Source organism: Triticum urartu, chromosome 6A (assembly GCF_056163025.1).
Source record: "Triticum urartu cultivar PI428250 chromosome 6A, HENAU_Tu73, whole genome shotgun sequence".
NCBI classification, from domain to species: Eukaryota; Viridiplantae; Streptophyta; class Magnoliopsida; order Poales; family Poaceae; genus Triticum; species Triticum urartu.
Window position 1 is genome coordinate 584,350,197 of NC_141878.1, and position 63,754 is coordinate 584,413,950.

General features: G+C 45.4%; 2 protein-coding genes, 1 long non-coding RNA gene and 1 pseudogene across 3 annotated transcripts; all 4 read right to left on the reverse strand.

Annotated features, from left to right (window-relative positions):
• Window positions 1–15,294: 15,294 nt before the first annotated feature.
• LOC125513019 (uncharacterized) lies at window positions 15,295–17,052 on the reverse strand. The gene is made up of 4 exons (XR_015609024.1): window positions 16,739–17,052; window positions 16,169–16,618; window positions 15,548–15,606; window positions 15,295–15,459 (listed from the first exon to the last, which is right to left on the reverse strand). It is a non-coding gene; the product is annotated as an uncharacterized LOC125513019 (long non-coding RNA).
• An 874-nt stretch (window positions 17,053–17,926) lies between these two features.
• LOC147966659 (uncharacterized) lies at window positions 17,927–34,085 on the reverse strand. The gene is made up of 3 exons (XM_087530909.1): window positions 33,910–34,085; window positions 33,653–33,773; window positions 17,927–18,466 (listed from the first exon to the last, which is right to left on the reverse strand). Exons 1-3 carry the CDS (start codon window positions 34,083–34,085, stop codon window positions 17,927–17,929), a joined length of 837 nt encoding a protein of 278 aa, XP_087387035.1.
• A 1,956-nt stretch (window positions 34,086–36,041) lies between these two features.
• LOC125529023 (disease resistance protein PIK6-NP-like) lies at window positions 36,042–38,023 on the reverse strand (annotated as a pseudogene).
• Window positions 38,024–49,492: 11,469 nt separating this feature from the next.
• Window positions 49,493–50,671, reverse strand: LOC147966660 (uncharacterized). The gene has a single exon (XM_087530910.1). It carries the CDS (start codon window positions 50,669–50,671, stop codon window positions 49,493–49,495), a length of 1,179 nt encoding a protein of 392 aa, XP_087387036.1.
• Between the last annotated feature and the right edge of the window lie 13,083 nt (window positions 50,672–63,754).

A 63,754-nucleotide genomic window follows, 5' to 3' on the forward strand; every position in this document is an offset into this window, starting at 1 on the left:
TAATAGCGGAGAACAAACGAAGAGATTATGGTAGGGTACGAAACCACCTCAAAGTTATTCTTTCCAATCAATCCGTTGGGCTATTCCTATAAGTGTCACAAAGAGCCCTAGAGTTCATACTAGAATAACACCTTAAGATACAAATCAACCAAAACTCTAATGTCACCTAGATACTCCAATGTCACCTCAAGTATCCGTGGGTATGATTATACGATATGCATCACACAATCTCAGATTCATCTATTCAACCAACACATAGAACCTCAAAGAGTGCCCCAATGTTTCTACCGGAGAATCACGACGAAAACGTGTGCCAACCCCTATGCATAGGTTCATGGGCGGAACCCGCAAGTTGATCACCAAAACATACATCAAGTGAATCACATGATATCCCATTGTCACCACATATACGCACGGCAAGACATACATCAAGTGTTCTCAAATCTTTAAAGACTCAATCTGATAAGATTACTTCAAAGGGAAAACTCAATCCATTACAAGAGAGAAGAGGGGGAGAAGAAACATAAGATCCAACTATAATAGCAAAGCTCGCGATACATCAAGATCGTGCCAAATCAAGAACATGAGAGAGAGAGATCAAACACATAGCTACTGGTACATACCCTCAGCCCCGAGGGTGAACTACTCCCTCCTCGTCATGGAGAGCGCCGGGATGATGAAGATGGCCACCGGTGAGGGATCCCCCCTCCGGCAGGATACCGGAACAGGGTCCCGATTGGGTTTTGGTGGCTACAGAGGCTTGCAGCGGCAGAACTCCCGATCTATTCTCTGTTCTGGAAGTTTTAGGGTACGTAGGTATGTATGGGTGCAGGAAGTACGTCGGTGGAGCTTCGGGGGCCCCACGAGGCAGGGGGGCGCGCCCTAGTGGGGTGGGCGCGCCCCCCACCCTCGTGGGCACCTCCCTTTGCTCCTGACATGGGGTCCCAAGTCCATCTGGTAGCTTTCCTTCCAAAAATAACTTCCCCAGTTGATTTTGTTCCGTTTCGACTCCGTTTGATATTCCTTTTCTTCGAAACACTGAAATAGGCAAAAAAACAGCAAAGCTGGGCTGGTCCTTCGGTTAATAGGTTAGTCCCAAAAATAATATAAAAGTGGATAATAAAGCCCAAGATTGTCCAAAACAGTAGATAATATAGCATGGAGCAATCAAAAATCATAGATACGTTGGAGACGTATTAGGGCGTCACATGAAGTTCGATCACATGTTAGAGGATCACAAAAAAGGGTTGTATCCAAATTGCGATGATGACAACACAAAGCTCGGTATCACACTGGAATTGCTGCAATGGAAGGCATACAATGGTGTATCTGACAACAGATTTGGGAAGCTACTGAAAATAATGAAGAAGAAGCTTCCAAAGGATAACGAATTGCCCGACAGTACGTACGAAGCAAAGAAGGTTCTATGCCCTCTAGGGTTGGAGGTGCAGAAGATACATGCATGCCCTAATGACTGCATCCTCTACCGCGGTGAGTACGAGGATTTGAACGCATGCCCGGTATGCTGTGCATTGCGTTATATGATCAGACGAGATGACCCTGGTGATGTTGAGGCGAGCACCCTAGGAAGAGGGTTCCTGCCAAGGTGATGTGGTATGCTCCTATAATACCACAGTTGAAACGTCTATTCAGAAACAAAGAGCATGCCAAGTTGATGCGATGGCACAAAGAAGACCGTAAGAAAGAGGGGAAGTTGAGAGCACCTACTGATGGGTCGCAGTGGAGAAAAATCGAGAGAAGGTGGGGGGACTTTGCAGGTGACGCAAGGAACGTATGGTTTTGTTTAAGTGTAGATGGCATTAATCCTTTTGGGGAGCAGAGCAGCAATCATAGCACCTGGCCTGTGACTCTATGTATGTATACCTTCATCCTTGGTTGTGCATGAAGCGGAAGTTCATTATGATGCCAGTGCTCATCCAAGGCCCTAAGCAACCCGGCAATGACATTGATGTGTACCTAAGGCCATTATTTGAAGAACTTTTACAGCTGTGAAATGGAAAAGGTGTACGTGTGTGGGATGAGCACAAACATGAGGAAATTGACCTACATGCATTGCTGTTTGTAACCATCAATGATTGGCCTGCTCTTAATAACCTTTCAGGACAGACAAACAAGGGATACCACGCATGCACGCACTGTTTAGATGATACCGAAAGTATATATTTGGACAAATGCAGGAAGAATGTGTACCTGGGACATAGTCGATTCCTTCCGACCAACCATAAATGTCGAAAGAAAGGAAAGCATTTCAAAGGTGAGGCAAATCACCGGAAGAAGCCCGCCCTCCGTACTGGTGATCACATACTTGAAATGGTTAAGGATTTAAAAGTAATCGTTGGAAAGGGTATTGGCGGACAATCTGTTATGAATGATGCTGAGGGCTGTGCACCCATGTGGAAGAAGAAATCTATATTTTGGGACCTGCCCTATTGGAAATACCCAGAGGTCCGCTCTGCAATCAACGTGATGCATGTGACAAAGAATCTTTGTGTGAACATGCTAGCCTTCTTGGGCGTGTATGGGAAGACAAAAGATACACCGGAGGCACGGGAGGACAAGCAACGTGTGCACAAAAAAGACGGCATGCATCCAAAGCAGTATCAAGGTCCTGCTAGCTACGATCTTACCAAAGAAGAGAAGGAAATCTTCTTTGAATGCCTGCTCAGTATTAAGGTCCCGTCTGGCTTCTTCTCCAATATAAAGGGAATAATAAATATCCCAGAGAAAAAGTTATAAAACCTAAAGTCTCATGACTGCCACGTGATTATGACGCAACTGCTTCCGGTTGCATTGAGGGGGCTTCTACCGGAAAATGTTCGATTAGCCATTGTGAAGCAATGTGCATTCCTCAATGCAATCTCTCAGAAGGTAATCGATCCAGAAATCCTACCAAGGTTAAAAATGATTTGGTGCAATGTCTTGTGAGTTTCGAGTTGGTGTTCCCACCATCCTTCTTCAATATCATGACGCACGTCCTAGTTCATCTAGTCGACGAGATTGCCATTATGGGTCCTGTATTTCTACACAATATGTTCCCCTTTGAGAGATTCATGGGAGTCTTAAAGAAATATGTCCGTAACCGTGCTAGGCCAGAAGGAAGCATCTCCATGGGACGGCAAACAGAGGAGGTCATTGGGTTTTGTGTTCACTTCATTCCTGACCTTAAGCCGATTGGTGTCCCTCAATCGCGGTATGAGGGGAGACTGACTGGAAAAGGCACGCGAGGAGTGGACTCAATAATATGTAGGGACGGGCATTCTTGGGCTCAAGCACACTACATAGTTCTATAGAATTCTACCTTGGTGACCCCGTATGTCAAGGAACACAAGAATATTCTGCGCTCCAAACACCCGGAGCAGTGTGACGACTGGATTACATGTGAACACATCAGGACTTTTGGCAGTTGGTTGCAAAAACATCTCATGGGTGACAACATTGTTGGAGATGAGCTGTACTCGTTGGCCAGGACACCATCTTCGACTATATTGACTTACAAAGGGTACGAGATAAATGGGAATACATTTTACACGATCGCCCAAGATCAAAAGAGCACCAACCAAAACAGTGGTGTCCGCTTTGATGTAGCAATGCTACCTCTTGAGCACTGCGTTGGTTTTCCCTTGAAGAGGAAAGGGTGATGCAGCAAAGTAGCGTAAGTATTTCCCTCAGTTTTTGAGAACCAAGGTATCAATCCAGTAGGAGGCTACGCTCGAGTCCCACGCACCTACACAAACAAATAAGAACCTCGCGACCAACGCGATAAAGGGGTTGTCAATCCCTTCACGGTCAGTTACGAGAGTGAGATCTGATAGATATGATAGGATAATATTTTTGGTATTTTTATGATAAAGAGAAATAAAGATGCAAAGTAAAATAAAAGGCAATAGAAATAGCTAAGTGTTGGAAGATTAATATGATGGAAAATAGACCCGGGGGCCATAGGTTTCACTAGTGGCTTCTCTCAAGAGCATAAGTATTATGGTGGGTGAACAAATTACTGTCGAGCAATTGATAGAATTGAGCATAGTTATGAGAATATCTAGGTATGATCATGTATATTGGCATCATGTCCGTGACAAGTAGACCGACTCCTGCCTGCATCTACTAGTATTACTCCACACATCGACCGCTATCCATCATGCATCTAGAGTATTAAGTTCATAAGAACATAGTAACGCTTTAAGCAAGATGACATGATGTAGAGGGATAAACTCATGCAATGTGATATAAACCCCATCTTGTTATCCTCGATGGCAACAATACAATACGTGCCTTGCTGCCCCTGCTGTCACTAGGAAAGGACACCGCAAGATTGAACCCAAAGCTAAGCACTTCTCCCATTGCAAGAAAGATCGATCTAGTAGGCCAAACCACACTGATAATTCGAAGAGACTTGCAAAGATAACCAATCATACATAAAAGAATTCAGAGAAGATTCAAATATTGTTCATAGATAATCTTGATCATAAACCCAAAATTCATCGGTCCCGACAAAAACACCGCAAAAGAAGATTACATCTAATAGATCTCCAAGAGAATCGAGGAGAACTTTGTATTGAGACCCAAAGAGAGAAAAGAAGCCATCTAGCTAACAACTATGGACCCGAAGGTCTGAGGTAAACTACTCACACATCATCGGAGAGGCTATGGTGTTTGTTGGGGAACGTTGCAGAAAACAAAAAAAATTCCTACGGTTTCACCAAGATCCATCTATGAGTTCATCTAGCAACGAGTGATTAGATGCATCTACGTACCTTATAGATCGCGAGCGGAAGCGTTCAAATAACGGGGATGAGGGAGTCGTACTCGACGTGATTCGAATCACCGAAGATCCTAGCACCGAACGGACGGCACCTCCGTGTTCAACACACGTACGGAACAGCCACGTCTCCTCCTTCTTGATCCAGCAAGGGGGAAGGAGAGGTTGAGGGAGATGGCTCCAGCAGCAGCACGACGGCGTGGTGATGATGGAGCTGCAGTACTCCGGCAGGGCTTCGCCAAGCACTATGGAGGAGGAGGAGGTGTTGGAGAGGGAGAAGGAGGCAACCAAAGGCATGGGTAAGAAGTCCTCCATCACCCCACTATATATAGGAGGGCCAAGGGGGGGGCGCCGGCCCTAGGAGATCTAATCTCCTAGGGGGTGCGGCCAAGGGGGAGGAATCCCTCCTCCCCAAGGCACCTAGGAGGTGCCTTCCCCTCCTAGGACTCTTCCTCCCTTGAAACCCTAGGCGCATGGGCCTCTTGGGGCTGGTGCCCTTGGCCCATGTAGGCCAAGGCGCACCCCCTACAGCCCATGTGGCCCCCCGGGACAGGTGGCCCCACCCGGTGGACCCCCGGGACCCTTCCGGTGGTCCCGGTACAATACCGATGACCCCGAAACTTGTCCCGATGGCCGAAATAGGACTTCCCTTATATAAATCTTTACCTCCGGACCATTCCGGAACTCCTCGTGACGTCTGGGATCTCATCCGAGACTCCGAACAACATTCGGGTTACTGCATATACATATCCCTACAACCCTAGTGTCATCGAACCTTAAGTGTGTAGACCCTACGGGTTCGGGAGACATGCAGACATGACCGAGATCGCTCTCCGGTCAATAACCAACAGCGGGATCTGGATACCCATGTTGGCTCCCACATGCTCCTTGATGATCTCATCGGATGAACCACGATGTCGAGGATTCAAACAACCCCGTATACAATTCCCTTTGTCAATCGGTATGTTACTTGCCCGAGATCCGATCGTCGGTATCCCAATACCTCGTTCAATCTCGTTACCGGCAAGTCACTTTACTCGTACCGTAATGCATGATCCTGTGATCAAACACTTGGTCACTTTGAGCTCATTATGATGATGCATTACCGAGTGGGCCCAATGATACCTCTCCGTCATACGGAGTGACAAATCCCAGTCTTGATCCGTGTCAACCCAACAGATACTTTCGGAGATACCCGTAGTATACCTTTATAGTCACCCAATTACGTTGTGACGTTTGGTATACCCAAAGCACTCCTACGGTATCCGGGAGTTACACGATCTCATGGTCTAAGGAAAAGATACTTGACATTGGAAAACTCTAGCAAACGAACTATACGATCTTGTGCTATGTTTAGGATTGGGTCTTGTCCATCACATCATTCTCCTAATGATGTGATCTCATTATCAATGACATCCAATGTCCATAGTCAGGAAACCATGACTATCTGTTGATCAACGAGCTAGTCAACTAGAGGCTTACTAGGGACATGTTGGCGTCTATTATTCACACATGTATTATGATTTCCGGATAACACAATTATAGCATGAATAAAGACAATTATCATGAACAAGGAAATATAATAATAATGCTTTTATTATTGCCTCTAGGGCATATTTCCAACAGTCTCCCACTTGCACTAGAGTCAATAATCTAGTTGCATTGTGATGAATCGAACACCCATGGAATTTTGGTGTTGATCATGTTTTGCTATAGGGAGAGGTTTAGTCAACGGATCTGCTACATTTAGGTCCGTATGTACTTTACAAATCTCTATGTCTCCATCTTGAACATTTTCACGAATGGAGTTGAAGCGACGCTTGATGTGCCTTGTCTTCTTGTGAAACCTGGGCTCCTTGGCAAGTGCAATAGCTCCAGTGTTGTCACAGAAGAGCTTGATCGGCCCCGACGCATTGGGCATGACTCCTAGGTCGGTGATGAACTCCTTCACCCAAATTGCTTCATGTGCTGCCTCCGAGGCTGCCATGTACTCCGCTTCACATGTAGATCCCGCCACGACGCTCTGCTTGCAACTGCACCAGCTTACTGCCCCACCATTCAAAACATACACGTATCCGGTTTGTGACTTAGAGTCATCCAGATCTGTGTCGAAGCTAGCGTCGACGTAACCCTTTACGACGAGCTCTTCGTCACCTCCATAAACGAGAAACATTTCCTTAGTCCTTTTCAGGTACTTCAGGATATTCTTGACCGCTGTCCAGTGTTCCTTGCCGGGATTACTTTGGTACCTTCCTACCAAACTTACGGCAAGGTTTACATCAGGTCTGGTACACAGCATGGCATACATAATAGAACCTATGGCTGAGGCATAGGGGATGACACTCATCTCTTCTATATCTTCTGCCGTGGTCGGACATTGAGCTGAGCTCAATTTCACACCTTGCAACACAGGCAAGAACCCCTTCTTAGACTGATCCATATTGAACTTCTTCAATATCTTATCAAGGTATGTGCTTTGTGAAAGACCTATGAGGCGTCTTGATCTATCTCTGTAGATCTTGATGCCTAATATATAAGCAGCTTCTCCAAGGTCCTTCATTGAAAAACTTTTATTCAAGTAGGCCTTAATGCTGTCCAAGAGTTCTATATCATTTCCCATCAAAAGTATGTCATCTACATATAATATGAGAAATGCTACAGAGCTCCCACTCACTTTCTTGTAAACGCAGGCTTCTCCATAAGTCTGCGTAAACCCAAACGCTTTGATCATCTCATCAAAGCGAATGTTCCAACTCCAAGATGCTTGCACCAGCCCATAAATCGAGCGTTGGAGCTTGCACACCTTGTCAGCATTCTTAGGATCGACAAAACCTTCCGGCTGCATCATATACAATTCTTCCTTAAAGAAACCATTAAGGAATGCCGTTTTGATGTCCATTTGCCATATTTCATAATCATAAAATGCGGCAATTGCTAACATGATTCGGACGGACTTCAGCTTCGCTACCGGTGAGAAAGTCTCATCGTAGTCAACCCCTTGAACTTGTCAATAACCCTTAGCGACAAGCTGAGCTTTATAGATGGTCACATTACCATCCGCGTATGTCTTCTTCTTAAAGATCCATTTGTTTTCTATGGCTCGCCGCTCAACGGGCAAGTCAGTCAAAGTCCATACTTCGTTTTCATACATGGATCCTATCTCGGATTTCATGGCTTCTAGCCATTTGTCGGAATCTGGGCCCGCCATCGCTTCTTCATAGTTCGAAGGTTCACCGTTGTCTAACAACATGATTTCCAAGACAGGGTTGCCGTACCACTCTCGTGCGGAACGTGTCCTTGTGGACCTTCGAATTTCAGTAGGAGCTTGATCTGAAGCATCTTGATCATTATCATTAACTTCCTCTCTAGTCGGTGCAGGCACCTCAGGAACATTTTCTTGAGTTGCGCCTTTTTCCGGTTCAAGAGGTAATACTTCATCAAGTTCTACTTTCCTCCCACTTACTTCTTTCGAGAGAAACTCTTTCTCTAGAAAGGATCCATTCTTGGCAACAAAGACCTTGCCTTCGGATCTGAGGTAGAAGGTATACCCAATAGTTTCTTTAGGGTATCCTATGAAAACGCATTTTTGCGACTTGGGTTCGAGCTTTTCAGGTTGAAGTTTCTTGACATAAGCATCGCATCCCCAAACTTTTAGAAACGACAGCTTAGGTTTCTTTCCAAACCATAATTCATACGGTGTCGTCTCAACGGATTTCGACGGAGCCCTATTTAAAGTGAATGCGGCAGTCTCTAAAGCATAGCCCCAAAAAGATAGCAGTAAATCGGTAAGAGACATCATAGATCGCACCATATCTAATAGAGTGCGATTACGACGTTCGGACACACCATTACGCTGAGGTGTTCCAGGCGGCGTGAGTTGTGAAACTATTCCACATTTTCTTAAGTGTGTACCAAACTTGTGACTCAAGTATTCTCCTCCATGATCTGATTGTAGGAACTTGATTTTCCTGTCACGTTGATTTTCAACCTCACTCTGAAATTCCTTGAACTTTTCAAAGGTTTCAGACTTGTGTTTCATTAAGTAGATATACCCATATCTACTCAAGTCATCAGTGAGGGTGAGAACATAACGATAGCCACCGCGAGCCTCAACACTCATTGGACCGCACACATCAGTATGTATGATTTCCAATAAGTTGGTTGCTCGCTCCATTGTTCCTGAGAACGGAGTCTTGGTCATTTTACCCATGAGGCATGGTTCGCACGTGTCAAATGATTCATAATCAAGAGACTCTAAAAGTCCATCTGCATGGAGCTTCTTCATGTGTTTGACACCTATGTGACCAAGGCGGCAGTGCCACAAGTATGTGGGACTATCGTTATCAACCTTACATCTTTTGGTTTTCACACTATGAACATGTGTAGTATTACGTTCGAGGAAGAATAAACCATTCACCATCGGAGCATGACCATAAAACATATCTCTCATATAAATAGAACAACCATTATTCTCGAATTTAAATGAGTAGCCATCTCGAATTAAACGAGATCCCGATACAATGTGCATGCTCAAAGCTGGCACTAAATAACAATTATTGAGGTTTAAAACTAATCCCGTAGGTAAATGTAGAGGTAGCGTGCCGACGGCGATCACATTGACCTTGGAACCATTCCCGATGCGCATCATCACCTCGTCCTTTGCTAGTCTCCGTTTATTCCGCAGCTCCTGCTGTGAGTTACAAATATGAGCAACGGCACCGGTATCAAATACCCAGGAGTTACTACGAGTACTGGTAAGGTACACATCAATTACATGTATATCAAATATACCTTTGGTGTTGCCGGCCTTCTTGTCTGCTAAGTATTTGGGGCAGTTCCGTTTCCAGTGACCCTTCCCTTTGCAATAAAAGCACTCCGTCTCAGGCTTGGCTCCATTCTTTGACTTCTTCCCGGCAGCTTGCTTGCCGGGCGCGGCAACTTCCTTGCCGTCCTTCTTGAAGTTCTTTTTACCCTTGCCCTTCTTGAACTTAGTGGTTTTATTCACCATCAACACTTGATGTTCCTTCTTGACTTCTACCTCTGCTGATTTCAGCATAGCAAATACTTCAGGAATGGTCTTTTCCATCCCCTGCATATTGAAGTTCATCACAAAGCTCTTGTAGCTTGGTGGAAGCGACTGGAGGATTCTGTCAATGACCGCATCATCCGGGAGATTAACTCCCAGCTGAGTCAAGCGGTTATGTAACCCAGACATAGTGAGTATGTGCTCACTGACAGAACTATTTTCCTCCATCTTACAGCTGAAGAATTTGTCGGAGACTTCATATCTCTCGATCCGGGCATGAGCTTGAAAAACCATTTCAGCTCTTCGAACATCTCATATGCTCCATGTCTCTCAAAACGCTTTTGGAGCCCCGGCTCTAAGCTGTAAAGCATGCCGCACTGAACGAGGGAGTAGTCATCGGTACGTGCCTGCCAAGCGTTCATAACGTCTTGTTCTGCAGGGAGAACAGGTGCGTCACCCAGCGGTGCTTGTAGGACATAATATTTCTTGGCAGCTATGAGGATGATCCTCAGGTTCCGGACCCAGTCCGTGTAGTTGCTGCCATCGTCTTTCAGCTTGGTTTTCTCTAGGAACGTGTTGAAGTTGAGGACTACGTTGGCCATTTGATCTACAAGACACATTTTAAATATTTAAGACTAAGTTCATGATAATTAAGTTCATCTAATCAAATTATTCAATGAACTCCCACTTAGATAGACATCCCTCTTCTAGTCATCTAAGTATAACATGATCCGAGTCAACTAGGCCGTGTCCGATCATCACGTGAGACGGACTAGTCAACATCGGTGAACATCTTCATGTTTATCGTATCTTCTATACGACTCATGCTCGACCTTTCAGTCTTCTGTGTTCCGAGGCCATGTCTGTACATGCTAGGCTCGTCAAGTCAACCTAAGTGTTTGCATGTGTAAATCTGTCTTACACCCGTTGTATGTGGACGTTGGAATCTATCACACCCGATCATCACGTGATGCTTAGAAATGAACAAACTGTCGCAACGGTGCACAGTTAGGGGAAACACTTCTTGAAATTATTATGAGGGATCATCTTATTTACTACCGTCGTTCTAAGTGAACAAGATGCAAAACATGATAAACATCACATGCAATCAAATAATAATAGTGACATGATATGGCCAATAGCACATAGCTCCTTTGATCTCCATCTTGGGGCTCCATGATCATCTTGTCACCGGCATGACACCGTCATACTCATCGACATGCAAGTTGTGATTCCTTTTACAATAGCATGAACATCTCATACATCACATATAGATCATTCATCATTCATCACAACTTTGGCCATATCATATCACAAAGCACTTGCTGCAAAAAACAAGTTAGACGTCCTCTAATTGTTGTTGCAAGTTTTACGTGGATGAAGTAGGGTTCTAGAAAGAACGTTTTCTTACCTACGTGAAAGCCACAACGTGATTTGTCAACTTCTATTTACCCTTCATAAGGACCCTTTTCATCGAATCCGCTCCAACTAAAGTAGGAGAGACAGACACCCGCCAGCCACCTTATGCAACTAGTGCATGTTAGTCGGTGGAACCGGTCTCACGTAAGCATACGTGTAAGGTTGGTCCGGGCCGCTTCATCCCACAATACCGTTGAAGCAAGATAAGACTAGTAGCGGCAAGAAAGTTCACAACATCTACGCCCACAACAAATTGTGTTCTACTTGCGCAAGAAGAACTACGCATAGACCTAGCTCATGATGCCACTGTTGGGGAACGTTGCAGAAAACAAAAAAATTTCCTAGGGTTTCACCAAGATCCATCTATGAGTTCATCTAGCAACAAGTGATTAGATGCATCTACGTACCTTGTAGATCGCGAGCGGAAGCGTTCAAAGAACGGGGATGAGGGAGTCGTACTCGACGTGATTCGAATCACCGAAGATCCTAGCACCGAACGGACGGCACCTCCGCGTTCAACACACGTACGGAACAGCCACGTCTCCTCCTTCTTGATCCAGCAAGGGGGAAGGAGAGGTTGAGAGAGATGGCTCCAGCAGCAGCACGACGGCGTGGTGATGATGGAGCTGCAGTACTCCGGCAGGGCTTCGCCAAGCACTATGGAGGAGGAGGAGGTGTTGGAGAGGGAGAAGGAGGCAACCAAAGGCATGGGTAAGAAGTCCTCCATCTCCCCACTATATATAGGAGGGCCAAGGGGGGGGGCGCCGGCCCTAGGAGATCTAATCTCCTAGGGGGGGTGCGGCCAAGGGGGAGGAATCCCTCCTCCCCAAGGCACCTAGGAGGTGCCTTCCCCTCCTAGGACTCTTCCTCCCTTGAAACCCTAGGCGCATGGGCCTCTTGGGGATGGTTCCCTTGGCCCATGTAGGCCAAGGCGCACCCCCTACAGCCCATGTGGCCCCCCGGGACAGGTGGCCCCACCCGGTGGACCCCCGGGACCCTTCCGGTGGTCCCGGTACAATACCGATGACCCCGAAACTTGTCCCAATGGCCGAAATAGGACTTCCCATATATAAATCTTTACCTCCGGACCATTCCGGAACTCCTCGTGACGTCCGGGATCTCATCCGAGACTCCGAACAACATTCGGGTTACTGCATATACATATCCCTACAACCCTAGTGTCATCGAACCTTAAGTGTGTAGACCCTACGGGTTCGGGAGACATGCAGACATGACCGAGATCGCTCTCCGGTCAATATCCAACAGCGGGATCTGGATACCCATGTTGGCTCCCACATGCTCCTCGATGATCTCATCGGATGAACCACGATGTCGAGGATTCAAACAACCCCGTATACAATTCCCTTTGTCAATCGGTATGTTACTTGCCCGAGATCCGATCGTCGGTATCCCAATACCTCGTTCAATCTCGTTACCGGCAAGTCACTTTACTCGTACCGTAATGCATGATCCCGTGATCAAACACTTGGTCACTTTGAGCTCATTATGATGATGCATTACCGAGTGGGCCCAGTGATACCTCTCCGTCATACGGAGTGACAAATCCCAGTCTTGATCCGTGTCAACCCAACAGATACTTTCGGAGATACCCGTAGTATACCTTTATAGTCACCCAGTTACGTTGTGACGTTTGGTATACCCAAAGCACTCCTACGGTATCCGGGAGTTACACGATCTCATGGTCTAAGGAAAAGATACTTGACATTGGAAAACTCTAGCAAACGAACTATACGATCTTGTGCTATGTTTAGGATTGGGTCTTGTCCATGACATCATTCTCCTAATGATGTGATCTCGTTATCAATGACATCCAATGTCCATAATCAGGAAACCATGACTATCTGTTGATCAACGAGGTAGTCAACTAGAGGCTTACTAGGGACATGTTGGCGTCTATTATTCACACATGTATTACGATTTCCGGATAACACAATTATAGCATGAATAAAGACAATTATCATGAACAAGGAAATATAATAATAATGCTTTTATTATTGCCTCTAGGGCATATTTCCAACAGTGTTGATGTAGAAGCCCTCCGTGATCAATGCCCCCTCCGGCAGGACGCCGGAAAAGGCCCCAAGATGGGATCTCACGGGTACAGAAGGTTGCGGCGGTGGAATTAGGTTTTCATGGATGCCTCTGATGGTTTGGGGTACGTAGGTATATATAGGAGGAAGAAGTACGTCGGTGGAGCAACGAGGGCCCCACGAGGGTGGAGGGCGCGCCTGGGGGCGCGCCCCCCTACCTCGTGCTCTCCTCGTGCTCTCTGGACCACGTTTGTTCCAAAACTCACGTTCCCGAAGGTTTCATTCTGTTTGGACTCCGTTTGATATTCTTTTTCTACGAAACTCTGAAATGGGCAAAAAACAGCAATTTGGGTTGGGCCTCCGGTTAATAGGTTAGTCCCAAAAATAATATAAAAGTGTATAAATAAGCCCATTAAACATCCAAAACAGAATATATAATAGCATGGAACAATCAAAAATTATAGATACGTTGGAGACGTATCAAGCAACCAACAGGGGAAAGGACACATATTATGGTTACATAGTGGACATATGGAAACTTGACTATGGACATGATTTTAAGGTCCCTTTGTTTCGGTGCAAATGGGTCAATCTGTCAGGAGGCGGGGTACAGGTAGTAGACCCACAGTACGGAATGACAACAGTGGACCGGAACAATCTTGGGTACACAGACGAACCATTCGTCCTAGCCAATGATGTGGCGTAGGTTTTCTATGTGAAGGACATGTCTACCAAACTGAGAAAAAGAAAAGATAAGGAAGCAAATACATCATACGATGAGCCAAATCGCCACATAGTTCTTTCAAGTAAAAGATACATCATGGGAGTGGAGGGCAAGACAGACATGTCTAAATATTATGAAAAGTTTCATGAAATTCCTCCCTTCAAAGTGAAGGCTGGCCCAAGCACCCTGTTAAACGACAAAGATTATCAGTGGTTACGACGCAATAAGCAAGGGACACGCGTGAATAAAAACTGAAGACTTTCTATCCACAATTATTCTAATGATGGCTTTGAGCACGCGAAGAAAAAATGAAATTCCTTTGTAGTAGATGAGTTTTCGTCCGAAACCCTCATACTTTGAAAGAGATTGTCCATTTTGTACACGAAGTGCATCCAGTTTTTGCCATAACCCTCTTAACTTTTTAGCACATGCTATGTGGGTGAAATAATGATACCATGCCAACTTTCAACCTTTTGAGAGTTCATTTGTAGTGCTATTCAATTTTAGGGTCATTTAGCTAAAAATAGTAAATGCATGAAAAATACCAAATGAAGTCAGAAAGGGTTGAAAATTGATGATGTCGCTTTGAATGATGCATGTTGAACGCACAAAAAGTCTGGAGTTAAAATAAGTTAAAAAATGAAATGCATTTGTAACAGATGAGTCTTCGTCCGAAACCGTGATACTTCGAAAGAGATTTTCCATTTTGTACACAAAGTGCATCCAGTTTTTGCCGTAACCTCTCAACTTTTTAACACATGCTATGTGAGTGAAATAATGATACCATGCCAACTTTCAACCTTTTCAGAGTTCATTTGTAGTGCTTTTCAATTTCAGGATCATTTAGCTCAAAGAATGCACTAATAGCAAAAAGAATGAACTAAAAAGCTTTTATAAAACTCTAATAGCAAAAAGAATGAACTAAAAAGCTTTTATAAAACTCTAATAGCAAAAAGAATGAACTAAAAAGAATCAATTAAATATAATATTCTTCAATAGCAAAAAGAATCAACTAAAAAGAATCAAAATAATATTAACTAAAATTATCAAAGTATTTTTTGTTACAAACTTTAATAGAAAACTAAAAAGCTTTTATAAAACTCTAATAGCAAAAGGAATCAACTAAAAAGAATCGATAAAAATAAAAATTATACAACTAAAATTATATAAAATTTATGAAACTAAAATTATATAACTAAAAACAACATATGCAAAAAATAACATTAAAAATTTAAAAACATAACATATATGCAAGAAAAGCCCACCTACTAGCCACCACGGCCTGCATACGACTAGAAACCCTAGAAATGGGCCAGGATGCAGGCCCGTAGTGCAGGCCCAATAGGGCGTTAGATAGGCATGTACTGCCCGGCGTTGGTTTTGAACATTCTTTCACGAACTTCCATGACAAAATGCTAGTTGCCTTGTAGCACATATAATTCCAATTTCCAAATGAGACCTACAAAATTATGAATGCATTAGCACAAGTGTGATGAGAGTTGTATATTTTGATATGGTCATCTGATGGTAACTGGGTGGTAGTATACCTTTAAGACATAATTGCATAATGAACACGAGGTTGTGGAGGTAGATGACCTCGACGGCTCTTCAAGACATGAAAATGAAGCATAATCTCTTTATCACTAATTTTGGCAAATATCTTGCGCTCAACAAAGCAAACCATCAAATCATTAAGCCAATCATCACCCATCTTGTTTCGAAGATCTATCTTTATAATATTCATGGCTAAGAAAACCCTCTCAACTGATGCAGTTGCCACCGATAATGTCAATGCAAGTCTGATGAGCCGATAAACCAATGGAAATACTAGATGTTGTCTACTTTGAACCAACTTGAGAGCAAGAGAACTCAAACAATCACAAGCCAAGAATTCAGTACTTCTTTTCATATATATATATATATATATATATATATATATATATATATATATATATGTTGAGTTGATCAGTCAATAGATAGCGCTCTTGTGAAGAGAAATCAATAGAGTAAATATTTGCAAGCTCAACTAGCTTATCATGATCAAAGTTGCTAAATGAGTCTCTAGGATCAAGGCAAGCAATGCACTTCAGCAAGCGTGTAGAAGTTTCACTAAATCGATTATTCATCTCAACTATGTTTCTATCCAACACCTCATTGAATATAGTTACCTTGTAATGATGGAGACAAGTAACCATTTTGCGTGATCTTCTTGGGTAACCCCTTGCTGAAATGTTATCATCCATATTGAGCGCTATTATATTTCTTGCAGCACAAAAGTTCCGCCAATGCTTGGAGGCTTTCTTAGTGAAGACATCATAGCCAAACTTGTCACCAATGCTTGGAGGCTTGAAAAGAAAACAATGGAAACAATAGGCAGATTTTGTCTCTTTACTATACTCTAGCCAATCATACTCTTTATACCATGCTTTTTTGAAGTTCCGCCAATCTTACCCAAAACGAGTACGAGAAAAATCATGACCATACAAATGCCCCACACCTTTCGACAAATATGCCCTTCTCATTTCATCTCTAATTTCTGGAGTTGCATACTCTTCAATTTGCTTGCGTGTGCCAGGATCAGGATCCACATCAGGTAAATTAAATGCCAAAGGAATGCCCTACAACATCAAATGACACCAAAACTGAGTGTAGACCACCCATGGCTATTTGCTATTCAACATTCCAAGTTTCCGACTAACATATCAAAGGAAGGATACAAGAAGACTAGAAGAGGATACCGGCCAGTCGTCGGAGTCATGTGGTCGCTTCCGGTTGGTTGATCTGGGCGCCGAAGCCACTGCCCTTGCCACACTCGTAGCTTCTTTGGCAGTAGCAGCCTCAGCTCCAGCTTCTTCGAGTTCGACAGCAGCAGCTATCCCTATCCAATCCACCTCTTCACCGGAATCCATCACCGGCACTCGGCATCAAGCAGATGCAGACGCCGCCCCCCGCGCCCGGGAACCCCTTGCCTCTGGCGGCGGCGCAGCACCGCAGCAGCCAGCAGTCTAGGTCATGAGCGGAGGGAGGGGAACGGATCGATGAGATTTCTGGATCGAGCGATTGGTTTTTTTCTGTTTGACGAGGAAAGGAGAGACGTCTGTTTGGGCCTGTAGAAACATAGCCCAGTCCACCGGCCCAAATCTCTCTCTCCCTCACGGTCACTTACCCCTTCGATCGTTGGCTGCCGCACGAATAGAAACGTCGCCGCCGCCGCTGTTCTTCTGATGAATCTGACGCGGTGACGCCTGCCGGAGGAAAGATAGGTAGGTGGGGGTCGATCCTCCGCCGCCGGCGACCCGGGGCGGCCGCCCCAGTTCACCCCAATGGTGGGTCCGCCACTGCGTGAAGTGGACGCTGGAACTATTCCAGCGGAACACCTGGACCTTTTTCTTTAGAATCAGTGAGCTTTATTAATCACCCGAGAGGATTACTACTCCTAGAATGACGTGCATGCTCTGTAAACCGAGACGGAGGGAGTATAATGTTGCCAAGAGTCTCGGCAAAGAAGGGGATATAGTTAAGCCATAAGCACCTACGCCTAATATCGATAGGCGCAAAGGTGCGCTGCTTCATTGGCATCCCTCCCGACAAAACTCGGTCGAAAACTGGAAAAAAAATTGCCCTCATCTCTTTATTTCCATGTACTAGCTAGTATTGCTCTGTCTCAGTCCTGATGTGGAACACCTAGACCTAGGAAGGACAAAAGCCATGCCGCGGAGGATGAAATTGCCGAATAATAATAGTCCAAAATTAAGTGGGTTCGACAACAAAAGAGGCTCCCCTTCTTCCATCGACCGACAACTATGGGCCGTGCGCCGCTGTAAAGAAGTGGTTCCAGCCGAAGTCGGCTTTAACTTCATTGATAACATTCCAAAAGTCACGTGCCCTTAAGGATTTTTTTTTTGAAAGGAACACAGTGCATTCTATTATATGGTACCACTGGGCAAATCGCCAGCAACAACACTTAGTACAGAGTCTGGTAGCTGTCCCGGCCAAGTTCCAGCTCCCAAATTAGCGCCATATTTAGCTAAACAGTGAGCTACAGAGTTACAGGCCCGAGGGCAATAAACAACACATACATCCGTGAAACCTACACACAACTGAAATTTTATATCTCTGAATATAGCTCCTAGAACCGCCAAATCATAATCTTCAGTTGTCACAGCAGTCTTCAGTTGTGCAGAGTCATTTTCCAACAATACGTTGTGGCATCCCATTTGACTTGTTGTGTTGATGGCATGCAACATTGCCAAACCTTCAGCTTGTAATGCATCCATTACCCTCTCCAGCTTGCCTGCACCAGCAGCCTTGACCTCTCCATGCTCATCTCTGATTACAAAGCCCCACCCCCCAGCACTGGAATCCTTTTCGAACGAACCGTCGGTGTTGATTTTCAAGATTCCGGGTGGAGGTGGAGACCATTTCTCTGCAGTTTGTGGCTTCACTTTTCCCTCTCCTTTCTTCCCCTTCAAAACATGCATAACATGGTAATTAATTGAGGAGCATATCTCATCAGAAGTTTTAATAGTATCACCCACATTTGCCCTGTTTCTCTGATGCCACCAACGCCAAAGAAGAATACATGTTTTAATTTTATCCTCTTCATTTAAGCTAAAAATTGTATCCATGAAGTTCATGGCATCATCACAATTTATTAGTTGCAGTCTAACATGTTCCAACAACGCTTTCCTCCACACCTCCTTTACCTTCTTGCATTTAATAAAACAGTGCCCACCATCCTCATCCAGTCTAAAACAGAGAGGGCATCGAGTATCTACTTTCATACCTCTGTTATCGAGTTTTGTTCGCATCGGTAGGCTGTGAGTAGACAAGCGCCACAAGAAATGGAGCACTTTGTTCGGGAGGGGCAGCGTCCACAACTTTCGCCAATTGAAGCCACCCACATCTTCATCTGCACTTGAGGAGGACGGTTCAGTAGTTGTTGTCATTGAACTCCTGAACCGATATGAAGCGTATGGCACCAAAGCTTGCCATAGCATATGAAACCTTAACCATGTCACCAAAGAAAATGACAAAAAACTATGCCCAAGCTTTGCCGACTACGTCCCAGCGGACGAAATCAAGGATGGTACAAACCAAAGAGGTCAGCTCCAAGATGAAGCACCACCATCTGTCGAGCGCCGCTCGTGCTATGGCAACAACCCTAACCTAAACTACTAGCAAGAGTTGCGGCACAATTATCCCCTCCTTCCCATCGGTCGCCTAAGCAACAAGCAAAGGGGTGGCGGATTCAGGGACTCACCTATTTACCTTGACGGGCATGTACCGACAAAGAGCTCATGTAATGATCTATGTAAAAAATCAAAATTTTAATTTCAATGAGTTTTGCTTCAATTTTAGCTTCTTTCAAAAAGGGTGCGTCCATATATATGGCTTTATGTGACTATCAGCCCAATTCCCTACAAATAGATGGCCCGGTCCAACACCGTCCACGGCTTACCACATGCAGCAAGGACATCAAATGTCTAGTATGGCAAGCGATGGACCTTTTTATCTACAATGTATATGCAATCGCTTGTTTTGCTAAAACAAATGTCATTTCCCTGCCTTTTCAAATACATGTTAAACTTTTTAAATACATTTTTGAAGTGTTCATATGTTTCAAAAAGATTTATTGTGTGATTGAAAAATGCTTATCATGTATTGTAAAAACTGTGCACATATTGATTAGAAAAATGTCAATCATCTATATAAAAACTTCACCGTGTATTAAAAATTGTTCATCGTGTATTTGGACAATGTTAACCTTGTATTTTTTTTAGAAATGTCATGTGTTTACAAAATGATGGTCGTTTATTTAAAAAACTATTCAATGCATATTTATAAATTTATCAACATATTATCTTAAAAATCACTGTGTATTAATTACAACGTTTTAATTAAATTTGAATTTTTTTCAAATTAATTTCCTAACTGTTCATCATTCATTTAAAAAATAGTATGCATTAAAAAGTATTCATCATGTATTTGAAAAATGTTCAACATGTATCTAAAAAACGTTTAATGTGTATTAAAAAAGTTAAAAGTGCATTTGTAAACACAAAAAAGGAAGATAGAAGAAAATAAAATTAGTAAAGAAAAACACTGAAAAACAAAAAGGAATACGATGCGAAATCTTGCTAAAACTTCCCGGACGGTTCTCGAAACAGCCCAAATCAAAATTGGGCCCGCCCACTTCATACGAGACTATAGGTAAGCGCCCCGTAGGTGTAAGCGAGATATAGCTCCCGCGTTTCAAAACCTAGAGAAAACGTATCCTTCTACAAGAAAAAACTATCCAAATCCAAACAAATGCACAGTAAATATCTGTAAATATCTGTAACTGAAGCCCAGATCCATTTCCTTCAAAAATGTTCATTGTGTATTTGAAAAATGTTTGACATATTTCGAAATCACCGTGCATTTGTAAAAATGTTTGACGTGTATGTGAAAAATGTTCAACCGTGTTTTAAAATTGTTCACCATGCATTTTGAAAATATTTATCATGCATTAAAAATATTCAGCATGTATTTGGAAAATGATCAAGATGTATCTGAAAAATGTTTAACCTGCATTTTTAAAATGTAAAAAAAATCAAGGGAAAGGCGGAAATGAAAAAAAAAAACATCAAATCGGTGGAGAAAATGATGAAAAAGAAGAAGAAAATATCGCATGGAATCTTCCTGAAACTGCCATAAGGTTCCCAAAACCGCTCAAAGAATGGTTGTTGAGAGGTTCGAGGCCGGAAATTGGCAATGGCTCCTAGGTGCATATGCGTGTGATGGATAGTACCTGGTGCCTAATTTCATGGTATTTTTCTTGGCGCCTACCACAGGAAAACCCCTCCTTTTGGGAGGAAATCAAATGAGTAAAAGTTTCTGCCGACTCCCCTCAAGGAACCACTCACTACTCAACTTGAAACCACGGACCTACCTCCTGCTTTTGACTTTCTTCTTTGTCCCAATTCATATCCCATTGTCTGAATACACATTTTGAAAAGTTGAAAATTCCGAACAAAAATCCCGCGTGTATATCCGGACATTCTTTGTGCGTGCACAAAGTTTTTGGTGAAAAACAAGGTTTTTTGTGGCTTATGTAAAAAAGACAATTTCTGATGCTTCATTACAACTATTCATTTTGCATTTCTTTATCTTTTTTACACAAGCCACAAAAAATGTCGTTTTTCACCGAAACTTTGTGCATGCACATAGAATGTCCGGATATACCCGCGGGATTTTTGTTCCGAATTTTTCAACTTTTCAAAATGTGTATTCAAACAATGGGTGTATATGTAGATAATGTACACTTTATTGAGCCAGACTAAAGGTTCCTAACTCCCCTCTCCCTGACCCTGTTTCTTCCCAGCCAGCAGCACCGCGGCCGCCAGGGCTCCGCGCGAATTCGCACTGGTGACAGGTTTTTTCACGCGTGCCCGTCCCTCCCGTCCCTCGCGTCGCCCCTAGGGCGACTCGGGGGATTCTAGGGTTTCCCCCTGCCGCCTCCCCCACCTTCCCCACCCCCCTCACCGCCACCGGAGACGACCGCCGGGAAAGCCCGCGCGGGCGCCGGGGAAGGTGGCGGTGGGGTCTTCGGCGCTTCTTCGCGGAGGCCATCGGATCCAGGGCGGCGGCCCCTGCTGGCGTGGGGTGCGGCGTGCCTGAGGGTTCGGCCGTGAGGACAGCGAGCCGCAGGCGTGCCAGATCTGGAGGTATTGCCCCCTCCCTCCATGCATCCCTTCCCAGTCCCCGGTTCGGTTTGGATCTTGCCGGATCCACCTTCGGTGTGTTCTGGTGGAGCAGATCGGTGTCCGGGGGAAACCTTGGCCGCCTTGGCTGGCCGGCAGCGGCGACGCTGCTTTTTGGCGCCGCTTTCCTCCTTGGGGGCGCTGCTGAGAGCACCATCTCTCCACTCCGACCCATGTCCGGGTGAAAGCCCAAGATCCGATGCGGATTGGGCGTCGGCGGCGCCCTGTGCACCGTAACCTTCCTGGAGGCGACGCCAAGGACATTGGGATCGGATGGAAGGGTCTGCAGGTGACGGGTGGGGGTGTGCTGCCTCCTTTTCGGTGGAGCGGTGTTTCTTTCTACATATTCTTGGTGGCGGCTCTTGGCGGCATGGAGCAGCGGAGGCTTGGCGTCAGATGTGTGTTGACGGACACGCGCAGGAGGTCGACGCTGTCTGGCGTCGTGGTGGCGTCGGCGGCAGCGAGACCGGGCAAGGCCGGTGCAACAGTACAACTTTAAAGATGGATATGTGGCAGGTGGCTGTGGCGGCCTCATACCCGGCAGGCGTCCTGGTTGAGGAGCACGCCGGACTGGTGGGTGCCCATACCCGGCAGGCGTCCTGTTTGAGACCTCAGGTCTTAGATGTTAGGTTTGGCTGCGAGATCTGTTTGGTATTAGGCCCAGACCATCAGCGCCCCTTCATCAGTTAGATAGGAGTAGCGACAGAGGTTGTGAAGATGGTGGTTTTGGTCTTACTGTTGTACGACTTTGTATATCTTGTGTTAATAATTAATAAATTGGCCGTATGCATCTTTTAGATGCAGAGGCCGGGGTATTCCTCCTTTTCTAAAAAAAATGGAAGCAGCAGCGCTCTGTCTGTAACCCAAACTGTGTGGAAGCACAAGTTAACAACAGTCACTGGTATGAGTCACACAATTGACTTCCCTTTTACGTACGTACTTGTTTGAAGACGACCTGCTGACTCATCCTTGTATGTTCACAAGGTTCACTCACTCTCAATTAATTTTGTAGGCTGTGTTTAATAAATCAATCATCTTACATTTTCATTCTTGGGAAGTGCCACTTTTTTCTTTCCTCTTCCCTGTATTCCTGAATCCTAAAAGCAAGAGCTCGTCTCATGTAACCATACAAGCTTAATATTTGGTCCTGCAACCGTCCAGGACTGTGCAAGCATGAACCATGTATATAACATCAAATCATCGTGCTAGAATTCTAAAGCGGACCGAAACTCTAAATTTGGTCTGAAAAATCGTCTGTTCACGGCAAGTCCAATAGTTGAGCTATGTTGGCCATGAAAATTGCATAGCAACATCTTTGAAAGGCCGTAAAATTCACGGCAAGTCCCTCCTGAATTCTAGAGCAGCCTGCAACTGCAACTCAGAAATTAGTCTGAAACCCTTTTCAAGAACAATTGGTCTGAAACCTCATCTGCTCACAGTTCAGTAGTGGGCGAGGCCACTACTGTATGTGTTGGCTAAGATCTGCATGGGAACAATTTTTGCAAGGCCAATACAAATCGCATGGGAAATGCCTGGGATTGATGTTGAGCATCTCCGAGTAGCACAACTCGACATGTCCAAGAATTGGTTCAGTAGCATTTTGTCGATACCTAAGCCCTGTACGTCCACTCTCTGCGTCTCGCCTGGGACCGTCGAACACGTACGTACAGCTTCTGTACACTATTGTACTGCACCCCATGCGTGCACCCTGAACTCCTGACCTGACCCTGCATCTTCCTCTGTACCTATGCACCCTCAATTTTGCACTAGCTATACCCTAGAAAGAAAAAAACTTTGTACTAGCTATAATCAAACTGCAACAAACTTGATTACAAACATTCAGTTTTCTCGTTGATTGTGTCAAACCTTGATCCATGGAGGTACTCGATCGATTCCGTTAGGCACTCAGGCAGGCAGCAGAGGAAGAAAACAGAGCGACCGGCAGCAGCAGAGCACGAGAATGACTGGCTGTTGCCAAGTGCCGAGTTGATGCAGATGGCCAGAAGTTCAATGCTGGATAGGATACTTCCTGCTGAATCATTTCCCTATGTACACTACATCCCAAATCTCACGCCCCGCTTACATCTCTCAGACTGAAACCTGGTAGGTGAAGCAGTTTAGAGTACAGCAGTTCAAGCTACAGTGGAAGAGTTCAGAGTATTGGAGTGACAAAACGTTTCAACTCTGAAACCTGAGAACAAAAACTTGTGTCCAGCTGTTTCACCTTAAATAAATGGATGGTCCATTAAACCAAGTTACACACGAGTACACAAACAATAGGGAAACTTCACCTGGAGGTGAACTTAATAATTCTTAACAATAAATCAATGCAACAAATTCTGATACAAGATTTCCTGAAAACAAAATAGTACCAACGCCACTTCTCCTGTGACGTCTTCAGGTTCAGGCATCACCACGACATTCCAATCAAGGCAACAGCACACCTTCGTGTTCTTGCGTTTAACAGAAAGATCCCCTGAATAGATGAAGGGAGAACATGTCACATCTAAGCGTCTGAAAGGTTGCCTACAGAAAGTGTTGTCCGAAATTAAATTGTTGATTATGATTAATACCTCTTGTGTTGGTAGTGAAATGTCAGGATATAACAATTCTCTGACAGCTGCTAGCTCTCTTCATTGCCGGTGGAGCTCTCTTCCTTGGTGCAACTCTCTTCCATTTCACCCCAGATAGATAGCCTGGGATGATTGGGATGGCTATTTGCCTCATTACTTATGGCGGCAACCATATAGCCTCACAATCCCTGATGGTAGCTTCGACATCTGAGTTCCCCTAAAGCTCAAGTACTTCAGTTGACTAGTAAGATGCCCGTGCGTTGCACGCAACACCGAAATGCATTGATCCGGGTAATCTCATGTTTAACAAATATCGATAGGTTTCTTCGGATATTCATTCTTCTCTAGAGCTCACAAGCATATAGGTGAATAGTAAATGTAGGAAAATAGATTTAAAAAAATATCTTTTGCAAACAAAAGCGTTCAAGTGTTCAACCTGCATCCAAAACTTTATGAAGAAATAACACTTATTGTGCTTTGCAAAAAATGATCTTCAAAAATTATTTTTTGAGTATCGATTTTGTTTATTTTTTCTAGACAGCTATGAATGTAACTCAGGATGACTTGGAAGGAGGCAGAGGAGATGGCGAGGAGGAGGGGGTCGTGGTGGTGGTTGGCAATGCGGCCCAAGCGAAGGCATGAGAGGCGTTGGGGGCAGACGACACCAAGAGCAGCGACCTCTCCAGGTTCTTATTTTGTCATGAGATGGCTAGATGAGGTGAGAGGCAGGGGGTTATGTTATGTACAAACGAGTAGTGGAGTGCGGGGGGCTTTTTGTAAAACTGACATAGTTTGTCTCAGATGCGTTGGATGTAAATCGAACGGTTGTAAATAAAGGATGGCAGGCACACCATCATCATCAACTCAGCTTTTTGTAAAAGTAGAGAAATAGTTTAGCTATACCATTCATATCATACTCATGCAGACTCTCACAATCTTTATATTCTAGTACACGCAAAGCTTGACACCGAACAAGTCTAGGCAAGTGTTTGATACAAGTTGATGCTATCACTGTTAGAGATCGTATCATGGTTCAGCTCTTCACTCGCCAATATAGATGCAAGCTCTTGGTCAATATACTGGATTCATAGTCGCCGAATAAGACCACCACGCTTCGCCAAATCAGTTTGACTGTGGACTGCCAAAGAGAGGAAATTGTCTTCAGCCGATTTTGAAATAATGAGCTCAAGCATCATATCATGGACTTGACAAGCACGAGCCTTTCTATCATAGCCAATTTCCACCGGTTGGACCATGCTTTTATTAATTAGCTCATAGAAGTGGTTCTCGGCAACCTCCTGTTTGCTCTGTCCACGCTCTTTAGAGATAAAGCCTTCTGCTATCCATCGCCTCACTAGAATATCACTCTCGCAGACGGTGTTTAGGTCATACAGATGATTTATATGTTGAGTCGGACGTCGCTGATAGTTAGTCAGAGGATACAGTGTCAGGTGGAGCTTCTAATGCTCAAAATTCTCTTATAGCACAACGTGTACAGAGACCGAGAAAAGAACCAGATCGTTATGGACATTGGGTCACGCCAGTGGTGCTTGGGAACGATTTTTAAAGGATCCCCTTCGCTGGCGAACGATCGCCAGGAGGGGTAGCATTTGGGAACGATTTTGCTGGCATATTTAGTTGTGAGGAATGGCACTTTATTCAGAGCAATATGGCAGCTACTTTTCTTTAAGTAATATGGCAGTTACTGTCAGAGAAGGCAATTTTTCATTTAGAACTGCCACCGTTTGAACTCATCATAGAAGTAAAACTGCCATCAAAAGGGGTATGTTTGCCACCCCTCTCCCAGTGAACGTCCGCCAGATAAGATTTCTGATTTTAAATATGTCCGCATTTTCTTAATTGTGGTTGTGCCATTTAAAAATTGTTCACAGTTTTTAAATAAATGTTTGGACATTTTGAAAAAGAATCACAAGAGTAAAAAAATAGTGTTATTTGAAAAATTGTTCTGGCTTTTTTTAAATAAATGTTCATATGTTTTAATATTCCTACTTAAGTGGATTGATTTTCTTCCTCCTTGAGGGGAGTTGCTTCTTTGTTTCTTTGTAATTATTAGGTATAGTGCACCCCTTCTCTGTATAGCCTTCTTTAGAGTCTTCCCTCTTTTCTTTATTTCTTTTTTCTTTCTTTCTTTCCTCACCTTGAGGAAGCCCTGTATGCCTTTTTGCCTTTATTAATAAAATGCTGTGGGGTGCAAGCCCTGCAGTCTTCATGGTCAAAAAAATATATTAATATAACTAAAAAGTGTTTGGTGTATTGAAAATATTGTTGTGTAATTTTAAATAGAGTTACCCTGTACTTTATAAAAATGTTGATCTGCAAATTTTAAAAATGTTAATGCAGTTTTGAAAACCATGTTTTTTAAAAGTGAAAGAGAAACGGCAAAATATAAAAAGTATATGAAGTTTGAATCACGCGCGGATTGAAGCTATGCAATGGGCCAAGCACCACTACACTGGCAGACTTTTCATTGAAACATTTACCACTGCAGCCTGGAATATTTGGAAAGAGAGAAACAACTTAATATTTAAGCAATTCACACCTATAATCAGGGCTTGGGCTGAAAGGACAAGGCTGATTTGACTTGGCTAAAATATATGATTTCACAGAGCTTAGTGATTATATAACTGTTTTTTTTTCAAAATTGTAACTAACTATTGCTTCTGATTTTGTGCCGAATGGAGGCACACCCCGAGCACGAGGAGACTCGTGTGCTGGTGGTTCCGAACCAAAAAACTATTGCTTCTGATTTAGCTCTCTATATGATTTTGCTTTTATAAGGGGATTCCTTTCCTCTTCCTTATGTAAATTTAACTTTCTGTGTTTTCTTAATGTAGCAACAATAGAAGCCTCTCCTACAGTTTAAAGCTAAAAAAGGTATATGAAAAACAGGAAGAAAAGGAAATAGTAAAAAAAATAGAAAGGAAAAAAACGCAAAAAAGACCAAACCCACATCTCTTACCCGCAAACGACGGGCAAACAAACCAGATCTACCGCAAAAAAACCTGGATAAGGTGATGTCCTTTACTAGCCATGACCCATGTTCGGGCGAAGTCGGCGACTCTGTGCTCTATGCCGCCATAGGCGGTATTTCCCATCCCATGCTCACCACATCAATTTGGCGATCAAACCCACACTGAATGTGCACAGCATCGACCCATTTGCAGCTGACTCTTTTTCCTTTTTACCATTTCCTGTTCTTCGGCTTGGTTTCTACAGTTTTTTCTTCTTTCATATTTATTATTTTCCCCTTTTTCCAATTTTCCTGTTTTTACATATTATAATTTATTACAATTTTTTTAAATCATAAATATTTTTCAAACTCCGTGTAAATTTCTGAAATGCACTCATATCTTTAAATTAACATTTTCTTTCATGATTATATTTTTAATTATTGAAAAAAATATGTATTGCTAAAACAATATTCAAGCATTTTTTTATCTCGGCATTTAAAAAATTAATGTATTTTTTATCTTTAAGCATTTAAAAAATGTTAATGTAATGAGGAAAAACTATATTTTTGTTAAAAATACTGTTTTATGAAGAAAAAAACTCATATGAAAATGTGGCAAACCAGATAAATATATTGGAAAACCAAAAACAGAAAGGAAAAAACGATGAAAAAACGAAAATAAAATGGGAGAGCTAGGAGGAGGAGTGACGCAGCAGCGGCAAATAGGCGCTCTTGTTGTTGCGGCAAATACGAGTCAGTTAAGTCGCCTTCTATTGTACAGCCTAGACTGTGTAGAAGCCATACAATGGGCACTGGTGTCAGTTTTACTTATGGTTATTTTCCTAGTTCGATTCTGCTGCTTGTGATTCGATCGACTGTCACACGACGACCTCATGGCTCATCCACAAGGTTTCATTCATCTCCAGTCACTTTTTGTAGATTCTGGTTAGTTCATCTTCTTGCAACGCCGTTGTTTTTTTTCTTTTATCTCCCTAGAGGTCTGAATCCTGAAAGCAGAAGTTCATGGACCCAGAGTCCAAGTTGGTTTTCAATCGTACAAATTTCCTAGTTGTTTTTTCTTTTATCTCCCTAGGGCCGACGCTGCTGCTGTTGCTGCCGCATATGGAGCGGCTGGGCGGCGCGCAGCTGCAGCTCGTGGTGGCCACGTCCGCGAGCAGACTGTGCCGTGCCGGTCCCGGTCCGGGGACGGACACTGGACGTCCAACCGATGCAAGTGCATGCATGCTCATGGCTGAGGCAAAGGCAGCCATTTATTCGCATGTGTGCATGGACAGGGCTTTATTGTCCTGCGTGTACGTACGTGGGAGTAGTATTTATGGCCTGTGTGCACGGGCAGGGCAAACCTAAAGTGGATTAAATCTATGAGGGGAGGAGAGATCGATCGTAGGACGCACTGCAGTGATCACCGTTAGTGCAGTGCACTGGATCCAGATCCAGGGTACGTAGCGTACGTGCACCTTGTAGCTACATTAACTCTCGTTTCTGAGAACAAAATAGTTACATTAATAACTTGGTGAAGAAAGTTGGTATATGGGCTGTGAGTGAAGTTTCCAAATCCCAACTTGTTCAGTGCCTGCTCTGGCCGTGCATGACACGAGAGGGCAGAGTACCATCGTGTGCACTGCCCTCGGCCAACATGCATCTTTGCACGTGCTCCTGCTTGTGCTGGTTTTCTCAAGTCAGTATGCGTTTTTTTTTCTTTTGAGACACTCAAGCCGGTATACGTGCGCTGACTAGTGCTCTCCTCCAAAAGAAAGCAGTCAAGAAAGAAAATTGTCCCACTGACCGCTGAGCCGCTCGCAGCTCGAAACCTTTGCTGTGCTGTGAGAACTCGGGGAAAACAACAGCACTGGCTTCTTCTGTTTGTTTCTTTTGAAAAGTCTAATCATTTCCTTTACGTGGAAAAAGTGAGAAGATGGGTAGATTATTATTTATTTTTTTGCGGGGGAGAAGATGGCTTGGGCATCAGGTTGGCACGAGATGTGTACCGGTAACAATAACATTTAGCTATATGTAGGTTGCCTGATTTTTAAATTTAGGCAAGTTATTTTTCTGACTGTCGATTCATTTGTCAAGATTTGTGCTGTTTTTTTTTGTCTTGTGTTGTTTCATGGCTTCTTAGCATGATTTTTGACTTGCCCTTGTTTGAGGCAACTCAATTTTTTCATAGGTTGATTTTTGACATGCCCCTATATGGGGCAAGTCAATTTTTCTTTAGGTTGGTTTTTTTACTTGCCCTTGTTTGGGGTAATTCGATTTTTTCTTAGGCTGATCTTTTTGACTCGCCATTGTTTGGGGTAAGTCGATTTCTCTATTGGGTTTCAAGCCCGTTACAAGTTGCATATTTTGTTTGTTTGTATGCGTTTTGCTTTTACTTATCTTTATATTTTCGGTCAGTTTTTCTTTTTTACATGGGTATTTTTTGCATGAGTATTTTTAACACCATTTTAGCTATATGTAACTCGCCCAAAAATTGATTTCCGATCAGCAATTTTTTGGGCGTTGATTTCTGCTTTGAGATTCATGGTCCTTTTTTCTATTCTATTATGTGAGTTGTTCTGGGGTGGGTTTTTTTCGACTAACCACCAAATATTTCGGCCGGTTAATCCTAAATGGGCTAAAGCCATTACCAGTGCGACCAAGTCCTCGCCTTTCTCGGTTTGTTATTTTTTTTATTTTTTTTCTTTATTAGTCAATTTTTCATTTAGTTTCTAGGCATTTTTGGGATGTTGGGTGTGTGTAAATGTACGAAAACTTACATTATTATATTAATATTCTTTGCACACTATAAAAAACTGTAATTTCAATGCAAAGTTGTGTGCAAGTTTTTATTAAAAAATATTTTTTCTTCTTCTTCTTAAAGTGTAATACCAATGCCGGAGTTCATTGTTCCTTATAAAAAATATTTAATTTCTTTCTTCTTTGAGGGTAATATCAATGTCACATATTCATTCCTTCTTAGAAAACTTTTTTTTGCAAAAATTTCACCATTATATGTTTATTCTTGCATATTTGAAAATAGTGCAATTTTTTTGTTTATTTTGTGAAATGTGTCATTGTTTGATTTCGATTTTGTTTTTTCTTACTTCTTAAAGGGTAATACCAATGTCCATAATTCATTCTTCTTAAAAACATAATTATTTTTACTTCTTTTAGTTTTTTTCTTTTTCTTTTTCTTAAAGGGTAATACCAACACTAGTTCATTGTTTCTTACAAAACATCATTATTTTCATTTGCTTACGTGTTCGTTTGATTTTCTTTATTGTTTAAGGGTAATAAAAATGCCACTAATCAGTTCTTCTTAGAAAACTTCATTTTTGGCAAATTTCACTATTTTATGCTTATTCTCGCATATTATAAAAAGCTCAATTTCTGAGTGAATTGCGTGCAAATTGTTTCATTAATTGTTTTGGTTTTTAAATTTTCTTTCTTTTTAAAGGGTAGTATCAATGCCACTAATTCATTGTTTCTTAGAAAATTTTGTTATTTTAATTTTGTTTTAGCTTTTATTTCATTTTCTTCCTCCTTAATTAAAGGGTAATACCAAAGCAGATAACTCATTTTTTCTTAGAAAATTTTATTATTTTGAATTTGGTTTTATTTTGTCTTCTATAATGGTAATACCAATGCTACTAATTCATTCTTCCTTCGAAAATCTCATAATTTTGATATTTTTAAAGTTTTTTTCATTATCTTTCTTCTCAAAGGGTAATACCAAAGCCACTAATGTATTGTTTCTGAGAAAACTTTAGTATTTGTTTTTTTCTTTTTTTTTCATTTTCTTCTTCTTTAATGGTAATACAATTGCCAGAGTTTCATTCCTTTTCAGGAAATTTTGTTTTTTCTGAAAATTGCACTATTATATGCTTACTAGCTAATTGGTCATGCGTTGCAACGGGGCATATGTATTCCTTTTTATTTTATTTTAGTTACTTTTTTATTTTCTTTCTTCTTTAAGGGTAATACTAATTCCACTAATTCACTGTTCCTTATAATATTTTTTATTTTGATTGAATTTTATTTCATTTTCGTTCTTCTTTAAGGATAATATCAGTGCCACTAATTCATCGTTCCTAATGAAACTTTATTATTTTGATTTTATTTTAGCTTTTATTTTATTTTCTTTCTTCTTTAAGGGTAATAACAATGCCACTAATTCATCCCTCCTTAGAAAACTTATTTTTCTATGAAACTTTCATTATTATATGTTTACTCTTACATATTATAAAAAGCAATATTTTGATTTAAATTATGTGTAAACTTTGTCATTATTTGATTTAATTTTTATTTATAAAACTTTCAGTATTAAAAAGCGTAGTTAAAACCATGTTAGTTAAAAAATTATGGCATTCACTTAGGAAATATTGTGTGGTTGATCATTATTTGATTCATTTATATGCATTGTAGCCCGTAGCAATGCACATGCGTTCTACTAATAACATCTTAACTATGTGATTTTTTATTAATTGCCCAACAGTAATTTGTCTACCCACCGTATGCTATTGTTTCGACAGAGAAGACTCTAGTGAAAACTATGGCCAATGGGTCTACCTTAATCATATTGATTAAACAAAAAATACTTTGTTGTAACTTATTTAATTTTATTTTCTTTTACAATTTATCTATCTATAACTATCAGATTTAAACCTTGCAAGTAAAGAGTTCAAGGGGATTGACAACCCCCTTGCCCGTGTTGAGTGCAAGCATTTGCTCTTGTGGGTGCAAGTGCTGCTTGACTCGGTTTTGCTTGGTGCTCCTATTGGTTCGGTAACCTTAGCTCTCACTGAAGGAAATACTTATCTCTACTGTACTGCTTCACCCCTCCTCTTCGGGGAAAATCCCAACACAGTTTACAAGTAGCAGGAAGAATTTCTAGCACCGTTGCCGGGGAGCTTTCATCAAAACTATATAAGTACCTTTACTCAAATTATCAATTACTTTCTCTACTTTTTATTTTCCTTTTTATTTGCCTCTCTTTTTCATCTCCCTCCACTTCTCTAAAAAACCGAAAAACACAACAAAATAGTTTACTTTGTGCTGGCTTGCTTTACCAATATGGCTAGTACTTCGCTTGTTGCTTGTACACTCGAGAATGAAGTACTTAATTTTAAACAAAGGGAGGAGAGAGTTTAAAAGTTGCTTGGTATATGATTTGCCATGCTCAAAATAAATCAACTCGTAAGCAATCCACTATAGTTCTTCTTCGTAATTTTTATGTGGGTGTTACTACTTGGTATAGATTTGTGTTTGACACTATTACCGTAGGGAAATTCTTGAGTAGTAACCCTTATGATGCTTTCAATGCTTGGGAAATTTAGTAGGATAACCACCTATTACTATAGATGGAACGACATTGACTTTGGAAATGTTATGCGAAGATTAGAAGTTATTGAAAATAAAATGGCCACTATTGAACATATTGAGAGTCTAGATAAGAGGGTCCATAGTCAAGTTATTCGATTTAGCTCAAAGGTAGGAACCATATTAAAGATCTTAAAAGCGAAAGATCCAATAATTATTGAAAGAGTAGAACAAAGTCACATTAGAATTGACAACTTGGATGAAATCATTAATAATTTGGGTTCTAGTTTTGCTTCTATTAAAACTATTGAGAAAAATCTTCTTAATAAGAATCCTAAGTTTATGTATGTTCCTAAGAATAAAGGTGCCACATCTATTACATACCACCATAGTAGACGACCAAATCCATTTATAGAGTATGAACGCAACATCACTTCCAACACAAACATGCAGGAATCAACAAACCAAGTAGCTAAAACCAGACAAAGGGAAGTACATGTTGTTTATTTGGCGGCAAGTGTAACTGTTTCGACTCCATCTCCTTCAGTAGCGTGCCCAACTGACAGTTGGCAAACAAATCAGAAACATAGCAACAATCTTGAGGGCTAATAGTTGCAGTTGCATCCAAATGGAAAACTTTTTATTTAGAATGTGCTCAATCTTTTGCCAATTCGGATCATCAATTGTTAAACAATAGCACATGAGAAATGTGCATATGTGAAGGAAAATATTAACAAATATATCAAAGATAAAGTTGCCATTCAGTTTAAATTTCTACTAAGCAGAAGTAAGATGGAAATGAAATTGACATGCATGAGAGAGCAAAGTCACAATACTAATACCACCTTGTCCAACAGGTATTAAATTAAAAAAAATCCATGCATGTCACATTACGTGGGTTCATCTCATAGTACACACACACACACAGGATTTCACTAATAGTCTTACTACTCTTTCACATCACATTTCCTTCTCTCACTTCTTCTCATCCTCCTCCTCCTCCTCCCTCTTCTTCTTCTCCTCCTCCTCCCTTTTGTCCACATCGCTTATTGCTCTAGCATGAATCTCAGCTAGACTCTGGTCCTTGCGCCTCTCTATGTCCTCCTCCCTCTTCTTCTTTTTCTCCTCCTCCTCCTCCTCCTCCTCCTTCCTCTCTTGATTCCTTATGGCACGAGCAAGAATCACAGCAAGCCTCTGGGACTTACAAAATTCTTCCCACTCAGACCCATATTCTTCATCATGCATACAAAAAATAAATCCATACAATACACGTAACTATTGGGTGCTCGTCTGCGGACCTGGTTCGATTAAAGCGATCTTCCTTCTCTCTCTTGCGCCTATTCCAGTCGATTTTCTTCTGCTCCCATTCCGTAGCAAGCTCTTCCATGGCCCGCTTCCGATCATCATTGTTCTTCTCTTTGATTGTCTGCTGCTCTTTGATGTATCCTAGCAGCTCATAACTCACATGGTTCATTCCACCAGAATAATTTGACCAAATTCAGCCAAAAGAAATGTACGTGGAAGAAGTGTAAGTCATCCTAATGCATGTAATTAGAGGAAACAAAGGAGGTGTGTGCTACTTTTGCTTATGTGCCACACCGTTACCAATATAGTTTATATTGAACTTTAATATTTTATATAATCTTTTGATCATAGCTACATTTTAGTGAGTATATATATTTCCAATTCTTAGTTAGCATAGCTAACACATAAAAATGATGCAAACAATCATTTGTATTGGCATTTGTATTTTAATACATATCATTGACAAGTAGACTTAAATTGTCCAACAATTAAGATTTATTTTGTTTCTTCACTTCTCTGAATATCTTGAAATTGGAATCCCTTAAATGGAGAATAAAAATGAATAAAATTGCATGCCTTTTGAATTTATATTTGACAATTGCATGAATAACATAGTGAATACGTGTATTTGTATGTATGTGTGCATGTGTATTTTAAGTAACATCCTTTGATATTATTTTAGATATTTGTAAAAAGTCTGGACTAACAAATATCTTAATAGTGGTTCTAGTGTATTATTAGGTAAGAAAAATTGTAAAAAGTTCTAGAGTATAAGTTAAACTACTGGCATGATGTTTTACCAAAAATGTATATATGAATTTAGAGTGCAAATTGGATTTACATTTTTTCTGAATAATAGTGGTTCTAGTGTATTATTAGAGTATAAATTAAACTAATGGCATCATGTGAATTCAGCTCGTCCTTCTCGTCGCGAGTGTTTGCGCGTGACTTTGTGAAAATGGGTGTTGTGATTTAAAGTTGTCATTTCATCATGTGTTTGTTGGATCGTTTCAGTGTTTAGTCAGCATATCATTACAGACAAATGCTCCTAGGGAACAACGAAATACTTGTAGTCCCTTTTGGGAGTTCCATGTCGCCCCTTTCTCATAGTCTCTGTTTGAGATCACGTGGCGGCGGTGGCACAGCCTCGAACCTTCAGTTCCGGCAGCTGGTGCTTGTGGCGACGCTGCTGGGGCCAGTGGGTGGAGTGGGGCGGTCGCCGACGGAGAAGCGGCGACATCTGTTGCGGCTGGCACAAAGTCTTCGAGGTGATACCGACATTGCTGGTCCCAACTTTTATTCTATGCAATTGATTAGTACGAAATATGTTCAGTAGATTACCGGAGTTCAGTATCCTCTACTGCCAGCAAAATTTCCAGTGAGTTCCTTCAGATTTCCATGAAATTTCATTTGAACTTGGGACATGTTTTCGGTGTGAAGCTAACGAAATATTTTGCGAAATGCCAGAAATTTCGAGGGTCTCAAATTTTTTACTAGCTTCAGAGTAGAGTATAACATCTCACACTTCAGTAGAAGAGTTCAGAGTATAGGAGTGACAAAACAACGTTACAACTCTGAAAACCTGACATCATATCTCTCTGAACCCAACTGTTTCAACTTAACCGAAGGCATGATCCATCAAATTAAGTTGTACTTCTCGAGTACATACACAACAGAGAAGCTTCACCTAGAGGTGAACTTAATTTTTACTAATAGTAATTGATGCAACAAATTCTGATAATACAAGATCCCCAGAAAACAAAAACCTGATAATACGACATACCATGAAAACCATGCATCTTTCACAGCAACTAAAACATCACTTCTTTTGGGGACACCTTTGCTTGAGCTTGGACACACACATTCCCATCTGGAAGACAAAAGGAAAGGCAGCTTTAGAGTTTTTGCATCACCATAACACTCCAATCAAGCCAGCAGTATACCATTAGGCACTTGCTTCAACAGAAGGTCCCCTGAATAGATGAAGGGACAGCATGTCATAATAATAATAATATCTGGGAGTGAGGAAAGTTGCGCACAGAAAGTGTTGTATGGAAATTGTTGATTATGATTAAAACCTCTTTCATTGGTAGTGAAATGTCATGATATAGCACTCCCCTGATAGCTAGCTCTCATGCTTTATACATAATATTTCTCGGGTAGATAACCTGTGATGATTGGGATGGCTATTTGCCTCGTTCATTATAGAGGCAGTTGCAGCAGATTTGCTTTCAGAAGATGTGCCAGCATCAATGCAAAGATCAACTTTGGCATCTCTCAGACATGGGAGGTGGCCAAGACCCAAGTAGAATCCATAGGCTTCTGCCACTAAAACAAACAACGGCAGCACCAGCTTCTCCAGCTTTGGCATTGCCCCTTCTTCAAATGTCAAGTAAATTGCACCTCCAGAACTGGGAAGGTAGAGTTCCTTCAAACACGGGAATGTAAGGCCTTGTACTGTAAGCCTTTCTTTTTGGACTGCGTCCAATGGTAGACTTAGACAAAGTAAGGAAGGCATCTCTCCAAGTATCCGCAGATCCTCCTCTGTTGCTTCAATCAAATTAATGTCCAGGTGTGCAAGACTAGTGAGTGCTGGTACAATCCACTTTGGCATCTTTGGTAAATAGTAGTTAGTGGACATCCCAAATATTTGGAGGTTATATGGCAGAGGGGACCAGGAATCTAAGAACTGGAGGGGTGTTGAATTATGAGAGAGTATCCGTAAAGACTGAAGTTTGTAGGTGGCAAGCTTGCTTAGTGAGGAAAGTAACATCTCTTCATGCCTTCTATATTCCTGAGATCCTTTACTGTCCAACTGTACAAGAATTTCTTTCAAACCGTTTAGATTCCCTAGTTCCTCGATAGCACAATGAACTCTTGATAATATTGAAGCCCGAGAACACCTGTAAATTCCACATATTTCCAATCCCATTTGGTATCTTCGTTTCACCACGAGGAAAACCAGAACATCTTGAAATAAGTAGATGTTTTAGCTTAATGAGCTAAATAATTCCAGGGCAATTCTTCTATATGTGTATCTCTAAGATCTAGCGTCTTTTAGACCATATAGCCTCACAATTCCTGATCGTAGGTTCGACATGCCAGTGCCCCTTAAGCTCAGGTACTTCAGCTGGAATAGCTTATCTATGTCATTCATACCATACTCATGCAGATTCTCACAATCTTGAAAGTCTAGTACACGCAAAGCTTCAAATTCAGCAAGCCTAGGCAAGTGTATGATGCAAGTTGATGCTATCATTGTCAGAGATCGTACACGGCTCAGATCTTCATTTTTCAATATAGATGCAAGCTCTTGGTCAATATGATGGACTGATAATCGCCGAATAAAACCACGACAATTTGTCAAATCAGTTTCACTATGGCCTGCCAAAGAGATGAAATTATCTTCCACTGATTTTGAAATAATGAGCTCAAGCATCATGTCATGGACTTGACAAGCACGAGCATTTCCATCATAGCCAATCTCCACGAGGTGGACCATGCTTTTGTTAATTAGCTCATAGAAATGGTTCTCGGCAACCTCTTGCTTGCTCTGTCCACGCTCTTCGCAGATAAAGCCTTCTCCTATCCATCGCCTCACTAAAATATCTCTCTCAATCACATAATCCTCAAGATATATACATAAATATAACAAGCATGTCTTCAGGTCAGGTGAAAGGTCATTGTAGTTAAGTGATAGTATGCTATTCATTCCATCTAAACTTTGGTCTTTGTCCAATGCAGAACCAATAGACCTTCTGACCCTCTCCCACTCATCTTTGACCACCGGTTTTGTTGCCAATAAACTTGATATACTGATAATTGCCAATGGGAGGCCTCCACATTTCTTCAGCATTTTGTCTGAAACTTGTTTTAGCACATCAGGGCAACGGTCCTTGGAACCAAATATTCTTTTGAAAAACAATCAGGGAGAACACTTAGAGCTTCCATTTCATACACGCGGCCATTACCATCTAGACAACATGATCTTGCTACATCAACAATGCGTGTAGTATCTATAATTCTGCTAGAAAAATCATTCTCTGGGAAAGCATTCTTAATAGCGTTCCAAGCTGATTTTGACCATATATCATCAATAACAATGAGATACCTAATAGATATAAGTAGATATTATTAACCAACTATGAAATGAGTTCAAGTGCAAAACATGAAGAACAATGTCTTTTTTTCTCGAATATGCACGAGTGTGCATATCATATATTAAAGAAGAAAGGCCAAGAGTGCCTCCACCGTAATTTACAGGTGAGGGAGTCCTGGATTAGGGGGTGTTCGGATAGCCGGACTATACCTTCAGCCGGACTCCTGGACTATGAAGATATAAGATTGAAGACTTCGTCCCGTGTCCGGATGGGACTTTCCTTGGCGTGGAAGGCAAGCTTGGCGATGCGATATTCAAGATCTCCTACCATTGTAACCGACTCTGTGTAACCCTAAACCCTATCCGGTGTCTATATAAACCGGAGGGTTGTAGTCCGTAGAGGATCAACTCCATACACAACAATCATACCATAGGCTAGCTTCTAGGGTTTAGCCTCCTTGATCTCGTGGTAGATCTACTCTTGTACTACCCATATCATCAGTATTAATCAAGAAGGAGTAGGGTTTTACCTCCATCGAGAGGGCCCGAACCTGGGTAAAACAAAGTGTCCCCTGTCTCCTGTTACCATCCGGCCTAGACGCACAGTTCGGGACCCCCTACCCGAGATCCGCCGGTTTTGACACCGACATTGGTGCTTTCATTGAGAGTTCCTCTGTGTCGTCGCCTTTAGGCCCGATGGCTCCTTCGATCATCCACAACGATGTGGTCCAGGGTGAGACTTTCCTCCCCGGACAGATCTTCGTCTTCGGCGGCTTCGCACTGCAGGCCAATTCGCTTGGCCGCCTTGAGCAGATCGGAAGCTACGCCCCTGGCCACCAGGTCAGGTTTGGAAGCCTAAACTACACGGCTGACATCCGCGGCGACTTGATCTTCGACGGATTCGAGCCACAGCCAAGCATGCCACACTATCTCGATGAGCATGATATAGCTCTGCCGTCGAACAGCGCCTTGGAGGCCGCACACGCATCGGTTTCGACCATTGATCCGAAACCTACTGCGCCGATCGAGGATCAGCGGTTGGACGCTGCCTCAGGGGCTGTGATCTCAGAGGCGATCGAGCCGAACTCCAGCCCCGCACTCCGCATGGCCCGTGACTCCGAGGAGCCGGATTCCTCCCCGAACTCCGAGCCCCCCGCTCCCCTGCCGATCGAATCTCATTGGGCGCCGGTAATAGAGTTCACCGCAGCGGACATCTTTCAGCATTCGCCCTTCGGCGACATCCTGAATTCTCTAAAGTCTCTCTCTTTATCAGGAGATCCCTGGCCGGACTACGGTCAGCGAGGTTGGGATACGGACGACGAAGAAATTCAAAGCCCGCCCACCACCCACTTCGTAGCCACTGTCGACGACTTAACCGACACGCTTGACTTCGACTCCGAAGACATCGACGGCATGGACGACGATGCAGGAGACGAACAAGAACCAGCACCTGTAGGGCACTAGAAGGCTACCTCGTCATATGACATATATATGGTGGATACTCCAAAGGATGGAGATGGCGGTGGAACAGTGGGGGATGACGCCCCCAAGAAACAGCAAAGGCGCCGGCGTCAGCGGCGCCGCTCTAAATCCCGCCAAAGCAAAAACGGTGATTCCGGCACGGGAGATAATACTACCCCGGACAGCGCCGAAGAACACCCACCTCAGTAGAATTCGGCGCAGGAAGATGGAGAAACCAGCCCTCATGAAAGAGTGGCAGACCAAGAGGTCGAGGATGGTAACTATACGCCTCCCTCCGAAGACGAGGCCAGCCTCGATGACGACGAATTCGTCATACCATCATACCCCGCCGAACAAGAGCGTTTTAAACGCAGGATTTTAGCCACGGCAAGCAGCCTCAAGAAAAAGCAGCAACAGCTTAGAGCTGCCCAAGAATTGCTAGCTAATAGATGGACTGAAGACCTTGCGGCCGAAGAGTACGAACTCGAACGCCCCTCCAAGAGTTACCCGAAGCGCAGGCCGCTACTCCAATCAGAAGAGGAAGCACCTACATCACCAGCGCATGACATGGCAGAACGGCCACCTCGTGGCCGCGACAGAGAGGCCTGCCGGCCCTCCACCCAAGCCATGCCCCAACACCGCTCAACTAAGGCACGGGAAAATGCGCCCGACCTGCGAGACATACTAGAGGATAAGGCAAGACAAACAAGATCGATCTACGGATCGCGCAGGCGCCCTACGACACGTGACAATGATCTTCACTCCGGATACAACAAATCCGGCCGGGCCGAACACAATAGACATAGCTCTTCCGAACTGCGTCGTGATATAGCCCAGTACAGAGGCGCCGCACACCCGCTATGCTTCACGAATGAAGTGATGGATCATAAAATCCCAGAGGGCTTCAAACCCGTAAACATCGAATCATACGATGGCACCATAGACCCGGTGGTATGGATTGAGGACTATCTCCTTCACATCCACATGGCACGCGGCGACGATCTACACGCCATCAAGTACCTCCCGCTCAAACTTAAAGGACCGGCCCGACATTGGCTTAACAGCTTGCCAGCAGACTCAATCGGTTCTTGGGAGGACCTGGAAGCCGCATTCCTCGATAACTTCCAGGGCACTTACGTGCGGCCGCCGGATGCCGACGACTTAAGCCACATAATCCAGCAGCCAGAAGAATCAGCCAGACAATTCTGGACACGGTTCCTAACAAAGAAAAACCAGATAGTCGACTGTCCGGACGCAGAGGCCCTAGCAGCCTTCAAGCATAACATCCGCGACGAATGGCTTGCCCGGCACCCGGGACAGGAAAAGCCGAAATCCATGGCATCCCTCACGACACTCATGACCCGCTTTTGCGCGGGAGAAGACAGCTGGCTAGCTCATAGTAACAACTTATCAAAGAACCCTGGTAATTCGGATACCAAGGAAAAAAGTGGCAGGACACGTCGGAACAAACAAAAACGCCGCATTAACAGCGACAACAATGAGGACACGATAGTCAATGCCGGATTCAGAGGCTACAAATCTGGTCAGCGGAAAAAGCCATTCAAAAAGAATACTCAGGGCCCGTCCAGTTTGGACCGAATACTCGACCGCTTGTGCCAGATACATGGCACCCCCGAAAAGCCAGCTAATCACACTAACAGGGATTGTTGGTTGTTCAAGCAGGCAGGCAAATTAAGAGCCGAAAACAGAGACAAGGGGCTGCACAGCGATGACGAGGAGCCCAAGCCGCCAAACAACAATGGACAGAAGGGTTTTCCCCCACAAGTGTGGACGGTGAACATGATATACGCAACCCACATTCCCAAGTGGGAGCGGAAGCGTGCGCTGCGGGACGTATACGCGATGGAGCCAGTCGCCCCAAAGTTCAACCCATGGTCCTCCTGCCCAATCACCTTTGATCGAAGGGACCATCCCACTAGCATCCGTCATGGCGGCTTCGCCGCATTGGTTCTCGACCCAATCATCGACGGATTTCACCTCACAAGAGTCCTCATGGACGGTGGCAGTAGCCTGAACCTGCTTTATCAGGACACAGTGCGGAAAATGGGCATAGATCCCTCAAGGATCAAACCCACAAGAACGACCTTTAAAGGCATTATACCAGGTGTAGAAGCCAACTGTACAGGCTCAGTAACACTTGACGTGGTCTTCGGATCCCCGGATAATTTCCGAAGCGAAGAGTTAATCTTCGATATAGTCCCGTTTCGCAGTGGCTATCACGCCCTGCTCGGACGAACCGCATTCACAAAATCAATGCGGTGCCGCATTACGCATATCTCAAACTCAAGATGCCAGGCCCTCGAGGAGTAATCACGGTCAACGGAAACACCGAACGCTCCCTCCGTACGGAGGAGCATACGGCGGCTCTCACAGCGGAGGTACAAAGTAGCCTTCTTAGGCAATTCCCCAGTCCGGCCATTAAAAAGCCAGACACTGCCAAGCGCGCCCGGAGTAACCTACAGCAGGACCGCCTGGCACACTCTGAGCAAGCGTAGCAATGCGGCCCCAACCCCAGCTTTCGCGACCTAGCGAAACCAGTACCTCGCGTACACAACTACGCCCTTGAAATACCATGGGCACAGGGGAAGGGGGCACAATAAACGGCACGCCCACCATACGGCTTAAAACGTACTAGGGGCTGCCGAATTCTTTTTTTTTCTTACTTTCAGGACTCCATACTCCGGATGACCTGTTCGGCAACTTGACTGCCGCACAAACGATGCAAGATCCAGGGAAGCAGACAAGCCATGCCGCATTATGGAACTCCTAGGTGGTCTCTATTACGAGCGGTATACCTGTTTTAAATACAATTCCGCGGCCTGCCCCTGGTCAGGACATACCAAACAGTCCAATATCTTTTGCTTACCGCACTATTTGTATCGTTCGGCTTTGATAAACAGCCTCTCCATAAACAATGCTTAGCTTTTTGTTTACCTTTTTGCATTACTCTTTTCATATATATGTTCATTAATGACATGTTGCACCCGTACACTATGGTACGACAAGTACGCCAGGGGCTTCAGTACCCTTTCATATGGTGTGAGAAGTCCGTACACTTTCACAAGTGCGACACCCCGAACTTATAGCACTATATGCATCGGCTCCGAATCATGATTTGGGTCAATAGTTGGGTTTGCCCGGCTCCTATGTTTTGGTGCCTTACGTTTTGCTATATCAGCTAAGGTAGCACTAGGAGAACCACTGCGATTGTGCCCCGGTTGAGCTGGGCTAAGCACCTCAGTGGAGAAAGCTAAAACTGATTGTCATGATGAGGCGAGAGACCGGTCGCTGTTCAAGAGGTTTTTGGGTCCCTAAAGGCCTATGCCGCTTCGAGCAAGGAGCTGGATAACCCCAGCCAAGGCGTGGATAGCGCCCTGAACTCGGTCTTCCGAACTAGGGGCTTCGCCGAAATTTAAAATTATAACGTTCTATGGCTAAGTGAGAGTGTTCAAGCATTATAGTCCGATTGCCTGGTTCGCCGTGCTGAGCGCCTCCCTCGAAGGACCCAATTATGGGGAAAAGAGTGCTCAGGTTTATCCCCGAACACCCCAGCACTAGTGGCATGGGGGCAGAAGCCGACGACTGGCCATCTCTCAATTTTTTGATAAACGGCCGCACAGAAAATAATATTTTAAATTCAACAAGCATTGCTTAAGCGCCTATGAACAAGTTTTCAGCGCACAGGATAAAAACGAGCGAGTTTATTCAAAAATTACATCCTTGGTACATTCATCTGCCACAAGGCAAGCACCCGCAAGAACATCCTTGTAATAGTTCTCGGGCTTATGATGCTCCTTCCCCGGCGGTGGCCCGTCCTTCACAAGCTTCTCACCGTCTAGCTTACCCCAGTGCACCTTTACATGGGCAAGGGCCCTACGGGCACCTTCGATGCAGACGGAGCGCTTGAGGACCTCGAGCCTTGGACAGGCCTCCACCAGCCGCCTCACCAGCCCGAAGTAGCTCCCAGGCAGGGCCTCTCCGGGCCACAGCCGAACTATGAAGCCCTTCATGGCCTGTTCGGCCGCCTTGTGGAGTTCAACCAGCTGTTTCAGCTGGTCGCTCAAGGGCACAGGGTGTCCGGCCTCAGCATACTGAGACCAGAACACCTTCTCCGTCGAACTGCCCTCTTCAGCTTGGTAGAATGCGGCGGCATCGGATATGCTGCGGGGAAGATCTGCGAATGCCCCTGGAGAACTCCGGATTCGGGTAAGTAACAAGTAGCTCACTTTTATATTTTTGCTTTGCATAAAGAATGCCTTACCCGCTGCTATCTTCTTCATATCCTCCAACTCTCGGAGGGCCTTTTAGGCTTCGGCCTTGGTAGACTTGGCAGTCTCAAGTGCCGTCGCGAGCTCGGACGCTCGGGTCTCTAACTCAAGCTCCAAACTCTCATGTTTTCTCATGAGAGCCTGAAGCTCTTGCTGCACCTCGCCGACCCGAGCCCCAAGTTTTTCTCGCTCGGTGCGCTCCGCGGCCGTTTTCTTTTCGGCCTCAGACATCGCCTGCTTGAGGGTCGCCACCTCAGTCGTGGCCCCTACAATAAGCAGTACAATCCTATTATTTTTTGCAATCACGCCTCTCTATAGGCACTTATTTCTGTAAGGTATTTCTTACCTTCTTTCTCCTCGAGTTGCCGCTTGGCAAGGCCGAGCTCTTGCTCGGACCGCTCGAGTCCCTATTTCAGGACACCCACCTCCGCAGACAGTGCGGTGGTGGACAGCAGCGAAGCCTGCATACGCATATTGACTCTTTATTGTTAGACTCCTGCGAAATTTAATAGATCCTCTATTCGGCTTTTCTTTCCGAACGCCAAATAAAGCATCAGGGGCTACTGTCTATGCGGTAATATTTTTACATATTTTTACTTACCTCGAAGCCTGTTAGGAGGCTAGCGCAAGCTTCACTCAACCCGCTCTTGGCTGACTGGACCTTCTGGATCACCATACTCATAATAGTACGGTGCTCCTCATCGATGGAGGCGCCTTCAAGCACCTCCAGCAGATTGTCCGGCACCTCTAGTTGGACGGAGGTTGCCGGCTCAGAAGGCTTGCTCCTCTTGGAAGGAGCTCGCCTACCGCGGTCCGGAATCATTGAAGATTCCAGCATGGTGTCCGGCTTAAGGCCGGACTTGGAGCCCTGGGGGGTCTTGTCCCCTTCATTCCTGGGGTCTGGGAGGTTGCCTTGCGGCTCCTCCAGGACCACCTCCTCCTGCCCCGGAGCTCATTGTGACGCCATTTCGGCATCATCCACAGTGCGGGGGGAGACAGCGGGCGGAACGGAGTTCACGTCCGATGAATCCAGGGAGCCGCTCGACGACTCGTTGAGTTCGGCCCGGGGCGGACTGCACAAGTATCATCGACATTAGGTAAAGCTGTGCAACGAAGGAACATCACGAGTTACTCTGATATCCGAACTTACGATTTCGCCGGACGCTTGGCCCTGTCCGGCCACTCCTCTTCGTCTTCTTCGGCGTCGGGGGAATAGTCCGGCGGAGGGGTCTTTCTCTTCTTGGACCCCTCGGCCTCCCCAGTTGGGGCGGCCTCCCTCTTCTTTCCTCCCACCGCTGGAGGGGGAGAGGTTTCTTCTTCATCCTCCTCGTTTTCATGGGAGGAGGGCGTCTCGAACTCGCCGGATGACGAGTCCGACAACACCACATTACGGGTACTCTTTTGAGTCCCCGTGGTCTTCTTCTTCTTGGCCTTCTTCTCCGGCACCACATAAGGCGCCGGAGTCAGCAGCTTCACCAGTAGAGCTGGGGCTGGGTCTTCGGGCAGCGGAGCCGGACAGTTAATCGGTTCGGCCATCGCCCGCCAAGCCTGTCAAAGGCAAGGGAGTTTAGATCCCGCATAGAGTCAAACTATGAAAAAAGCTTGAACATCCTGTAACAGGTGTAGATAGCATACCTTGCTAGCGTGACGCTGCGAGATGTATCCGCGGTCCTCGGAAGCGGATGCAGGAGCCTCGGCACCCTTGAATAGCATCTTCCAGGCATCTTCGTACGTTGTGTCGAAGAGCCTGCTGAGGGTTTGATGCTGCGCCGAGTCGAACTCCCACAGATTGAAATCCCGGTGTTGGCACGGGAGGATCCGGCGGACGAGCATAACCTGGATTATATTGACAAGCCGGATTGGCTTGTTCACCAGGGACCGGATGCATGTTTGCAATCCGGTCACCTCCTTCTCGTTGCCCCACGACAGGCCCGTCTCTTTCCAGGAAACAAGCCGCATGGGGGGTCCGGATCGGAACTCAGGGACCGCGGTCCATTCCGGATCGCGTGGCTCGGTGATATAAAACCACCCGGATTGCCATCCCTTTAGGGTCTCCATGAAAGAGCCCTCAAACCATAGGGCTTTGGCCATCTTGCCCGCCATGGCGCCTCCGCACTCCGCCTAGCTGCCGCTCACCACCTTGGGCTTGACGTTGAAAGTCTTGAGCCAGAGGCTGAAATGGGGGCGGACGCGGAGAAAGGCCTCGCACACGACGATAAACGCCGAGATGTTGAGGATGAAGTTCGGGGCCAGATCGTGGAAATCCAGGCCGTAGTAGAACATGAGCCCCCGGACAAATGGGTGGAGTGGAAAACCCAGTCCGCGGAGGAAGTGGAGGAGAAATACCACCCTCTCATGGGGCCTTGGGGTGGGGATAAGCTGTCCCTTCTCGGGAAGCCGGTGCGCGATGTCCTTGGACAGATACCCGGCCTTCCTTAGCTTCTTGATTTTGTCCTCCGTAACGGTGGAGACCATCCATTTGCCTCCTGCTCCGGACATTGCTGGAGAAGGTTGAGGTGGGAAGTGTGGGCTTGGGCGCTGGAGCTCGGGTGCGCGAGAGATGGGTAGGCAAGGGAGGAAGAAGGCGTAGGTAAATAGGGTGGATCCTTATCCCCTTATATAGGCGGATGCGGTTATGCGTCCCCACTTGCCTAATAAAACTCGCTTGCCTCCCGAGCGCCGTGATAAATGGCGCGGTTGGGTTACCCACATCCGTATTAATGAGAATCCTGTAAAAAGGGTACACGATCTCTGCTTTGACAAGACGTGCCAAGGAAACCACCTCGCAAAATATGCTGAGGTGGAAAAGTAAAAACGATTCGAGTAAAGGACCTGGCTGTAGTGTGATGGCGCACTGCAGAATACGTCAGCAGATTTGATTTGTGTTAATATTGTTCTCTCTATAGCAATATGTGGAAACTTATTTTACAGAGCCGGACACTACTCTTGGTGATTACAATCTTCTATGAAGGACTTGGAGGAGGAACCCGCCTTGCAATGTCGAAGACAATTTGCGCGCCGGACTCGTCGTCATTGAAGCCTGGTTCAGGGGCTACTGAGGGAGTCCTGGATTAGGGGGTGTTCGAATAGCCGGACTATACCTTCAGCCGGACTCCTGGACTATGAAGATATAAGATTGAAGACTTCGTCCCGTGTCCGGATGGGACTTTCCTTGGCGTGGAAGGCAAGCTTGGCGATGCGATATTCAAGATCTCCTACCATTGTAACCGACTCTGTGTAACCCTAAACCCTATCCGGTGTCTATATAAACCGGAGGGTTGTAGTCCGTAGAGGATCAACTCCATACACAACAATCATACCATAGGCTAGCTTCTAGGGTTTAGCCTCCTTGATCTCGTGGTAGATCTACTCTTGTACTACCCATATCATCAGTATTAATCAAGCAGGAGTAGGGTTTTACCTCCATCGAGAGGGCCCGAACCTGGGTAAAACAAAGTGTCCCCTGTCTCCTGTTACCATCCGGCCTAGACGCACAGTTCGGGACCCCCTACCCGAGATCCGCCGGTTTTGACACCGACAACAGGGTTGTTGTTGTTACAGGCTAATCCTCATCACTCACCCACCTCTCTACCCTAGCGAAGAAGGGCATTACATTCCCTCGTAATAACCCAGCGGAGGACCAAATGGAACCCTCAGAACACATCTTTCTCAGTAACTGCTCAACCAAAGGATGCGCGCCCTCGAAGACAATGGCATTTCTATGCTTCCACAACTCCCACCAGGTGAGCACGAAGATGGTGCAAAGATCCTTCGTGCTGACGTTGTTCGATCCACGCTTGTCGACGGCCCACTCCACCAGCGAGTTTTGGGCAGTAGGAATCCAACTCGGTGTTCCTAATGCAACGAAGATCGCTGCCCAAACTGTCCGAGCAAAAACACATGTGAGAAGAACATGATTGATCGTTTCCTCCTCTTGATCACAAAAAGGACATGCGGCCTGGTGAGGTAGGCCTCTGCGCGCAAGGCGATCCGAGGTCCAGCATCTGTCCTTCATGGCTAGCCATCTGAAAAACCTGCATTGCATAGGAGCACGTGATTTCCATGTCAGGTCCGCCGTTGGGATCACCTCCTGGCCCCAGAAAGCTGCCGCATAAGCCGATTTCACGGAGAACTGCCCATTAGTCTCCCACAACCATGCTATCTCATCCAGCTCCTCGTCAGAAAGTTCCCAACCATTAACCACCTGCCATAGCGCTAGAAACTAATGCAAGGTTTCCGGTCCAAAGTTGGAACTGATGTCCATCGCCCAAGAGCCGTCTTCCATGGCCGTACTGACCATCCTCAGGTTGCGAGTGCGGGGTGGCACCAAATCATAGACCCGCGGTGCTAGCTCCTGTATTCTTTGCCCATGTAGCCATCGGTCCTCCCAGAAGCGTGTTGTTCGTCCTGGCCGCACATTGCTCATCATGGCTGCTTGGCATAGAATTTGTGCTTCCTCCGGGACTTTGATTTTGAATTCCTTATAGGGTCTTGACACATCAGTCCTCGTGAGCCACGACCAGCGAGCTTGCATGGCGATATTCATCCATCTTAGATTTGGCAGCCCCAATCCACCTGCCCACTTCGGCATACAAACCATATCCCATGCAACAGCACAATTACCACCGTTTGCCTCAGCTTTTCGGCACCATAAGAAACCATGACAAATCTTGTTCATTGCCGCTATAGTTTTCACAGGTAGGTCCAACGCCATCATGGCATGGATCGACATCGCACACAGGACAGACTGCACAAGAGTTAGCCGTCCACTCTTGGGCATCATAGCTGCCCTCCATTTCGGTAGCTGATTTGCCATATGATCCACCAAAAACTGCAGTTGCGTTGCGGATTGCTTCCTTAGCGATAGGGGTAGCCCAAGATACTCGATCAGAAACGATCCCAAGGGGCATTGCAACTCATTGCATGCCATTGCAATCTCCTCATCGGAGCACCTGATAGGTAGGGCCGCGGATTTGCTCATGTCGATTTTCAGCCCTGCTGCCTCGCCAAAGATCTCAAACAGAGACTTGAACACCTCAAGATCCATTTGATTTGGCTTGATAAATAGCACCACGTCGTCAACAAAGATAGATAAGCATTTCCTCATGCCAACACGCGCCAGGGGTGACATCACACCTCTAGCCATAGCCACCTCGAACAACCTTTGAAGGGGCTCCATTGTTAGAATGAAGAGCATTGGGGAGATCGGGTCGCCTTGCCTCAGCCCTTTACAATTGTATATCGTGTCTCCCGGATCACCATTCACCATGATCTTGGTGGTCGATGTTGCAAGTATCCCGCATATCCAAGACCTCCACCTTGGTCCGAAGCCCATTTGATTCAACACCTCAATAAGGAAAGGCCACTGGACGGAGTCAAATGCTTTGGATATATCTAGTTTTAGCAGTACAGTTGAACTCCTCAAAGCATGCAATCGGTGTGCCATGCTCTGCACAAGCATGAAGTTATCATGCAGCGATCTGCCCTTAACAAACGCGCTCTGGTGGTTCCCAACCAGCTTGGGCAGATCCTCCACCAACCGACAAGCCAAAACCTTTTCAAAGATCTTAATGGCTCCGTGGACAAGGTTTATAGGCCGGAAATCACTCACCTCCAAAGCCCCCTCCTTCTTGGGCAAAAGTGAGACAAGGGACTTATTGATTGCGGCCAAACCTCTCATGTCCCCGTTGTAGAAACTGTTCATCGCTCTCATGAAATCCACCTTGATTATGTCCCAGCAAGTTGCATAAAAACGTCCGGTGAACCCATCCGGCCCCGGGGCTTTGTCCATGGGCATGCTCTGATTACTTTCTCCACTTCCTCATCCGTGAAAGGGCTCTCCAAGTGCTCTAAGTCCAGGTGCGGCAAGCCCAACATATCAAGATTGAGAGCATGAGACCTCGCCTCCGCAGCACCAAAAGCTGCACCAAAGTATGCGTCCACCGCCGATGCCACCTCGTCCTGCCCAGAGTATAAGTTGCCATTGTGCTTCACTGCTCTTATGATATTCTTTCTCTGTTTATGACTAGCTTGTTGGTGGAATAGCCTAGTATTTCTGTCACCCTCACGTAGTTGCAACAGCCTTGATCGTTGCCTTGCTATCGTCCTCTCCAGAGAGCTCAAGCCCAGAAGCTTCTTATTTAGACATTTCCTCAACGCCCTCTCAGCGTCAGATAGTGCTCTTGTCTCCATGGAAATGTCGAGCTGTTTGATAACTTCAAGCGCAATCAATATTTGCAGTTTCACATTACCGATCCAACGGTCACTCCATCTTTGGAGGCTCACAGTAGTTGCCCTCAACTTGTTATGCAGCGTGAGATAATCATTGGTGGCCACATGAGTGGTGGACCAAGCCAGCTTGACTACATCCATGAAACCCTCGGCTCGAATCCAGAACGACTCAAACTTGAAACGGCTCTTCATATTGATGCTCACATTCATATCTAGCACCAACGAGCAATGGTCAGACACAGCCGTGCCCAGCGCCGAAAGGAAACTTGCTGGATAGGCCTCGTCCCAGTCGTTTGAGGCAAACACGTGATCAATCTTCTCCAAAGTAGCCACTCTTCGTTCATTTGACCATGTGTATCTTCTGCCGTTCAAATATATCTCTTTTAGTTCCAAGGCGTTAAGCTTAGCCCGAAACCTCCCCATCATTCTTCGGTTAATCAAGGCATTGTTCTTGTCCTCCTTGCAAGTGATGAGATTAAAATCTCCGGCCACGAGCCAAGGCCCAGCGTGCAGGTCTCGAATATCCACTAAATCTTGTAGGAACTCTACCTTCTCTTCCTCCTCTTGTGGCCCATATACACATGTGAGCCACCATGGCTGGTCGTCCTCAGAGCATCTGACAAGCACAGTTAATGTATGGCTGGTATAGTGCGGGTTAGAGAGTTGAGTCATCATGGCATCCCAGGCCACCAAGATCCCACCACGCGTTCCGGACGCAGGAAAATAGAAAAACTTCTCAAACTTAGTACCAAGGCATTGTCGTACAATGTTTAGCGATACATCATGCAATTTAGTTTCCTGGAGACACACAATGGCAGGACAAGCCTGATTCACCACCTGGAAAACCGTGTTCTGACGAGCAGGCGCATTTAGCCCTCGGACATTCCACACCATCATCCTCAAAGGTTGCACGTTCATTGCAAGCGCCAACCGAGCCACCAGCGCGTGCACTAGCACACCTCCACCCCCTCCAGGGGCACAACCGGCGATTCCCACCCGAATAAGGCGAGAACTGTGATGCCCAGATAATTAGGCTACAGTAAAACTCTGCTAATGATGCCACGTCACCTCCGTTACTGTTGCTAATCCCTCGTTAGTTCAAAAACCAATTCAAATTCAAATTCCAAGTATGGCATACAACAAAAGTTTTCAAACATTAAAACAAAAATGTTCGGTTTGTGCCAAATAATTCGTAAGTAATATTGGTGGATAAACCAAGTCTTTATAAAAAGTTTAAATGCACTTAACTAAATAAAACAGTAGCGAAATAATTATTTGAATGCTTTTAAATTAATAACCAAATGTTAAACTAGTTTATGTAGTCACCAAACTTTTTAAGGCCGTGGGTTATTCAGAGACATTAATTTAGGAACTATTGTCATATTTTACAAAACTAAAGAAATTGAAGGTAAAATAAAACAGAAATAGAAAAATAAAATAAAAGGAGAACCACCCCCCTCTAGGCCACGGCCCAGCTGGCCTCTGGCCAATCAAGCCGACTAGGCCGGCCCACCCACTTCCTCCATAACCCCCCCCCCCCCGAAACCCTAATTCCCCATCCCACTCGCTCACACTCAACCCCCCCCCCCCCCGTCGCTCTCTCCCCCTCCCCGATCCAGATCTGGATCGGGGGAACAAACCCATGACGCCCATCCCCGTCGCCCCGCACGATTCCCGCTCCCCCTTCTCTCACTCGATCCCGTCTGGATCGAGGCCCCAGCACCCGATCCCGCCCACATCGTCGCCCCCTCCCACTTGATAGACGCCACCGCGGCACCCCATTGCCGGAACCGCCTCCTCTTCCTCCTACCCGACCGCGCCTCGCGCCTCCGACAACCGCGCCCCGCGCCCATGACGCCGGCGCCCATCCCCTACACGGCCCCGTCCGCATCGCCCGGAACCACGTCGCCCTCTGCTTCGACCACGTCGGCGCTGCCCCGTCCCCGGTCTCCTCCTCACCGGCCGACCCCGAGCCCACTGCCTTTTCCCTACGGTCCCGCCGTAAGCACCGCACCTCCCTCCTTCTTCCCCTTCTACCCTCCGCCATCGTGCATCGTTAGCCGCACCGCGGCCCTGCTTCGCTCCGCGCGTGCGCGCTCACCGCGTTCGCCGCGCGCCCCAGATGAGTCGCCGCGCAGCCACGCCACGCACGGCCGGCTGCTGCTGCTGCTGCGCCCCACCGGCGCTCGCTCGCGTGCCCACCTTGCTGCGTCCCCCGCCCGTCCTCCTCGCCCGACCGCCGTGGCCACGTTACGGCGCGCCCTGCTGCACCACCACCTCCCCTCACCGGCGTTCGCTGCTGCGGCTGCGCCCGCAGCTCCTACGGTGCTCATGTGCGAGCACGCGCCCCGCCCTTGGCCTGTCCCTCTGACCATAGGGGCCCCCATGGAAAAGAACATAAAGAAAAGAAAATAATAAATAAAACCAATGAATTTATTAACTAGTTAATTAACTTAATTAGCTAATTAACTTAGTTAGCTAATTAACTTCTAATTAGCCTAATGTGAGAATGACAGTAGGCCCCCACTACTTAATTAGATTAATTAAAACGTTAACAAAACTCTGATGAATAGAACCGTCACTTACAATGGGGTCCCACTGGTCCAATTGACCAGTCAAATGCTGACTGGGATTGCCCCAGTCAATGACAGGTGGGCCCCATGTTGACCAGTCAACTGGTCAACCGTTGACCTGCTGACTCAGCCTCTGGCCCCACTGTCAGCCTGGCATACACTATGCTGTGTGCACTTTCTGTGTGCACTTAGCGATTTAACATTTAATTTTCAAATTAAAATATAATTTAGAAAATGATTTAAATCTTTTAAAATTAATATAAAATAAACCGTAGCTCAGATGAAAATACTTTCTACATGAAAGTTGCTCAGAACGACGAGACGAATCCGGATACGCAGCCCGTTCAACCGCCACACATCCCTAGCATAGCAAACTTGCAACTTTTACCCTCCGATTCATCTGTCCGAAAACGCGAAACACCGGGAATACTTTCCCGGATGTCCCCCCCCCCTTCGCCGGTATCACCTACTACCGCGATTAGGGCACACTTAGCACCGGGCTTTGTCATGTCATGCATCGTCATGCATTTGTTTGCATTGTATTTATTGTTTCTCCCCCCTCTTCTCTCGCTAGACACCGAGACCGACGCCGCTGCTACCCAGTACGACTATGGTGTTGATGACCCCTCCTTCTTGCCAGAGCAATCAGGCAAGCCCCCCCCCCCTTGATCACCAGATATCGCCTATTCTTCTCTATACTGCTTGCATTAGAGTAGTGTAGCATGTTACTGCTTTCCGTTAATCCTATCCTGATGCATAGCCTGTCCTTGCTACTACTATTGTTACCTTTACCTGCAATCCTACATGCTTAGTTTAGGATGCTAGTATTCCATCAGTGGCCCTACATTCTTGTCCGTCTGCCATGCTATACTTGTTGGGGATCGTAGCAGAAATTAAAATTTTCCTACGCATCACCAAGATCAATCTATGGAGTATTCTAGCAACGAGGGGAATAGGAGTGCATCTACATACCCTTGTAGATCGCGAGCGGAAGCGTTCAAGTGAACGGGGATGATGGAGTCGTACTCACCGTGATCCAAATCACCGATGACCAAGTGCCGAACGGACAGCACCTCCGCGTTCAACACACGTACGGTCGGGAAGACGTCTCCTCCTTCTTGATCCAGCAAGTGGGAAGGAGAGGTTGATGAAGATCCAGCTGCACGACGGCGTGGTGGTGGATGCAGCAGGATCCCGGCAGGGCTTCGCCAAGCACAAGCGGGGAGGAGAGGTGTTACAGAGGGAGAGGGAGGCGCCAGGAGTCAGGGGTGCGGCTGCCCTCCCTCCCCCCTCTTTATATAGGGGCCTTGGGGGGGTGCCGGGCCTAGGAGATCTGATCTCCAAGGGGGCGGCGGCCAAGGGGCGCCTTCCCCCCCAAGCCAAGTGGGGGGCGCCCCCACCCCTAGGGTTTCCCAACCCTAGGTGCAGGGGGGGCCCAAGGGGGGGGCACACCAGCCCACCAGGGGCTGGTTCCCCTCCCACTTCAGCCCATGGGGCCCTCCGGGATAGGTGGCCCCACCCGGTGGACCCCCGGGACCCTTCCGGTGGTCCCGATACAATACCGGTGACCCCCGAAACCTTCCCGATGGCCGAAACTGGACTTCCTATATATAAATCTTTACCTCCGGACCATTCCGGAACACCTCGTGACGTCCGGGATCTCATCCGGGACTCCGAACAACTTTTGGGTTGCTGCATACTAATATCTTTACAACCCTAGCGTCACCGAACCTTAAGTGTGTAGACCCTACGGGTTCGGGAGACACGCAGACATGACCGAGACGCCTCTTCGGTCAATAACCAACAGCGGGATCTGGATACCCATGTTGGCTCCCACATGCTCCTCGATGATCTCATCGGATGAACCACGATGTCGAGGATTTAATCAATCCCGTATTCAATTCCCTTTGTCAAGCGGTACGTTACTTGCCCGAGACTCGATCGTCGGTATCCCAATACCTTGTTCAATCTCGTTACCGGCAAGTCACTTTACTCGTACCGTAATGCATGATCCCGTGACCAACCCCTTGGTCACATTGAGCTCATTATGACGATGCATTACCGAGTGGGCCCAAGAGATACCTCTCCGTCATACGGAGTGACAAATCCCAGTCTCGATTCGTGCCAACCCAACAGACACTTTCGGAGATACCCGTAGTGCACCTTTATAGCCACCCAGTTACGTTGTGACGTTTGATACACCCAAAGCACTCCTACGGTATCCGGGAGTTGCACAATCTCATGGTCTAAGGAAATGATACTTGACATTAGAAAAGCTCTAGCAAACGAACTACACGATCTTTGTGCTATGCTTAGGTTTGGGTCTTGTCCATCACATCATTCTCCTAATGATGTGATCCCATTATCAATGACATCCCCATGTCCATAGCCAGGAAACCATGACTATCTGTTGATCAACGAGCTAGTCAACTAGAGGCTCACTAGGGACACATTGTGGTCTTATGTATTCACACATGTATTACGATTTCCGGACAATACAATTATAGCATGAACAATAGACAATTATCATGAACAAGGAAATATAATAATCTTTTATTATTGCCTCTAGGGCATATTTCCAACAGTCTCCCACTTCCACTAGAGAAAATAGTCTAGTTACATTGTGATGAATCGTACACCCATGGAATTTTGGTGTTGATCATGCTTTACTCTAGGGAGAGGTTTAGTCAATGGATCTGGCACATTCAGGTCCGTATGTACTTTACAAATCTCTATGTCTCCGTTTTGAACACTTTCACAAATGGAGTTGAAGCGACACTTGATATGCCTGGTCTTCCTGTAAAACCTGGGCTCCTTCGCGAGGGCAATAGCTCTAGTGTTGTCACAGAAGAGATTCATCGGGTCCGACACATTGGGTATGACTCCTAGTCGGTAATGAACTCCTTCACCCAGACTGCTTCTTGTGCTGCCTCCGAGGCTGCCATATACTCTGCTTCACATGTAGATCCCGCCACGACGCTTTGCTTGTAACTGCACCAGCTTACTGCCCCACCATTCAAAATATACACGTATCCGGTTTGTGACTTAGAGTCATCCAGATCAGTGTCGAAGCTAGCGTCGACGTAACCCTTTACGACGAGCTCTTCGGCACCTCCATAAACGAGAAACATATCCTTGGTCCTTTTCAGGTACTTTAGGATGTTTTTGACTGCTGTCCAGTGTTCCTTGCCGGGATTACTTTGGTACCTACCTACCAAACTTATGGCAAGGTTTACATCAGGTCTGGTACACAGCATGGCATACATAATAGACCCTATGGCTGAGGCATAGGGGATGACACTCATCTCTTCTATATCTTCTGCCGTGGTCGGGCATTGAGCCGTGCTCAATCGCACACCTTGCAATACAGGAAAGAACCCCTTCTTGGACTGATCCATATTGAACTTCTTCAATATCTTGTCAAGGTACGTACTTTGTGAAAGACCGATGAGGCGTCTCGATCTATCTCTATAGATCTTGATGCCTAATATATAAGCAGCTTCTCCAAGGTCCTTCATTGAAAAACACTTGTTCAAATAGGCCTTTATGCTTTCTAAGAATTCTATATCATTTCCCATCAACAGTATGTCATCCACATATAATATGAGAAATGCTACAGAGCTCCCACTCACTTTCTTGTAAACGCAGGCTTCTCCGTAAGTTTGCATAAACCCAAACGCTTTGATCATCTCATCAAAGCGAATGTTCCAACTCCGAGATGCTTGCACCAGCCCATAGATTGAGCGTTGGAGCTTGCACACCTTGTTAGCATTCTTAGGATCGACAAAACCTTCCGGCTGCATCATATACAATTCTTCCTTAAGAAAGCCGTTAAGGAATGCCGTTTTGACGTCCATTTGCCATATCTCATAATCATAGAATGCGGCAATTGCTAACATGATTCGGACGGACTTCAGCTTCGCTACGGGTGAGAAAGTCTCATCATAGTCAACCCCCTGAACTTGTCGATAACCCTTAGCGACAAGTCGAGCCTTATAGATGGTCACATTACCATCTGCGTCTGTCTTCTTCCTAAAGATCCATTTATTTTCTATGGCTCGCCGATCATCGGGCAAGTCAGTCAAAGTCCATACTTTGTTTTCATACATGGATTCTATCTCGGATTTCATGGCTTCCAGCCATTTGTTGGAATCTGGGCCCGCCATCGCTTCTTCATAATTCGAAGGTTCACCGTTGTCTAACAACATGATCTCCAGGACAGGGTTGCCGTACCACTCTGGTGCGGAACGTGTCCTTGTGGACCTACGAAGTTCAGTAGGAGCTTGATCCGAAGTATCTTGATCATCATCATTAACATCCTCTCTAATCGGTGCAGGCACCACAGGAACATTTTCTTGAGCTGCGCTACTCTCCGTTTCAAGAGGTAGTACTTCATCAAGCTCTACTTTCCTCCCACTTACTTCTTTCGAGAGAAACTCTTTTTCTAGAAAGGATCCATTCCTGGCAACAAAGATCTTGCCTTCGGATCTGAGGTAGAAGGTATACCCAATGGTTTCCTTAGGGTATCCTATGAAGATGCATTTTTCCGACTTGGGTTCGAGCTTTTCAGGTTGAAGTTTCTTGACATAAGCATCACATCCCCAAACTTTCAGAAACGACAGCTTAGGTTTCTTCCCAAACCATAATTCATACGGTGTCGTCTCAACGGATTTCGACAGAGCACTATTTAAAGTGAATGCGGCAGTCTCTAAAGCATAGCCCCAAAATGAGAGCGGTAGATCGGTAAGAGACATCATAGATCGCACCATATCCAATAGAGTGCGATTACGACGTTTGGACACACCGTTACGCTGAGGTGTTCCAGGCGGCGTGAGTTGTGAAACGATTCCACATTTCCTTAAGTGTGTGCCAAATTCGTGACTTAAATATTCTCCCCCACGGTCTGATCGTAAGAACTTTATTTTTCTGTCACGTTGATTCTCAACCTCACTCTGAAATTCCTTGAACTTTTCAAAGGTCTCAGACTTGTGTTTCATTAAGTAGACATACCCATATCTACTCAAGTCATCAGTGAGAGTGAGAACATAACGATAGCCACCGCGAGCCTCAACACTCATTGGACCGCACACATCAGTATGTATAATTTCCAATAAGTTGGTTGCTCACTCCATTGTTCCGGAGAACGGAGTCTTGGTCATTTTACCCATGAGGCATGGTTCGCACGTGTCAAATGATTCATAATCAAGAGACTCTAAAAGTCCATCTGCATGGAGCTTCTTCATGCGTTTGACACCTATGTGACCAAGGCGGCAGTGCCACAAGTATGTGGGACTATCATTATCAACTTTACATTTTTTGGTATTCGCACTATGAACATGTGTAACATTACGCTCGAGATTCATCAAGAATAAACCATTCACCAGCGGGGCATGACTATAAAACATATCTCTCATATAAATAGAACAACCATTATTCTCGGATTTAAATGAGTAGCCATCTCGAATTAAACGAGATCCTGATACAATGTTCATGCTCAAAGCTGGAACTAAATAACAATTATTGAGGTTTAAAACTAATCCCGTAGGTAAATGTAGAGGTAGCGTGCCGACGGCGATCACATCGACCTTGGAACCATTCCCGACACGCATCGTCACCTCGTCCTTCGCCAGTCTCCGCTTATTCCGCAGCTCCTGCTTTGAGTTACAAATATGAGCAACCGCACCGGTATCAAATACCCAGGAGTTACTACGAGTGCTGGTAAGGTACACATCAATAACATGTATATCACATATACCTTTGGTGTTGCCGGCCTTCTTGTCCGCTAAGTATTTGGGGCAGTTCCGCTTCCAGTGACCACTTCCCTTGCAATAAAAGCACTCAGTTTCAGGCTTGGGTCCATTCTTTGACTTCTTCCTGGCAACTGATTTACCAGGCGCGGCAAATTCCTTGCCGTCCTTCTTGAAGTTCTTCTTGTTGGGGAACGTAGTAATTTCAAAAAAATTCCTACGCACATGCAAGATCATGGTGATACATAGCAACGAGAAGGGAGAGTGTTGTCTACGTACCCTCGTAGACCGAAGCGGAAGCGTTGACGCAACGTAGAGGAAGTAGTCGTACGTCTTCCCGGTCCAACCGATCCAAGCACCGTTACTCCGGCACCTCTGAGTTTTTGGCACACGTTCAGCTCGATGACGCTCCCCGGGCTCCGATCTAGTAAAGCTTCGGGGAGGAGTTCTGTCAGCATGACGGCGTGGTGACGATCTTGATGTTCAACCGTCGTAGGGCTTCGCCTAAGCACCGCTACAATATGACCGAGGTGGAATATGATGGAGGGGGGCACCGCACACGGCTAAGGAACGATCACGAAGATCAACTTGTGTGTCTATGGGGTGCCCCCTGCCCCCGTATATAAAGGAGTGGAGGAGGGGAGGGCCGGCCCTCTCTATGGCGCGCCCTAGGGGAGTCCTACTCCCACCGGGAGTAGGATTCCCCCTTTCCTAGTCCAACTAGGAGTCCTTCCAAGTATTAGGAGTAGGAGACAAGGAAGGGGAAGAGGGAAGAGAAGGAAGGAGGGGGCGCCGCCCCTCCCCCTAGTCCAATTCGGACTAGTCAATGGGGGGCGCGCGGCCTGCCTCTCCCTCTCCCTTAAAGCCCAATAAGGCCCATATACTTTTTCCCCCGTATTCCCGTAACTCCCCGGTACTCCGAAAAATACACGAACCACTCAGAACCTTTCCGATGTCCGAATATAGTCGTCCAATATATCGATCTTTACGTCTCGACCATTTCGAGACTCCTCGTCATGTCCCCGATCTCATCCGAGATTCCGAACTCCTTCGGTCATCAAAACTCATAATATAACTGTCATCGAAACCTTAAGCGTGCGGACCCTACGGTTCGAGAACAATGTAGACATGACCGAGACACGTCTCTGGTCAATAACCAATAGCGGGACCTGGATGCCCATATTGGCTCCTACATATTCTACGAAGATCTTTATCGGTCAGACCGCATAACAACATACGTTGTTCCCTTTGTCATCGGTATGTTACTTGCCCGAGATTCGATCGCCGGTATCCAATACCTAGTTCAATCTCGTTACCGGCAAGTCTCTTTACTCGTTCCGTAATACATCATACCGCAACTAACTCATTAGTTGCAATGCTTGCAAGGCTTAAGTGATGTGCATTACCGAGAGGGACCAGAGATACCTCTCCGACAATCGGAGTGACAAATCCTAATCTCGAAATATGCCAACCCAACATGTACCTTTGGAGACACCTGTAGAGCACCTTTATAATCACCCAGTTACGTTGTGACGTTTGGTAGCACACAAAGTGTTCCTCCGGCAAACGGGAGTTGCATAATCTCATAGTCATAGGAACATGTATAAGTCATGAAGAAAGCAATAGCAACATACTAAACGATCGTGTGCTAAGCTAACGGAATGGGTCATGTCAATCACATCATTCTCCTAATGATGTGATCCCGTTAATCAAATGACAACTCATGTCTATGGCTAGGAAACATAACCATCTTCGATTAACGAGCTAGTCAAGTAGAGGCATACTAGTGACACTCTGTTTGTCTATGTATTCACACATGTATTATGTTTCCGGTTAATACAATTCTAGCATGAATAATAAACATTTATCATGATATAAGGAAATAAATAATAACTTTATTATTGCCTCTAGGGCATATTTCCTTCACTTCTTACCCTTGCCTTTCTTGAACTTAGTGGTTTTATTCACCATCAACACTTGATGTTCCTTTTTGATCTCCACCTCCGCTGATCTCAGCATTGAATATACCTCGGGAATGGTCTTTTCCATCCCCTGCATATTGAAGTTCATCACAAAGCTCTTGTAGCTTGGTGGAAGCGACTGAAGGATTTTGTCAATGACCGCGTCATCCGGGAGATTAACTCCCAGCTGAGTCAAGCGGTTGTGCAACCCAGACATCTTGAGTATGTGTTCACTGACAGAGCTATTTTCCTTCATCTTACAACTAAAGAACTTGTCGGAGACTTCATATCTCTCAACCCGGGCATGAGCTTGGAAAACCATTTTCAGCTCCTCGAACATCTCATATGCTCCGTGTTGCTCAAAACGCTTTTGGAGCCCCGGTTCTAAGCTGTAAAGCATGCCGCACTAAACGAGGGAGTAATCATCAGCACGTGATTGATAGGCGTTCATAACGTCTTGGTTTGCTGGGAATGGTGCTTCACCTAGCGGTGCTTCTAGGACATAATCTTTCTTGGCAGCTATGAGGATGATCCTCAGGTTCCGGACCCAGTCCGTATAGTTGCTGCCATCATCTTTCAGCTTGGTTTTCTCTAGGAACGCGTTGAAGTTGAGGGGAACATTAGCATGGGACATTTGATCTACAAGACACATTGTAAAGATTTTAGACTAAGTTCATGATAATTAAGTTCATCTAATCAAATTATTCAATGAACTCCCACTCAGACAGACATCCCTCTAGTCATCTAAGTGAAACATGATCCGAGGCAACTAGGCCGTGTCCGATCATCACGTGAGACGGACTAGTCAACATCGGTGAACATCTCCATGTTGATCGTATCTTCCATACGACTCATGCTCGACCTTTCGGTCCTCCGTGTTCCGAGGCCATGTCTGTACATGCTAGGCTCGTCAAGTCAACCTAAGTGTATTGTGTGTGTAAATCTGGCTTACACCCGTTGTATTCGAACGTTAGAATCTATCACACCCGATCATCACGTGGTGCTTCGAAACAACGAACCTTCGCAACGGTGCACAGTTAGGGGGAACACTTTCTTGAAATTAATTTGAGGGATCATCTTATTTAAGCTACCGTCGTTCTAAGCAAATAAGATGTAAAACATGATAAACATCACATGCAATCAAACAGTGACATGATATGGCCAATATCATTTCGCTCCTTTGATCTCCATCTTCGGGGCGCCATGATCATCGTCGCCACCGGCATGACACCATGATCTCCATCATCATGATCTCCATCATCGTGTCTTCATGAAGTTGTCACGTCAACTATTACTTCTACTACTATGGCTAACGCTTTAGCAATAAAGTAAAGTAATTACATGACGTTTAATGTTGACACGCAGGTCATAAATAAATTAAGACAACTCCTATGGCTCCTGCCGGTTGTCATACTCATCGACATGCAAGTCGTGATTCCTATTACAAGAACATGAACATCTCATACATCACATATATCATTCATCACAACTTTTGGCCATATCACATCACAAAGCACTTGCTGCAAAAACAAGTTAGACGTCCTCTAATTGTTGTTGCAAGTTTTTACGTGGCTGCTATAGGTTTCTAGCAAGAACGTTTCTTACCTACGCCAAAACCACAATGTGAATTGCCAATTTATATTTACCCTTCATAAGGACCCTGTTCATCGAATCCGATCTGACTAAAGTGGGAGAGACAGACACCCGCCAGCCACCTTATGCAACTAGTGCATGTCAGTCGGTGGAACCGGTCTCACGTAAGCGTACGTGTAAGGTTGGTCCGGGCCGCTTCATCCCACAATACCGCCGAATCAAGATAAGATTAGTAACGGCAAGATAATTGACAATATCAACGCCCACAACTACTTTGTGTTCTACTCGTGCATAGAAACTACGCATAGACCTAGCTCTGATACCACTTTTGGGGATCGTAGCAGAAATTAAAATTTTCCTACGCATCACCAAGATCAATCTATGGAGTATTCTAGCAACGAGGGGAATAGGAGTGCATCTACATACCCTTGTAGATCGCGAGCGGAAGCGTTCAAGTGAACGGGGATGATGGAGTCGTACTCGCCGTGATCCAAATCACCGATGACCAAGTGTCGAACGGACAGCACCTCCGCGTTCAACACACGTACGGTCGGGAAGATGTCTCCTCCTTCTTGATCCAGAAAGGGGGAAGGAGAGGTTGATGAAGATCCAGCAGCACGACGGCGTGGTGGTGGATGCAGCAGGATCCCGGCAGGGCTTCGCCAAGCACAAGCGGGGAGGAGAGGTGTTACGGAGGGAGAGGGAGGCACCAGGAGTCAGGGGTGCGGCTGCCCTCCCTCCCCCCTCTTTATATAGGGGCCTTGGGGGGCGCCGGCCCTAGGAGATCTGATCTCCAAGGGGGCGGCGGCCAAGGGGGTGCCTTCCCCCCCAAGCCAAGTGGGGGGCGCCCCCACCCCTAGGGTTTCCCAACCCTAGGCGCAGGGGGGGCCAAGGGGGGATGCACCAGCCCACCAGGGGCTGGTTCCCTTCCCACTTCAGCCCATGGGGCCCTCCGGGATAGGTGGCCCCACCCGGTGGACCCCCGGGACCCTTCCGGTGGTCCCGGTACAATACCGGTGACCCCCGAAACCTTCCCGATGGCCGAAACTGGACTTCCTATATATAAATCTTTACCTCCGGACCATTCTGGAACTCCTCGTGACGTCCGGGATCTCATTCGGGACTCCGAACAACTTTCAGGTTGCTGCATACTAATATCTCTACAACCCTAGCGTCACCGAACCTTAAGTGTGTAGACCCTACGGGTTCGGGAGACACGCAGACATGACCGAGACGCCTCTCCGGTCAATAACCAACAGTGGGATCGGGATATCCATGTTGGCTCCCACATGCTCCTCGATGATCTCATCGGATGAACCACGATGTCGAGGACTTAATCAATCCCGTATTCAATTCCCTTTGTCAAGCGGTACGTTACTTGCCCGAGACTCGATCGTCGGTATCCCAATACCTTGTTCAATCTCGTTACCGGCAAGTCACTTTACTCATACCTTAATGCATGATCCCGTGACCAACCCCTTGGTCACATTGAGCTCATTATGATGATGCGTTACCGAGTGGACCCAAGAGATACCTCTCTGTCATACGAAGTGACAAATCCCAGTCTCGATTCGTGCCAACCCAACAGACACTTTCGGAGATACCCGTAGTGCACCTTTATAGCCACCCAGTTACGTTGTGACGTTTGATACACCCAAAGCACTCCTACGGTATCCCGGAGTTGCACAATCTCATGGTCTAAGGAAATGATACTTGACATTAGAAAAGCTCTAGCAAATGAACTACACGATCTTTGTGCTATGCTTAGGTTTGGGTCTTGTCCATCACATCATTCTCCTAATGATGTGATCCCGTTATCAATGACATCCCCATGTCCATAGCCAAGAAACCATGACTATCTGTTGATCAACGAGCTAGTCAACT

Coding starts and splice junctions, on each gene's coding strand:
- LOC147966660 (XM_087530910.1), bottom strand. CDS start 50,671: ATGATGACTCAACTCTCTAACCCGCACTATACCAGCCATACATTAACT.
- LOC147966659 (XM_087530909.1), bottom strand. CDS start 34,085: ATGAACCATGTGAGTTATGAGCTGCTAGGATACATCAAAGAGCAGCAG. Junction 33,774..33,909: donor GATCGCTTTAATCGAACCAG/GTCCGCAGACGA, acceptor TCGTGCCATAAG/GAATCAAGAGAGGAAGGAGG. Junction 18,467..33,652: donor ATGCTAGAGCAATAAGCGAT/GTGGACAAAAGG, acceptor CATGTTTTGAAG/GGGAAGAAAGGAGAGGGAAA.